General features: G+C 36.2%; 2 protein-coding genes across 6 annotated transcripts; both read left to right on the top strand.

The window, feature by feature from the left end:
* The first annotated feature begins 4156 nt into the window (after positions 1-4156).
* LOC133516941 (coatomer subunit gamma-2-like) lies at positions 4157-12279 on the top strand. The gene is made up of 2 exons (XM_061850010.1): positions 4157-4820; positions 10126-12279. Exons 1-2 carry the CDS (start codon positions 4278-4280, stop codon positions 12178-12180), a joined length of 2598 nt encoding a protein of 865 aa, XP_061705994.1. The 5' UTR covers positions 4157-4277; the 3' UTR covers positions 12181-12279.
* Positions 12280-19939: 7660 nt separating this feature from the next.
* On the top strand, positions 19940-71219 carry LOC133516884 (period circadian protein). Of its 5 annotated transcripts, none has more exons than XM_061849935.1 (27): positions 19940-20169; positions 29525-29632; positions 31819-31902; positions 33666-33829; positions 39174-39256; positions 39509-39571; positions 39874-40005; positions 40630-40690; positions 42582-42773; positions 43457-43685; positions 44110-44221; positions 44508-44621; positions 45846-45995; positions 46533-46651; positions 47338-47433; positions 48860-49006; positions 49889-50063; positions 50637-50781; positions 52479-52577; positions 53770-53889; positions 55847-55986; positions 58172-58342; positions 61634-61816; positions 63869-63955; positions 65459-65560; positions 66014-66163; positions 67574-71219. In XM_061849935.1, the coding sequence occupies exons 2-27, from the start codon at positions 29544-29546 to the stop codon at positions 67691-67693; spliced, it is 3327 nt and encodes a 1108-aa protein (XP_061705919.1). In that variant the 5' UTR covers positions 19940-20169; positions 29525-29543; the 3' UTR covers positions 67694-71219. The 5 variants fall into 5 exon arrangements, with proteins under 5 accessions (XP_061705919.1, XP_061705912.1, XP_061705903.1 ...); XM_061849928.1 differs by having other exon boundaries at positions 42570-42773; XM_061849919.1 differs by having other exon boundaries at positions 40630-40705.
* The last annotated feature ends 870 nt before the right edge of the window (positions 71220-72089 follow it).

The following is a 72089-nucleotide window of genomic DNA, read 5'->3' as shown; positions in this document are numbered from 1 at the left end:
TAATATGGTTGAAGACATGCAACAGATTGAAAAAGTTGTTCCAAATGACAACTTGTGCGAAGCTTGCATAAATGGGAAACAGACGCGACTACCATTTAACAAAGTTAAGGATAAAAGTTATGTTAAACGACCTTTATTCATTGTGCACTCAGATGTCTGTGGTCCTATTACTCCACCGACAACTGACAACAAAAATTATTTTGTTCTGTTTGTTGATCAGTATACACATTATTGTGTCGTATATACACTAACGTATAAATCAGACGTTTTCTCAGCATTTAAGGACTTTGTTGCAAAAAGTGAAGCAAAGTTTAATCTTAAATTAGTCAATTTGTATTGCGATAACGGTGGAGAATATTTATCTACCGACATGAAAGATTTTTGCAAGGAAAAGGGTATAACTTATCATTTAACAGTACCTAGGACTCCACAGTTAAATGGTGTGTCTGAACGCATGGTTCGGACAATAACTGAAAAGGCTCGTTCTATGTTAACTGGTGCTAAATTGAATAAATGTTTGTGGGGTGAAGCAGTGCTAACTGCTGTACACTTAATCAATATAACACCAACAAGGGCTTTAAAACAGTCTAAAACACCATATGAGATGTGGCACGACAAAAAACCTAGTATCAAAACCCTTAAAGTGTTTGGTTCAACTGTGTTTGTCCATAATAAAACCGGTAAAACTAAATTTGATGACAAGTCTTGGAAAGGCATATTGGTAGGTTACGAGCCAAACGGTTATAAGGTATGGAACACAGAATGCGAAAAATGTGTTACTGTCAGGGATGTTGTGGTGGATGAGACGAATTTTCTTGTGTCCAGGCCAAGGCCAGAAGGGAGTAAAGTTGAATATTCCCAGGACAAAACTGATAGTGCCCTTGTGCCAAAATCAGTATCACAAAAGTCTCAAGATACACACGTTCCTAAATCAACGTATTCGAAAGTTGATGAGCAAGGCAGGCCAAGTAAAATTCGCAGATTAAATTCAAATGAACCACTTGAAACTGAGATGAACTCTGATACGTCCGAGACACCTGTAAATACTGATGAGTCGAACCTAAGTGCACCTAGAAGGAGTGATAGGCTTAAGGGTCGTACGCCTGTGTCATATAATGAAATTGATGACGATTATTTGTATAGTGTACAGTCATTTACAGGTAAAGTACCGAAAACATTTCATGACATTAAAACCCTTGATGATAGGCCTCAGTGGGAGAAGGCAGTTAGGGATGAATTAAATTCATTAAAAATAAATGATACGTGGTCACTTGTACCACGACCCGCGAATAAAAACATAGTCGATTGTAAATGGATTTTTACGATTAAAAGTGACGGATTTGGAAAGCCTTTACGGTACAAAGCTCGTCTTGTAGCTCGAGGTTTTAGCCAAGAATATTTGACTGACTATAATGAAACTTTTGCACCCGTTGCAAGAATAGCTAGTTTTCGATTTATAATTAGTTTTGCTAATCAAAATAACTTATTAATTCATCACATGGATGTTAAGACAGCATTTTTAAATGGAACTCTTAAAGAAGAAATATATATGAAAGTTCCAGATGGTGTTTTGAATAAAAATAATTACGTGTGCAAATTAAACAAAGCTTTGTATGGGCTTAAACAAGCTGCAAGATGTTGGTTCGAAGTCTTCGAAAAATCACTTATGGAAAAAGGTTTTCAAAATTCGTCAGTAGATAGATGTATATATATTTTAGATAAAGGAGATATCAACAAAAATATATACGTTGTATTATATGTTGATGATTTGGTCATAGTGTGTGCCGAAATTCAAACAATGAATAATTTTAAAAATTACTTGAAAACAAAGTTTGAAATGACGGATCTTGAGGACATTAAATTCTTTCTCGGTATAAAAGTAACACGGTACAGTAACACTATTACCTTAGACCAAAGTGCATACATTCAAACTATACTTAGTAAATTTAACATGAGCGAATGTAATCCCGTGTCTACCCCCACTGAAGCAAAACTAAACTATGAGGCATTAAACTCAAAAACAAACTATGATGCCCCTTGTCGTAACCTTATAGGATGCTTAATGTATCTTATGTTATGTACACGACCTGATTTGAGTGCTTCAGTAAATATACTAAGTCGGTATACAAATAATAATAATCAAGAATTGTGGCAATGTCTAAAAAGGGTACTGAGGTATATAAAAGGTACTATGGATTTAAAATTAACCTACAAAAGAGGTAGCTATGAAAATCTTTTAAGTGGGTATGCCGACTCTGATTGGGGAGGCAGTGATAATATTGACAGAAGAAGTACTACTGGTTATGTATTTCAATTGTTTGAGCGATGCACAATTACTTGGTGTACAAAGAGACAGGTTTCAGTTGCAGCATCATCTACTGAAGCTGAATATATGGCTTTATATGAAGCTGTTAAAGAAGCATTGTGGCTTAAGTCTCTTGCAAACAGTATTAATTTAAAAATAACTGACCCAATCATTATTTTTGAAGACAACAACGGATGCATAAGTATAGCTAATAATCCAACTTGCCACAAAAGGTCAAAACATATTGACATCAAATATCATTTCTCAAGGGAACAAGTTCAGAATAATGTAATAAAATTAATGCATGTTCCTACAGGTGATCAGTTGGCCGATGTATTGACGAAGCCGTTGCCTGCAGTTACTTTTCAAACGATGAGAAGCAGGATGGGTCTTGAATAAGTTATTATTGTAATGATTGCAAACTGTGCTAAAATGATTTTCTGTATTGATAATTAAAATAATGAGTAAAATCAAATATAGGATTATAGCCTTACATGATTAATTAATTTGATGCAAATGGTCTGATTAGGTTTTTCTGGGTTTTCCCTAATCCTTGCAACGAATGTTGCATCATAATGTATTTCCCAGCATACACTCGGAAGTAATATACGGTTCCTGAATTAATGCTACTTGAATTTATATAAACAGGCGATTCATTTTTGAGGGGGCGTGTTGGTTTTATTTAATAATTTATAAACAAAAATCAATCACATAATATAATCAAATGTAAGTCGATACTTAATTAAATCGAATTATACATTGAAATGTAGCAACACTAAGTTACATTATTTTTACTGTGGTAATTCTCATATACCCTCTCTAGAACACGAACAGACCTGTACTTGCTTCCCAGTGTTTATGAAAGATAAATCAATATAATTATCTAATCCGCATATAATCTTTTATTCCACGGCCCTAAAATTACAATACCTTTCTCGTCACTCCAAACATCCATCTCAACATTCTCATTTCCGCTCTGCATGCACTCTTCTTTCATCCGTCACTTTCGTCGCCCAGCATTCTGATCCATACATTACAACAGGTCTCACGATCGTCCTGTAGATTTTCCCCTTAAGTCTTAAGCATTCGTGGATCGCAAGTTGTTCCAGGGCGGCTACCGGGAAAATCGAAATTCGTCAATTGCGGGCATTTTTCTCTGTCACTCTAATTACGAGAGAAAAATCCCCGAATTTGAGAATTTCGGTTTTCGCGGTAGGCCCCCTGAGACCTGTCGCCATTTCATCCATCCCACATTTATTGTATTTTTCACGTCACGGTCGATGTTGTCGTCACTTTGGATCAATGACCCAAGGTACCGGAAATCGGAGCAGACTGGACACCATCTAAGGTAATATGGGAAAAACGCTATGTAGGTGCGCGCGCGCGCACGCACACACACACACACACACACACACGCACGCACGCACGCACGCACGCACGCACGCACGCACGCACGCACGCACGCACGCACGCACGCACGCACGCACGCACGCACACGCACATGCACATGCACAAGCACACGCACTCGCACACGCACACAGTGTTTCGGATACAAAATAGAGATAGCGCTTCAATATTAGTTTCCTTAAAATGCTTCAAGAGGGCTCTCTTTCTATTACTTTATTCTTTGACTTTTCCATAGACAGATTTTATTGTCGTCGTGTATCCAGACTTTATGTTGACGTGTTGACACTTGACACTTTGGTATAGCTGAGGGTCTACCGCGAACCACGTTCGACGTGTTGCCTCCCTGTCACGCTTACGTATGAATTTACAAGTGCGACAGAGAGGCAACACGTCGAACGTGGTTCGCGGTAGGCCCTCTGTTAAAATGTTCTATGGTTTATTTCTTAGGCAAGGTAGACACTAGACAGTGATTATATGCTCTTTGGGTAGACAGATGATTTTTTTGCGTTGTGTTGATTATCGTTGCCTACAAAAATAGTTATTCTCCGAATATTACTCCGAAAACATGAGTTCTTTCCGTCGAGATAAGAAAGAAGAAGAAGGAGGCGGGAATCTTTTCCAAAACTTGGACAAAACTACACTTATTCAAGAGGCCAGATATTTTAATTCAACGCCAGTTAACCCAAGAAAATGCATTTTGATTTTGTCTAAAATACTATATTTGCTGAATCAAGGCGAGAAACTAACCACTCAAGAAGCAACGGACATGTTCTTCGCAACAACGAAACTGTTCCAATCCAAGGATGTGATGCTCCGCCGGCTGGTTTACCTGTGTATCAAGGAGCTTAGTTCCATGGCGCAAGACGTGATAATAGTCACATCATCACTAACCAAGGATATGACTGGCAAAGAGGACTTATACCGGGCTGCTGCAATCCGAGCTCTGTGCAGTATTACAGACAGTACAATGCTGCAAGCTATTGAGCGGTATATGAAGCAGGCCATAGTAGATAAGAATCCGGCAGTAAGCTCTGCAGCACTTGTGTCAGCCTTGCACTTGTCTGGAACTAACCCAGACCTTGTTCGCAGATGGGTCAATGAAGCTCAGGTATATTGTTGCTACACTAGTAATGGTCTTATTGATGCCTATCAGTTGAACATAAATTGATGATGGTAACAAGCAGTAAGGATTTTTTCTGGGTTCCCTGCTTCAAAAAGAAATAATGGAACCCTTATAGGAACACCTGAGCTTGTCTGTCACTGCCTATTTGCTCTGAAACTACTGAACCAATTAATTTGAAACGTGATATACATCATATGTGCAAGTCTGTGACCCAAATGTAGACTGTAAAATAATTTTAAACATAGGGGCCATTTTGGAGGGTTAATGAGAAAATTAAGGAAAAGTTTTGCAAACTATATTGTGTTATACAGTATATCAAATGAAAGGGCTCATTGTGAGAATCTCAATTGTCAGGTGACAAGCAAAACTCACTAATTGATGCGCATATGCTGGTGCTGTGTGGTCCCGCCTAATTACTAAAAAATTATTAAACAAAAATCAACCTTATTTTTTGCAGTAATATGGTTCATTATGGCTATAAATTTGTGGTGGTAATTAGTCAGTTCTGCTTGTCACCTAAAAAAAATATTTTTATTATAATTTTAAGATAAATAGTTTAGAAGTTATTTAAGGAAGTAGGGGAAAAAATTCCAATTCCCCTTCCTTGTCTTTGAAACTACTGGGTCTAAAATTCTTTACCTATTTTACTGTCAAGCATGAGACTGCCTTGAGTAAACCCTAAGTTTGCAAGTCCAACTCGCAATTGGCCGTTTTTCTTTCTAAGTTTGCCTCTTTACTAGAAACTTATGCATATTTCCAATTTCAATCTTTTTAATTCTTAATAAATAATAAATTACTCAACAAGTCTTCTTTAATATTGTAATACATTGCTTAGCATCCAACTTTTGGTTTGGTTGTAAAACCCAAATAATCATTTTTATTTCCTTCACTTACTAGTAGATAGATCTTAAACTAGTATATTTTACTAGTATTTAATATATTTAATCTGAAATCTGACATGTGTCTGTGGGACAGATAGTTTACTATATTATATTATATTGTTTAATACACTAGCAGCTGAAAGCTGATGCATGTATATCACTGCACTTTTATGTATGGTTAATGTTCATTTTGATAATTTTAAATATTTGTCAAGTCTGTTTTTAAAACTATTCACTGAAGGAGCATTTATCACTGGTTCTGGTAGTTTATTCCACTCGCGCACGATAGAAAGTGCTTTCTAGGATTGATTGTTTGGGTGCAATATGCAGTATTCGCAATGAGGCAGGAGTCATTTTGATGACCTCATTATGCCCAAGTGGATGGTCTGTGCCACTGTCTCCTGGCATTTTGGGGATCCCAATATCATGACCAACAGTCACAACAGCATACTAAAAATTGATAGCAGTTTCCGGCTCTGATTCCCACCAGGGATAGCACTAAAATGGCAACTTATTATATTCATCTGTTGTGCAATTTTGTGGCGTAGAACGTTTCTGTATTTTACATCTTCAATGGCATGAACAGTGTTTACAATAGTATTCGGGAAGTAAGATATGATGCCTACCTATGTTATTCCCTCACTATAGATTTTTAACTTGTCATCTTTCTAATGTAGTTAAGGAGATCAAAGGTTAGTCAGTTTGGAACTATTGTGTAGCAAAGAGTGGTCCAGAAAAAAATAGCAGTAAACCATTTTATGTCCGACAAATTAAAAAAAAACACTAAGGTCAACTCGGCAAAGACCGGCATACTTTATTTAAAAAGAACTTAATTGACAAATTTTAGTTATCCTGTTGCCTAGAAGTAAAATTTTCTGAAATTAGTTGATAAAATATTTCGTTGGTTTCTAATTAAACTTGCCAAATTCTCATTTAAGGCATCGGATAGTGAAATAAACACTCGTTTTTAAAACACGTCGCAATGGACGAACTCAGCGCCAATGTCGGCTAAGATCGTCTAATGGCGAATTTACCTACACATAGGCAACCTACGTAATTATAGATGTTTGTACGAGTGCGAACTACAATAACAACTGAATGTAGACTCTAATATGTCAAGAATAGGGTTTATTATGGCTAATTTCATGCAAAGTTTCGTTTGTCGGGTAAGACCGGCATACATCGCCATACAGGGGTCGAAAACACGCAGGTAAGTATTAATAAAACAATGAGATCAAACATTGAGATCAATACAAATGTATTTTAATCAATACAATTCTTAAGTAAAATACTAAACCAGTATTGATTTAAGTACTCTTAAAAATTGAGGCCAAGAATACCACAAAAAGTAGCAAATGTATATTGCATTGAAATGGAAGTGATAACATTCATCAGTGAAATAAACTGCTGATTCATATAAACTATTTCGAGGTAGACAGACCAAGGTTGGTCCCTTACTGTTTTCACCTTTAAGATATGGCATTTTTAGTCTCACGATCTTAAATTCCATGGCGACTGCTCTATCAAGAATTTTATAAGTATGTCCATTGTCCACGACCTTTTCTTGTCACATTTTGAGCAAGTATACTAGTTAACTATATATTATATACTAGTGGCTCTGTGAGCTGTTGACGCGTTAAGTTTAGAAAATGTAAAAATGAATAATATCATTATCACAGTTAAACTCATAATAGTCATAAGCGCCATAGACATTATTGGCGCTTAAGTTCTTTATGAAATTCTACATTTAAAAAAAATCTAAAATTAGATCGACAAAAAAGTCTATTAAATCTTAAAATCTGGCCACAATATTTCACGAGAATCGGTTGAGAGTTGCGACCTGTAGAGGATGCAAAATGCCCAAGTCAAAACGTAGATCTTCGCTAACGCTACGGTCAATAATAAAAAAAAAAAACATATACAGAAAAGGTTGGCAACTTCTGAAAACGGTGAAGACCGGCATATGACGATATTAGCCTCCAAACTTTTGACGGACTTCGACACTACTACATTTTGAGGTTAGTTTTTTTCCACCAGAAATATCTTCGTGAAATAACCAGTTTAAGGTTATTGTAATATAATATTCATATAAATACATTAATAAAGAATAGACTTACCTGTATCGATCTTAAAAACACTTCAGTTTAATCACTTAAAAAAATTTTTTACGACAGCGTGTTGTACTCCCAATACGAGTTGCCAACCTGACTAAACTTGAAAGGCTGGTTTTTCTCTTCATGCTAGAGGTAGCGCCATCTGTGTAAATTTATAAGAACTAGAACTGTTTTATCATTACGTAAATTGTGTTGCCATCCTCGTAGCTGTACAGAATTTGCTGTAATTCTTGCTAGACGGCCTTCGCCGGCAGACGGTCTTCGCCGAGTTGACCTTATCTAGCTTTTCAATATAAAATTATAAATGACAGGATAGGTGCAGAGTAAAATCAAATCACGGTGCCCTGATCACCTTTATGTATAAAAATATACCTGAAGTTACCCCTTGTAATTAGTTGTGAACAAAACAAAATCACCTCCATAGTCAATAAGTTTCTGTTCCTAAATATTGATGAAATACATCCCAAACTACAGTATACATATACGAGAGGTGGCTGAAAAGAAATCTACCTGACTATGAAAGAATAGATGTATCTGGTTAGGTTATTTTTCTATATACTTAATCTCCTTCTACAGAAATGTCAATCAATCAATCAATTTTTCGTGTTATGGCTCCATCAAGGTGTTGATGATTCTGCCAATGTCGAGGTTGGATAAGACACGGCTAGTATATGAATCTTTGTATTTAGTACATTTGTCAATTAGCAACATAAAACCTTTAAAAAAATACTTTGTTGACAAAATATTCGTTCACCGCGGCTATAATCTCATTATCAGTAGAAAATCTTCGCCCCCTAAGATCTTTCTTTAAAAGTCTGAACAAGAAATAGTCACAGGGGGCTAAATCTGGGTTGTAAGACTTGTAAGGGTGGTGGTCGATGGCGTCGAAGCCATTGCTGGCCATGGCTAACTGTGTATTGCGAGCCGTATGCACAGGTGCGTTATCTTGTAAAATCAAAACTCCTCTGCTAAGTTTGCCCCTTCTTTTTTTCTTTTATGTCGTCTCTCAGCTGGCAAAGTAAATTTGCGTAATAATCTGCATTCATTGTCGTTTTGTTAGGTCAATAATGTATTAGTAAAATCCCTTGAGCATCCCGAAAAATTGTCGCCATAAGTTTACTAGCCGATGGACGAACCTTGAACTTCCGAGGAGATGATTCGTCTTTAAATTTATGTTGTAGTGATTCCTGTTTACTTTCTGGGTCCCATTGTCTAATCCAAGTCTCATCACATGTCACAATCCTGGAAGTAATTTCTTCCACTTTGCCCCAACTCATGTCTAAAAACTCTTGACAACATTTGACACGTCTAACGCGGTCAGCATTTTGGGGACTCAACGGGCACTAACCTTAAACATGTTTAAATAGCCATGAATCATTTTATTTACCCGTTCCTTACTAATGCCCACATCTCAAGCTATCTCCCACTCCCACTGTTTCACTCGTTGGTCTTCAAGAATTATATTTTTCACATTGGTCATATTTTCTTCAAGGATAGCTGAAATTGGTCGTCCATTACGAGGATCGTCTTCGAGGCTTTCGCGGCCCGATTTAGATTGCCTAGACCAGAACTTTATTGTGAAAACGGAAGGACATAAATCACCAAACACGGGCAACATACGTTGTTTTATCTGCGAAGGCGTATTTTAGTGGGAATTTTAATCAAGACGTCTTCTAGCGGAAACTCGTCGACAAGATCAATTTGTAAAATTTTCTGAAGATCATAACAATTATATTATGCTAACGCGAGCTCGCATGATTGTAATGTTTTTTATCACTTTTATGTTTACAACAAAGATTCATCAAACTGTTGTTTTGATAATCTTGTACCTACACATATTACCTGCTACTATTTTTCTAGACCACTCTTTATTGGACTACTCAATAATGGACAGGCCTGTGCCAGTTATGTAAAGTAGTAGTAGATATGCTTAGGCACTGTTCAGTGCAGATGCATTTTCAACTTATTCATGTAAACTGCTAGTTTTGCGTTTTACAGCGGTGTCACGCACATAAATTCAAACCAATCGCGCAGTCTAACGCGATTGGTTGATGAGTTTGCATCACGCGCGCGATTGGTCGCAACTAGTTGCGTTAGATTGCACGATTGGCTCGAATTCGTGAGTGACACCACTGAACTAGCACCATTCTTAGTATCCGTAAGGCCAGTCCTTAGATATATGTCGCTGTAGCAAGTAGAATATGAAAGATGTACAACAATGAAGATTGCTGGATTCAGGCAATATCAGTTGCAATAACTGCCTGCGTACTTGTTAAACATTTTTTATTTTTACAGGAGGCAGTAATGTCTAGCAACATTATGGTGTCCTACCACGCACTGGCAGTTGTTGCGAGAGCTCGGCGCAACGATCGCTTATCCACCGTCAAGCTGGTCACGAAATTTTCTCACTCCCATCTTACGTCGCCATACGCACTAATGCTTTTGATTCGCCAAGCCGCTAAACTCGCCGAGGAAGGTCAAGCTGACAACACTGAACAACACATGGAATTCATTGAATCATGTTTACGTCATCCATCTGAAATAGTAGTATATGAGGCTGCTCATGCGCTTGTGAATGTGAGTCAGTCTCCCAGAGACCTCGCGCATGCTAGATCTGTACTGCAAAGCTTCTGTGGCTCCTCAAAGGCCGCGCTACGACTAGCTGGCGCTCGAACCTTGGCTAGACTTGCAGCCAAACATCCTAGTACTGTTACTACTTGTGCACTGGATTTAGAAAATTTGATAACAGACACCAATCGCTCCGTCGCTACCTTGGCCGTTACGACTCTCCTTGCCACGGGCGCAGAGAGTTCTATTGACCGTCTGATGAAACAAATTTCGAGCTTCATGTCTGAAATATCCGATGAGTTCAAGATCGTGGTAGTCCGTGCCATTCACAAATTATGTTCAAAGTACCCAAGAAAATATCAATCTCTCGCGGCCTTTCTGGCAGGAATGCTTCGTGACGAAGGTGGCGTTCAATATAAAACAGCTGTAGCCGATGCGATCATTGCGCTTGTTGAAGGAAATCCTGATGCTAAAGAAACTGGTTTGGCGCACCTATGTGAATTTATTGAGGACTGTGAACACGTCTCACTGGCCGTTCGCATATTGCATGTATTAGGAAGTGAAGGACCAAAGGCTCGGCAACCATCCAGGTACATAAGATACATTTATAACCGTGTGATTTTGGAGTCGGGACCAGTGCGTGCCGCTGCAGTTTCAGCAGTCGCTAAGTTCGGGGCGGCGCGCCCAGAATTACTTCCTAATGTAAGAGTACTTCTAGCTCGATGTCAATTAGATGATGACGATGAAGTACGCGACCGAGCGATATGTTACAGCGCCATTTTGGACTCCGATGACCGTCAGCTTATTGATGATTTCATAATGAATGTGCCGGTCCCAAACGTGGTGCTCTTAGAAAGAGCACTTCGAGACCATCTGGCCACTATGCCTGGAGAGCCATTTAATATTGATTCAGTACCTACAGCGGAAGAACACCAAAAAGTTACGGAATCCCCTGTAGAAATAATACCTCGGAAACTCGTCACGGTTTCTCGTGAAGAACAGTATGCTGACCAATTAAAGGTGGTTCCTGGAGTAGAAGTATTTGGACCCTTGTTTAAGACATGTGAGGCAGTTGATTTAACTGAGCCTGAGACAGAGTACAGAGTTCGATGTGTTAAACACGTCTATGCTCGCCATTTAATACTTCAGTTTGAATGCCTTAATACACTCAGTGACCAAATTTTGGAAAAGGTTCATATACGCTTAGATCCTGCACCTGGTTACAAGATTCTCGGAGAAGTCGCTTGCGAACAACTTCCTTACGACAAGCAGGAAAGCGTATTCTGTATTTTGGAGTTTCCGAAAAGCCCCATTGAGACTCTTGGTACGTTTGGCGCCACTCTCGAGTTCGTAGTTCGCGATTGTGACCCCACAAGCGGACTAGCCGATTCCGGTGATGGGTACGCTGATACATATCCTTTAGAAGAGATCGAGATAGGATGTGCGGATCAGTTCAGAACCAGAGCGGCATCCGACGAGTGGGAATCATCGTGGGAGAGGGCGTCGACCGCAGCAGAGGCCTGCGACACATTTGAATTGTCTCAGCGAAACGTGGGTGAAGCGGCATTAGCAGTTTGTTCTCATTTAGGTTTACCTAAAGCGGCTATGGCTGGAGGGTCAGATGCAGTGAAAGAAATCCGAGGCGGTGGATTATGGAGGGAAGGCTCCCCGGCGCTAATAAGGGCCCGACTGGTAGCCGCTCAAGGCACCGTCACTATGCAGCTGGCCGTGCGCTCACCTCGAGACGATATCGCCACTCTTATGTTAGTCGCTGTCGGTTAAGCTTCCAAATATTTTTTTCTTACTATCTTTATGTAGATTATAAAAATATTTGCGATATGTAAATATATTATAAGAATAAATTTTCTTGTGAAAGTATAACTATTTTAACTAAAAGGTTATAAAAAAAGCATCGAAATTCGGACTTATTCGTACCCCATTCCTTTTTTCAAATAGTCGTTAATTAAAGTTTGTCAGTGAGAGTGATAGAAGAACCTAAACCTACGGGGCCTTAAGAATCCAATTCACTGTACTTATATAAATCTGTGGTCATAAGACTTTTTCAACTGTACGTGATTTAGCTTGACGAGTTCTCAGTTCGAGGCGAACTACTAGTAATGTAGTAGGTAATACTATTATGAACAACGTCGTCTATGTGTATATTATTACAACTTTTAACGTTTGGGTGTACATACCTAAATAAATAAACAACGTAAATATTAGTGACGTTTTCAACCAAGAGGTTGATTTCAAATTGAAGCTATATGGAAAAAGCGCCTTATTGACAAACGACAACAGGTACTTTTTGGTTGAAAATGGCACATAAAGCATTTCAGGTTCCGTCGTCAAATGCTAATAAAAGGAAACGCCTGTAAGTACCTATGCTCAGGAATCACCAATGAGTTTCTTCAGGGGTCCCGGAGGTCCGGTTCTTAAAATAAAAACGACCATCGCGGTCTGTTTATAATTGAGTTTATTAAATACTTAAGCTTAAGCAAGAAAAAAAAATAGTCGGCGGTCCGGATCCAGACCGCGGTCCGCCATTTGGTGCCCCTGGCCTACCATTATAATATATGATATCGGCCACCTATAATAGATACAAAAAATGAAAATACCTACAATTAATATCACTTGAGGGTCGGCCATAAAAACATCACAAGAATTTCATGATTTTTTGATCCCTCCCCCGCCCCTTGTCACATTTGGCAAGCCCCTCGTCTCCCCTAGTGTCACGTCACATAATTGGCAATTCTGTTCTCAATGAAATCGAATTACTTAAGTATTATTATTTTAATAGATGCAATATAAGACGTATTGCGACACGAAACCGATTAAGAATTAAAAAAAATCGATTGTAAACGATTTATCATTGCTAAAATCTATTACATATTAATATAACTATATAGCAAATAAAAAAAGAAAAATGTTCGGTTAGAGTTGATGATAAAGGGACGTTACAAAGATTGTGACTCCCCCTCCCCTTTGTCACAATTTCTTGACCCCCTAAACGTGTGACGTAATTAGTGGATGGCCCCTTGGTAAATGCTATCAGTACGTACGATACTTTATTACACTGGGATAAGATTCGAACTTTGTAAAGATATTTTTGATGCAGGTTTAATAGCAAGTCAAAACTAACACGTGAATAATAAAACCGGCCAAGTGCGAGTCGGACTCGCATAGGAAGGGTTCCATACCATTATCTATAAAAACGGTCACCCATCTAAGTACTAACCCCGCCCGACGTTGCTTAACTTTGGTGATTTATGATTACGGCACTTTACCCTAAGAACTCTGAAAACTCCCTTCCAGTCTCTTGTAAGAAAAAAATAAGACTTGTTTAACTTCCCTCTCACCTTACGTAACAAATCAATGGCGCCTAAGTAATTCAAACTTCCGCAAAAACGGCGTAGTTGACTAGGCCGCAAAGAAAAGCATGGTAGGTATTCAAAACTAATACCAATTAGCCCAAAAAGCAAAACAGTCCGATACCGATAATTTCATATCTATTTAGTCTTAAGATTTCAAAATTTCGTTACGATTGGTTAAGTTTTTGAGGAGGAAACAGTCGAGCGATTTTTCGCCTAAGCTCCCGTTGTCCTTTTTGTACTAATTTTAGGAGCCGCCCCCGTAAGCGCGACGGTAATTCAATAAAATTCTCAAGTTTAAGAAAGGGCTCAGCTCTCATAACTCCTTAAAGGCAACAAGATATTATTATTCCGAGTATTATTGAACTGAACGTCAATGAATCTAATAAATTTTCTCACTCCCACAAGTGATAGAATGATATAGTCCATCTCTTTCATTGGACACGCTACCCAGCTGGCTCACGTGTTTTTAAGCGTGAACCACAGTGATGTCAATGATTTGTCGATGAAACGCATCAATGGAAAAATACTATCGTTATCGTGTGTTATATTACTCGACCTCGGAAGGAATATTTATGTTTTCCGAGTTTCGGGCGTATGTATGTATCTATGCAAGTAGGTATATCGAATTATTTGAAACGTCTTACAGACTACATCGTAATTTACGAATTTCCACGTATGAGGTATTATTAGATTCATCTCATTTGTGGGACTGGCATAGTGTTAAAAATACCTATATAATAATAAATTGTCGACTTCAAAAACCTTCAAGTGAAGGATTTTAGATAAAGATAGTTTATTATTAAATAAGGCATATTACAATGCGCTTATGAACGTCAAATAAAGCTATGCGGGCTCTAACCCTACACCTCTGACCCGAGAAGATTTAATTCCCCCCTCAATTGGAGGAGGATATCGACCGGCAAGAAACTCGGCGGAACACATCTTTTCAAAACATTACATCTTATAATTTTCATGCATTAAATATGAAAAAAAAAATACAATTTAGATTACTATAGAAATCATGCAATTACATACAGTAGCTACTTTTCTGTATAGAAATTTGAGTAAAAAATATATATTTTTATATCGAATCATACAAATACGTAGCTCTTTCAGAAAACATATCGAATTCTTACAAAAAGAAAAATAAAATAAAATTAATAAAGAAATGAAAATATACATTAAATAAATCTGATTGATTGCTATACCTACATAAAATATTTGATGTGCTTTCTTACCTGAGCTGTGTCAGCTAGCTATAACTCTACACATAAATCAATGATTTTAATAGCTGCTTGTTTTTACAGTTTCTGGTTTGGACCATGCATGTTTGTCTGTCAAGTAGTCCTCGACTCTGTTATAAGCCTTCAACATCAATGACTTTTTTAAGTAATTCTTAAGTGCTGGCAAGGGTAACATCGTCAGGTAACTTATTATAAAAATGAATGCATTGCCCAACGAATGACTTTTGTACTTTGCGGACACGAAACTTTCTGATAAAAAGTTTATTTTTATTTCTAGTGTTATAGCTATGGGCACCAGAATTCTAAGTGAAGGAGTCTAGATTCTTAACAACATAAATAATACTACCATAGATGTATTGGGAAGCTTTTATTCATTATAAAAACTCAATATAAATTAAAACTAAAATATGACTAAATTAAATCTAAAATAAATCTAAAAATGGCTCCTGCGGCATAGTACCGAAGACGCTGGCAGCATTTCCTCGCTGGATCGTTAGACCGATGCGTTGAGCGAGGAAGCTGCCAGCTCTTTGATCTTCTGTGGCGTCTCTGAGTCTCTTAGACAGATCTTTGAAGAGACTCAGAGCGCCAGGGCCCCACGGACCAAGGGTCTCGACACCGAATGGAATAAAATTGTACTCGGCGCCGATACCCCTGTATTTTCCTACCTTGGCGTTCCCCGCCGCCTCTGCCGCTGTCGCTGCCCTCACGGAAGTTCGGTGGAGATGTGACGGGGCTAGTGTGTCTACACACGTTGCATCTCACACTAGCACCCGTCCCATACTCCACGGAATCAGGGACATCCCGTCCGGTCTCTTGCCGTCAGTTCTGGATATGCCTGTCGGCTCTAAAAGAGCCGGCACATTAACTGAGGCTAGAGACCGGCGGATGATGTCATTGAGGGCAGCATGTCTTGAAAAGCGGCCAGCGCTTCGTTGGCAGGAAAGTCCGTGGTGCCCTAGTTGGTCAACTTCACTTCCGCAGGGGCAGCGATGGGGGGCGCAGACCGGGACCCCGAGACGAAGGCAAACTGCAATACGAAGTGTGTCGGGATTTAGAAACGTGCCTAAATTTTGGGAGGGGTGCGCATGGAGCCAGTATCCAGCTTCCCGTGTTCCTGCAGCTAGGAGTCTGGCTCGTCCCTCGGTGTCGGATTCATTTAGTAAAGAAGATACGGTAAATTTACATGCAATGTCGTCCCAGCTCCTTTGAGATTTCGGGTGTTCGGGAAAATTTTGACCGGGGCGAAATTATGACGATTCTCTTATATTCATCACATTGGGAAGCTGCAGTTAAAATATTAATTTCTTTGAAAAGTTCTCTTAATGATTCACGTGCTCTTAAGTTATGTATAGAGCGAATGCACAGTATAATACAGTAGATAAACATCGAACAAAGGTACATCGCGCGGTTTGTATGTGTGCGTGCCGTGTACGTACGCGCGCGGCCCGCGTCACATGGAAACGGCAGGGCTTGAATATGCTTGAATCATTTCGGGCTGAGCCGCCACCGTGTTCAGAGCGTTGTCACTCGAAACGACAAAAATGTCATCAGTGCGCGGTCACGGCAGTACTGCAGTGTGTATGGCTGTTTACAAAACAATATTTAAATTGTAAGATAGGTAGGTCTCTCAATTTATGAGAAAATTAATGAGGTCGAGCTTACATTACCCTGTCCTTGTTTTCCTAAACAATATTTTCGGATATATTTTACACTAAAGAATAATAACCAATCGTTCTGTACATCACGAAATAGACGAGGAATATTTTAATGTAGCTTATTTGTAAGTGTGGTGTCAAATGTTTTGTCAATAAATATGTTTGTGTGAACTTTTGTTTATTATACAACTATATACACGTATATAAGTTTATCGTATAAGTGTATAAATAGATAATACCATTTGTACAAAGTCGTCATAATTTTAGTGTGCTGTTGGTCTACATTGAGTTCTTAGTAAATTGCCGCGCGGTACGCGCCGCCAGCTAAAAAAATAACACTGTTTATTTCTTCTTTTTTTTTTAATTTTAGGTATTGCAAATACTTAGCTTAATCTATATTTACTTTAGATTATTAGCCAAGACGAATCGTATTCAAGTGTATAGATTATTAATTCAATGAAATAGGTACGCAAGTATAATAATTAATAATTCGTTTATGTACTGATGTGGTACCTATCGACTATTACTAGCATATTACTTAATATCAACTACATATTGTTTAATAACACCTAACATTCAAAATAAATATAAGTACCTAATTGTTACCCAACAAGTTTGTGCGACAACCCTGTGCGCTCAGGGTCAGCAGGCATTGCGCGCTCCTAAAGGGCCGGAGATTGGTTACTGTATTATACTGTGGCGAATGGCTCTCTTTTGTAAGACAAAAATAGTCTGTATGTCAGCTGCTTTGCCCCAAACCAAAATACCATATGACATTAGACTATGAGCATAACTATAACAGACAAGGTAAGTTGTCTCAACATTGGTCAATTGCCTGATTCTCAAAACGGCGTAAGCGGCCGAGCTTAATTTGTTTGCTAGCGTTCTTATATGAGGACTCCATTGTAATTTTTTGTCCAATTTTAAACCAAAAAACAGTCATCTCTAAGCATTAGAACAGAACTAGTCCACAACTGTAAAACAAACCTAAATGCACTGGTTAACTCCAACAAAGTCATATTTAGATGGGTACCAGGGCACTCCGGCATTAACGGAAACGAAGAAGCGGACGAACTTGCTAGAAAGGGCTCAGACACATCCCAGAGGGCCTACCGCGAACCACGTTCGACGTGTTGCCTCTCTTTCGCACTTGTATATTCATGCGTAAGTGTGACAGTGAGCCAACACGTCGAACGTGGTTCGCGGTAGGCCCTCTGGTCGGCCCAGAACGGTTCTGTGGAATCACAAAACGGGATGCATATTTTCTGCTCGGCAACTTCAAACTAAACTAAAAAAAACTAGAGCAATCAATTAGTGGAAGTTCGTTAAAGGACAAGAACACGCGAAAGCTCTAATCAAAGGGTTCACGGAGCTTTTAGGGCTCAAAAGACAAAAAACCTGCGTGGTGATTAGAATATTGACTGGATACTGTAAGTAGTGATGTATCATCAGCAAAAAGAACTATTTCACAAAGGATTTCTACTATTTAATAAATATATTAAGGGTTTACTACTTTAAGAGGTAACAACAAAAATATACCTCACATGTGAAGCCTTGGCCTTGACCCAGTTGGTTGTTTAATTTAATTTACATTTGACCACTCTTACATATTCGAGTGATAGAGAGGCAGATAACGAAATTTCGTGTTTTGCGGGCCTACCTTTTTTTAGGCGGGCTTTTAGACTATCAAATTGTAGTTTTAGGAATTGCACTCCTTAACTATCTACGGAAACCATATTAAACAGTCAGTACCTACATAATATAAGATCTTAGGCAAAATTTTCCCCATAGCTTTAATACATTTTGTTTTTTATTTTAGAGGTTTCAGAAAACTGTGGATTACCAATTCGGTTTCCGAGGCGATAGGATGAGTTACTCTCTATTTAAAAAAAGTATTTCCCGCTATACAAATTTGGATTTTTAGGGCTAGAAAAAAACGGGCTAGCGTCAAGAGAAAAAAAGCGGCCAAGTGCGAGTCGGACTCGCCCATAAAGGGTTCCGTTATATGACGTATTAAAAAAAACTACTTACTAGATCTCGTTCAAACCAATTTTCGGTGGAATCATATAATCATATATATTTTTTAGTTTTATCATTCTGTTATTTTAGAAGTTACAGAGCGGGGGCACACATTTTACCACTTTATTTTTTTAAAACTACTTACTACATCTCATTCAAACCAATTTTCGGTGGAAGTTTGCATGGTAATGTACATCATATATATTTTTTTAGCTTTATCATTCTCTTATTTTAGAAGTTACGGGGGGGGGGGGACACATTTTACCACTTTGGAAGTGTCTCTCGCGCAAACTATTCAGTATAAAAAAAATGATATTAGAAACCTCAATATCATTTTTGCAGACCTATCCATATCCATACCCTAAACGTATGGGTTTGATGAAAAGAACATTTTTGAGTTTCAGTTCTAAGTATGGGGAACCCCCAAAATTTATTGTTATTTTTCTATTTTTGTGTGAAAATCTTAATGCGGTTCATAGAATACATCTACTTACCAAGTTTCAACAGTATAGTTCTTATAGTTTCGGAAAAAAGTGGCTGTGACATAAACGGACAGACAGACGGACATGACGAATTTATAAGGGTTCCGTTTTTTGCCATTTGGCTACGGAACCCTAAAAAACGCGACCCTTTTAGGATCACTCAGAAGTGACACAGACAGACGTGTCTGTCTGTCACAGTCAATTGGTCCGATGAATGACACAGCTTGATGTAAGGAATTCAAATATATACGGTAATTTATGTAGTTTTAAAATAAATAGTTTGAAAGTTATTTAAGAAGAAACGTGAAAATTGACAAATATAGAGAAACTACATACTTAAACGCATTTTTTAAGGCGTAAATAACGAAAATCCATACGTTTTTATTCGCGGTGTACGCGCCACATTTTTTCGCTATTTTATAGTTTTATGGGCACAATACATAGAGTCAGACCAAACTAAATTTTGATAGCACAGACTGTGCAAGTGTCATTTTACACGCAGCAGGTTTATTAGAAACATTTGAATCTCACAGGAAGTAGAATCTGTAGAATCGTCATATTTAAAAAAAATCATGAATAATGCATATTAATTCCTCATTTATCCCTCACTAACATACATTTTCTAACTCTGGCTGATTTTGAACAATAACGGCACGGAAAAATAAATTTGGCAAATATACTTATCTCTGAAAGTGTGTTACGTTATATCGATAATTCTCCTTCTTTATAATGTTGGGCACATCACTACTAAAGTTAACGTAGCTAGTACAGAAATACCAATAGCAACAAATACGTTGGCGCGATGACGATTCGCGTTTGGAGTTTGTTATACTTAATTCGAAATTGAGACTGAAATATAGTTTTGTGATTTTATTGACTTTTCATCAAGATAATTATGGAGTGCATTAAATAGTGAATAAACTAAAGTAGAACAAAAGTTATACGTTATAACTAGTTAACTAATCAAGTTGTGGATTCTTAAAATTAATGAATAAAGGTAGGTACTGTTTGCACTATTTCTGTTGTTAAATAATATATGGATTGACTGTAATGTAAACAAAAAAAACATACCTAATATGACCGTTTTTTAAAATTTAACGACTAGATACTAAATCTAACTAAGAAATGCTTGCTTTGATGTAGAATTTGTAGGTAAATAAATTCTAGTTAGTCTACTTAACCTTACTAGGTACTTCTATAGAACTAGGGAACAAATCAAATTATTTTATAAAAAAATCGATTTGTTTTTTGAAGTAGTCACAACTCACATTACTTACTATAAAAATGTAGTTGAATAATGTAATATCCAAAAGCACTACTGATACTGTCAGTTTTTTACTCCTGTTACTTGCCTACAATTCTGCAACAACAATCCAGCACTTAGATTAAATTTTTGTATTGTTAACAATTGAAAAAAATATGTTTATGTATTTCCATTAAAGTTTTAGCCATATGGATGCACAAATCTAAAAAAACTTATTAATTATAAATTAAAGCAAATCTCATATATATTCTGACTTAATTAAAGTAATCAGCATAGGCATATTTTACTCTGGCCCATTAGAGATAGAGATCTTTATTTGTATATCAATATATGTTTCATACATGGACCCTGGAAAGGGTGTAGTAAAATAAAAGGTAAGTAGTTCACAATATCACACTTTGCTTACTATTACTTATATTCAGTGATCGGAACTATGGGAGTAAAACTTTAACAAAACTTATCGAGCGGACGTAAAAAGAGTGCTTATAGCCTTAAAAATATTCGAATATCTATGAATGTAAATATTTTTATGGCTGTAAGTACTATACTATTCCTATCCCTATGGACATGAATATTTTTAGGGCTGTATGCACTATTTTATGTCCGCTTAACAAGTTTTGTTAAAGTTTTACTCCCATAGTTCCGATCACTGCTTATATTAGTTACATACAACACAGCCTATACTTAGGTTATATGCTTGATCAAGCAAATCATTAATTAAGTGAAAGGAACATTTTGAGACTATTTACTGTATACTTTTATAAGGTTCGGCCAACCTTTAAGAAAGTTTACCAAATACACTATGAAATATTCAATTAGTCTTTCCAAAGACCATATTGATTGTGCCTATACTCTCAAAAACTTTGCAAGCAGCATGCAAGCTGGTCTTTCCGCTGCTTTGTAAACTGAATCTGAACACTTTGTACACATAAAGATGGCAATCAAAAGAGTATACCTACTTGCACCGGACCTTGGCTGCTCTCATTAATGTAACTATCACAAAAAAAACTGTACTGTAAATAGTTACACAGAAAATAAAACTGTAAACGTTAATCCGTTTATTGGAAATAATGAATTTATAATTGTTTATTGATTTTAATTAGATTCTTGTTACAGTGTAATAAAACAAAATACATCCCCATTTTAAAGCATAGAGTGCCCACTTCATACAAAGATTAAAGACCTATTAACAAAATAATTACTAATAAGTATTACATTTTAAACAAGTTTCAAACTTAGTATGTATCAATATGTTGTACCAAACTTCTCATACAACTTAATTTTATTAAATAAGAAAACTCGTGTATGGACTGTATGGAGTGAGCACTATATGCTTGACTTATTTCTCTGTTTTAAAATGTGTGTGGTCAATGGGAGACTGAGGAAAAATATATACTTCACCTCTGTTTTAATTTAGTAACTGTCAGATTACGGTCTCTACCTGCGCCTTTGTTGCACGCGCCCATTGCGCACTTGGTAAGGCCATTGTTTGACCGCTGTTAACAAAACTTTTATCTAAGTCATAAACTTGGTCATTTTACTGATTGTTTGAAAGCTAATAAAACGTGAATTAATAATGTTAAGTAGGTAAACGGGACATTTTATTGAGATAATTTACATTTCCTAAAAAAAGTAGGAAAAATAAACGAAATTTCCCTAAACATCTTGTAATAATAATTTGAGGGTGAATTTTCATTAGAATTATTATTTTATGTCCTTAATTTGTTATTGTTGATCATTATTGTTTTTGTTTCGTGTCGATAGGCCATGTAGTTTAAGAGCAGTTACGTTTTATTTACATGTAGTATGGAATTGCGAAAAAAAAAACATAAAAAAATCATAAAAAAATTGTAATAGAAAAAAAAATTAACCATTTTTTCGTCAATGAAATTTGTCGTAGTTTCTCGGATTTTCCGATGTGCACGTTAAAAAGACTCGCACTGTATAGAACTGGCACAAAGAAACAGTATTTTGGCCATGAGTTGTTGTTGTTTTGACAACAAACCATAGAACGGAGCGTGAATCTCGCGACCTGAACACGTAAGCGCCATGAATTTTTCGGTACTTAGGACGTTTTGGTGGCGTGGTACAGGTTGCGATTGTGACCATTTCATTGTTTGGTATGGCTTCTCTATAGTAATAATTACTCAATGCTCATTATACAGTTTGTATGAACTATATCTAAGGCCGGCCAGTCTAAATACTCTAAATCCGAATCTGAATTCATAATCTGATTTCATATATTACTTCAGAACGCACGGAATTGCATACAAGTTAACTATTCCTCACACACATTCTGATTTTTTCAGATTATGAATTTCTCAGATCTGTCAGATGATACTGACGTGCGTTATGAATTCAGAATATGAAAATTCAGATTATGAATACCGGACGCAAGTCTTTCCATACTTTATGTTTTATGTATGGACGAGCACACACTCGCTGGAATCAGATTTGCCATTGTCATTCATGGGAGAGAGTGAGACAGACGTTTTTGAGACAATTGATCAATCTGAATGTTTAAGACATGTTTGAGGCAAAGCTTTCTGAATTCAGAGAGACAATCCGGACGTGAGAGGTCAGCCTAAACCTATCGAGCGATATGGAAATTTAATGTTAAGATGACTAGTGATGCGAAAATGTCATCTTAAGATGCGAAATATATCTTGATATCTTAAGATACAAGATATACCTATCTCAAGACCCTTATACGAATATAATAAAAACAACACGGATACAATAATATCACACTATCTTCAGATTTCGAGCTGATATATTATAGTAACTTAACAGTGTGTTATACCTTTATATACTATAATAGGGTAGGTGCGTTAGCTTTTGTCCACTTATAGGAGTTGCCAACTTTGAAATGCGTAAAAAAGTTCTTAAAGTACACTTACTTATTTGTTTGCATTGATCATATTGTCGATTTTAGGTTAATATTACTTGATCACAAATAATATTTAAGTTTTTTTATATAAAAAAATATGTTCTGCAAAATTAGTGATATTTTAGTTTCCGTCCGCCTATGAGCTAGTTTTCTACCACGCATGAGCTAGTTTTAGACCACTGCATTATTAAGTTGAAAATCGATTATATACTTCGTTTAAGTCTTATGTTATATATAAATAATTTAAGTTGGTTTTAAAGCTTCTGCCCGTGACTTCAACCACTTATAATGTCACCTATGTCCATCCTTGGGACTCAAGCTATTTTTATACCAAATTCAACAATCCTTCATTTAAATCGGTCCAAAATCAATTGTACAAAATACCATTTTATTCATATACCGTTGACAATGGAGCGGGCGTTAACTAAATGCCTGCTTTAATAGGCGATACAGTTCATATTGAGAGCAAATGCCAATATATTTAAATAAAATCACCATACTAAACATTCGCCTAGCTATTTGACGGTCTTTCCATAACTGTCTTTATAACTATTATTACAATCACCTAATGTTAGTATACTGTATTAGCCATACAATTGTATTAACAAGCAAGCATTAAAATCTGTGTTGACATACGCTAGATAAAATGTTTAGCCGTTACGTTTATTTTATTCCCGTAAGACTCTAATATATTAAAATTATTTTAAACATGTTTCGATCCAATTATAGTATATATTCTGTATGAAATGCCTTATTAACCTAACTAACTTATTTAATTTGATAATGATTAATATTATATTCGTGTAAATAGCTTTGCAAATACAACATTATATGTGATCCTTTATAGTAACTTAAGTTATCCTTAAAAAATAGACATATACCATCGCAGACTTTTTGTAGACCAATCAAACAGAGACAATCTCACCATACATGTTGTTATATCTCAAACGGTATAGGCAGCGTTTTCGATTAAAGTTCCTAAACAGCGTAATTTTTTTGACATCTTTAGCAAATATCGTCATACATATTTCAACCAATTTACAAAAAAAAAAAAATGGTAAATGGTTTGTTTATTGACGGTTTTGTTGTACCTTAACCATTTTTCTAAAAACAATGAACAACTACAAAATAGGTCACAACTGCGTGTATTTTTGATTTTTAGATATAACCACATTCTTAAACGAGCGTAGGTTTTCCGTTTTAGTAGTCTGAAATGACTCTGAAAGAAAATTTTAATTAATTTACTCTTAACCACAATAGAATAATTATTTTGTACAATTTTATCAAGCGGCAATGTATTTCGTACATCGTGATCACTTTGTTACAGTTGTGACGTCGCGTCATTGATGCCACGAACAAGGTAGTGACACATTGCTTGCTGAATTATTTTATATAGAAAAACAAAAGTCAGATCGGCGTCAGAAATTTAATTATAACAGTTAAAAATCAATTCTTACGTTACTCCGACTATAGGTAATTAAATTACTAATTAGGCAAAATCACCTCTTGGTAAAACACTTTCGTAGCCAATCAGCCATTTAAGGCTTAATCGATGTTACGTGTTCACGAGAGTCGTAGTCACGCCGCTGTAAAGGTCGCAGGTCGCGTGCGACGTGTCAGGACAACGTGACTGACTAGGATTGAGAGGGTCTTGAATGCCGGCTCTGCGTCATGAAGTCAAGTGCTGTTATGTCATGCAGCTTTATTTTAACTTTGCTTTTACTTAGCTTCACATGGTATACTGCTGGCTGGCTTTTTCTGACTGGAGTTTTTAAATGGGATATTGAGGGCAGAAACAAGATGCCGTCTGCCGTGCTGCTAACGTTTTAATTAACGACGATTGGCATATATAGATTTTGAAAATAATATACAGCGTACAAAATCGACAATATTGATTAAAAGAAAAATTAGACCCGCTTCCGATATTTCTATCCAGGATCAAAAGCCAACCTAAATTATAATAGGGCACTAGAAAATACTTGTATACCTAACACACGGTGTTTTTTTAAATTCCTTTAATTTTAAGGGTGCATTCCTGAGCTTAAGTTACTTACTCAAAGACACCGGTATTCTAATTAACTTTATTTCGGAGATAATCGAACATTTGTTTTTACCTAATAAGGTCTCTGTGAATGTGTACACTTGCCTTAGGGCTCGTCTACATATAAGTTTATGCATTTGATACTAAATGCAAGTAAATTCTCGAAATGATATTGATACATATGTCAAAGATTTCAATTGTTTGGTAGAGTTAAATAGCATGCCCATGTAACACTACAACAACGCTATATAAATAAATAAATATTGGACATTCTTATACAAATTGACTAACCCCCACAGTAAGCTTAAGAAGGCTTGTGTTGTGAGTAACTCAGAAATAAATAAATATATGTAATATATAAATACTTAAATACTTAGAAATCACCCATGACTCGGGAACAAATATCCATGCTCATCACACGAATAAATGCTCTTACCAGGATTCGAACCAAGGACCATCGGCTTCATAGGCAGGGTCACTACTCATTAGGCCAGACAGGTCGACAACAAATGCAGAATTTAAATATTTTTTGCAATGTATGTATACTTTTACGTATAATTGGCCAAATAGATGCTTTCCGCTGGCAATACTGGCGATCAATACGAGTCTATGGAGGGTAGAGGTAAGGGGGTTCACTCACGGTACCATTAATTTTTACAGTTCATGGTTATAGATCATGCACGAAGACCCGCCCCACTATTTTTTTTATTAGGGGGATAAAGATAGTTTATTTTGCAAGTAGGCACATTACAATGCGCTTATGAACGTCAAATAAAGCTACGCAAGCTCTAACCCTACACCTCTGACCCGAGAAGATTTAAATCCCTCCTAAATTGTAGGAGGTTATCGCAATATGGGTCCGACAAACAAACTCGGCGGGACAAATCTTTTCAAAATATGGAATAGAAAAAAAAAACAAAATAACATACAGTAGGTACTTTCTTATAGAAATGTGATGCACTAGATTGCAAATGCAGGACGTTATCCCATCCATGATAAAATCGCTTATTTTCGCTCGCGAAATGAGTTTTTGCTTAACAACCGTTTTAAATTTAGAATCTGTAAGGATCAATCTGAAGTTTAGGGAGCAGAAGTTTAGGGATGGTGGAGTGCGGGGGGTTTGCCAAGAGCGTCAGTCGTCACTCGTCACAGTCGTGAGCGGTCAGCCGCTCGATACACACGACGCGACGATGAGTGACGTCCACGTTGTGACGTTACACAGATCTAGACTCGTCGTGAATATTGCTCCAAAAAAAAATCAAAATTTCTAAGAAGTCTCAGCGGGTTGTATAAAAAAGTCAGGTATATGTAATTTCATTTAGTATTGATTCCAATGCTTAGTCTAAGTAAGGACTTAACTACCTGTTACCGACGCGCGGTAAACGACACATCTTTTTACAAATATAACATTATTTTCCTTTAGGCATTTTATAATATGAATATAAAAGTACAATGCAAAAAATCATACAAAAATAATTGTACATTGTAAAAACCTAACCTAGGGTGCCGCCAGCAGCGGGGCAGGGCCCAAGCTGCCGGTGGTCAGGGCCGCAGAGTGAGGAACCGCCGGACTATCCGCGCCGTGTCCAAAATCACCGCCTTCTGCATCTGACCCTTGATCCAACCACCTAGCGAGATTTAGGGGTGGTGGAGTGCGGGGGGTTTGCCAAGAGCGTCAGTCATCACAGTCGTGAGCGGTCAGCCGCTCGATACTCACGACGATGAGTGACGTCCACGTTGTGACGTTACACAGATCTAGACTTGTCGTGAATGTTGCTCCACTTCATTGTTTGAAACTTTGAAAAAGATTCAAAATTTCTAAGAAATCTTAGCGGGCTGTATTAAAAAGTCAGGTATATGTAATTTAATTTAGTATTGATTCCAATGCTTAGACTAAGTAAGGACTAAACTACCTGTTACCGACATACCGACGCGCGGTAAATGACACATGTTCTATCTTTTTACAAATATGACATTATTTTCCTTTATTTATCTTGGGTTTTAGGTAAGGCATTTTATATTATGAACATAAAAGTACAATACAAAAAAAAACAAACAAAATACATATAAACACATTATAGAAACCTAACCTCAGCAGCGGGGCAGGGCCCAAGCTGCCGGTGGTAGGTTAGGGCCGCAGAGTGAGGAACCACCGGACTATCCGCGCCGTGTCCAAGATCACCGCTTTCTGCATCTGATCCTTGATTCAACCACCTAGCGAGAGTTTCTCAAGGTGTTGGTCGAGACTCTTCTCTATGAGACCGTTCGCTAAAACGATTATCGGGACAATGATCGTCGAATCAACATCCCACATGGCGGTAATCTCGTGAGCCAAGTCTAGGTACTTGCTGGACTTGTCCTTCTCGGCATTGACGAGATTCTCCTCACGGGGGATGGTAATGACACTATTTATTATTATGTTTATAAAAACATAAAATAATCACAAGAAATTGTATGAATCATGTACGAGTAGAGCATCTTTCCAGATGTTCCTGGTGCTCTCTCCTTATTAGTCGATTTATCGTAGTGTGCGTATGCACTTATAGCTAATTAATGTGTATAGATAGAACTACTACATTGCTAAAAGGTTGCACACTTGTACTGTAAGCTATTAGCAAAAAGAGTGGGGTGCATCTTCGTGGATGACACGATCTATACAGACCGATCAAAGCGACAGATTGACGCAGGGGCGGGCGCCGTAGGCGTTGCTTCCCTCGATCGCGCATTGATCGTAACGACCAATTGCTCCGTGTATGGCTAGCAAATTCGAAGCGACTGATCGTGCACGATTCTCGTCAGATTTATCAATTTTATTGGCGATTTATTGTCGCAAAAAAAAACAAATTGTACATACAGCAACGGATAAGCAAACAAGCAAAATAGGGACAATAGAGTGTAAGTCAAATAGGGTTGTTGACTGTATTACATTACACAATATATATATATATATATATATTACATCGTGCATGGTTAGACAGGAACTGATTGATAAAAAAAATCGTTTTGTCTGTTCTCGTGTTGACTGAAGAGAGTTAAAAAAAACCACTTGATTTGACTTAACAGTCAACCACCCATATGATATATGATATATTTTATAACCAAACTTGGAACGTAGGCGTAAATGTATTATGTAAGTAGTTTAGAAAAAAATCGTAAAATATATACTCCATACAAATTACTAAAGGTTAAAAATAATTCATGTGGCTCATCATTAGATAGGTCTTTAAAAATACATAAAGATTGCTAAAAAGGTTTTATTAAAAAAAAGTGTGATCTCCTCTAACTTTTGAACAGAGCAAAACTATTTTCAAAATATCTTAATAATAAAGCTTAATCAGCAAATATTTTTTCAGGAAAATTGTTTAGAATATGGTTGGTTAAGCCATTTAAGAGTTATAAAAAAAAACTAAATTTATTAAAACGACGAAAGTGCCACTAACATACGCTCTTTTGCTTGTACGGCTTTTTTGTATTGTCTGAAGGTACGGAAGCTTCCATTATGCGTGGTCCGACACGCACTTGGCTGGTTTTTTCAGTACGGATGTGCACAAAAAGAGGTACAATAATAATAATCAAAATAAAGAGTTATATATTGTAACCCAAAAATTCCGCCATAGGTGTCGTTTTGTACTTACCTACTGCTTTGTTTTTTCCCGTTAACACAAATATATTTAGTATCAAAATATCCAGTGTCATCTTCCACTCACAACAAGTTAGAAGTTACATCCCGAACACAATATACACTCATTTATTCATCAATAACAACAACCACAAACGACAAGACCCAAATGAAATGAACAAGTCATTATTAGCAACCGCGCCTATCCGATCCCAACACTTAGTATTTGATAAGTAATTGGCTTAAAATGTGGGTCCAATCAAAATCACAAAAAACGTCACACTAACCGGGCGATGTGACCAACGGGTGACTAAGATCCCGGCGCTCGTATGCGGAAAATTCAATTTCCGAGGCCGAGAGCCGAGACCGAGATCTCGGCTCGATTTTTGGCCGAGAGTGCCGAGACCGAGACCGAGATCTCGGTCGGACCTTAATAACAGCTGTTTTGGTGGTACCTAACTTTTCAGCAACCCCGCTAAATTGCCGTTGTTCTTTCCGAATGTATTTACCTATAACGTTTGTGTTTTTCTGTCGGCAGATACACAACCGAAGTTACTATGGACAACCTCGATGACTCCGAGAACAATGCGAAAGTTTCGGATTCAGCTTATTCTAACAGCTGCAGCAACAGTCAGTCTAGGCGAAGGTAAAGTATTTTTTTCCAATGTTTGACTTTGTTGTGGTGAAATCTTCAGCCACGACTTGTAGACAAATCAAGCGTCTTTTGTGGTGTAGAAAGGATTTTATGGAAAATTGGGTCGACTGTCGAATTAAATATTGTTAAATACGCACCGTCTTTGTCTTGATAATGACGAAGATAATTTGAAATAGGGGTGGACTGTAAAAGGAAACTTTGTAGCCACAGTAAATTTACTGCCATCTTTCGACACATGATCAAAATTTTTAGAACGCCATTTGACTTTGATCCTTATTCTTTGTAAAATTTCTATCTGGTTGTATAATGAAAACGAATATATTTGGCAGTTCGTTAGGGCTATTCAAGAAAAAGGTTTATTCTTTATTAAATGAGTGTGAGAATTAGGTTTAACGATCACATTATTTATTACTTTTTACAGTTGTTATACTCAGATAGCATTTCATAGTACTTATTAAGTTTATTATAAAAATATGTTTTACATATAGGAAACTATAGGTCTATATCATAAGAAATTCTAGCTGGTAGCTTACTTACTTACATGAATAAATAAAAAATCGTTAAGTATCAAAAAGATGGCGCCATGTAATAAATTGATCAAAGGCTAAAGGTATGGCGCCATAACCTTTGGGTTATGCCCGGTAATATGGCGCCATATTACCGGGTATAAGTTTTTGATATTTAATACATATTAGTGAAAGAATAAGGATTATAGTCAAATGACGTTCTAAAAGTTTTAATCATGTGTCGAAAGATGACAGTAAATTTACGTGGCTACAAAGTTTTCTTTGACAATCCACCTCTATTTCAAATTCTCTAGATAATGATGAGGGTTATTGACGTTACGTGACGCCTACGCCTACGATACCGGAGTCGTGGATGGAAGCTAGTAATTAAGTAAACGTATTTTTGTTCTTAGTTTAACTAGATAATTGTGTTATTTTTCAACCACAATGGATGGTTTGCCTAAGGCGATGCGCAGGGGGAACAGCTCTAAATACGATCCGTTTATTACGCAACGCCTCGACAGCGGTATCTGCTGGTGGCATTTAATAGAATCCAGTACAATAGCTCGCATGGATTTGCACGTTTTGCTTACGCGAACGATACCTCACGTTGTTAATTCTTTAATATACCTATATATTAAGGCTTATATATTTTTATAAAATAGTTCCGTTACTTGTATGGAGTGACAACGCACAGCCTAAACGTTGTTATTTGTAACATGTTTTTCACAAGTTGTTTTATATGAAAAGATTTTTTGGAATTCTATGCCCTAGGGGGTAGATATTAAAGCATACATATTACTACGTGTATTACTTACGCGAACGAAAGGTAGTGTATTAATGTAAAAACCTATGAAATACATTCTTTCTAATGATACGATTTTGTACAGTTCATTAGGTATATATTAATTATATTAATTGTGATCGAAAATATTTTGCAACGTATCAATATTACTATGGTAAGAAACGTGTGTTGCAATATTTAAATATGTAATTGGCCATTTTGGCTGTCACTATCTATTTGATGTTGACTGTATATTATTACACCTGCCGTGGTGCTAATTAATGCAGTAATGCTGAATTGCAAAGCGAATTTCTTTTTTTTCTGGTTACACCCATCAGGAGTTCCAAGCTTCTAAGGCGCATTATATTTTAAATTTTGTTTTCAGCTTGATCAGGTTCCCTTTGTCTCTGGTAAATTTTTACCGTTCGCCCCGATGTGTGTTGTATATGACGCTTGTGCAATTTTGAACATCAAAGTCACTATTCAAACAGCGAATTAACCAGGATGAAGTAACTTGTGTGTTAGACACACAAGTTACTTAATTACACGAATTTTAGTAGGTACTGACGGTTACGAACTTGAGTGACCCTTAAGTTGTTGCGATAAAGTTAACGAATGTTCAGATAAAGATACATGTTACAAATAAAGAAAATCTTAATTTATTGTTAAGAAAAAAAAGCGTGTGCTAATTTTAAACACCTCCCTCCACTTAGCTACTTCTAATGCTGACTGTATCCAACTAAATCTAAATATCTAAATTATATCTCTAGCGCTCTACTAAGCCGTAGCGATTTTACCGTGTTCTTGACCTAATTTACGCGATATCTTATTGACACGGTATATGTATTTATGATAATAATCATGTCATGTGTATTATTGACTTACAGCCACAGTTCCAAGTCAACACACTCTGGAAGCAATTCAAGTGGCAGCAGTGGATATGGTGGGAAGCAATCCACGTCTGGTAGCAGGTTAGTAAAACTTCTTATACCTTCAGGTCAGAGAAGTTTGATATGCCTTCTAATGCTCTGATGTCTGTGAAGCACAATAGGTACCTACCGGAAATGTACATTGTAGTATATTTATACCGCGAACAGATGGGAATTGGCGTTTCATATAAATCATTCCCATTTGTTCCCGCGTCATGTTTGGCGGCGTTAACGTGGGGCGGGGACAGATGGGAATATACACTCCCTTGCCTTGTATGTTTTTGTTATAACAGGAATCCGATTTTTAGGGTTCCGTACCCAAAGGGTCAAACGGTACCCTATTACTAAGACTCGGCTGTCCGTCCGTCTGTCACTAGGCTGTATCTCATGAACCGTGATAGTTAGTCCGTTGAAATTTCTACAGATTATGTATTACTGTTGCCGCTATAACAACAAATACTAAAAACAGAATAAAATAAATATTTCTTTCCAATCTCGAGGTTCTCATCCAATCAACGAAGGTAAGCAACGTTGGGCGGGGTCAGTACTTGGATGGGTGACCGTTTTTATAGATAATGGTACGGAACCCTTCCTGTGCGAATCCGACTCGCACTTGGCCGGTTTTCTCGAAAACTCGAGTTTTCAATTTTATGACCTTCCTTGTTACTCATAATAGTCGTAACGTTTGTCACCACACTTGCGAAGATTTTTTATTGCAATACCTTTAAGGTATTATTAAACCGTGATTAGAATACTGTTGAGCACATATGTTGTTTTATAATTTATACATGAAAATGCTGCTGTCGCTGATAGAGTGTGCAGATAAATGACAATGTTTGTTTCAGTGCGATAAATACTTATTTCAGATGATTTAAAGCTCGGAAAAAACATGAAATTAATTTTATAGTTTTAAATTTAAGTGACTGACAGACGGACAGACAAAGTCGTATCATAAGGGTTTTTTGTTGGGAATCGTCTTCTTAGTACGGAACCTTAAAAGTCACAATATTTATCAAGAATGGGGCTGTAACATGTGTGTATTGACTGTTTATTGTCATAGTTATTATCTACAAGATCCTCTGCGAGCTGCCATGAGACCTCCATGGTTACGCCAATTTGAAAAAAAAGTACTAAAATTAATTCGATAAAAAACCTAAGTATATATGTAATTATCAAAGACGCTCAAAAATTTCATAAGAAGCCGAGCTGCCGGACATAAGTATTGCGGAAGTCTATTGGCCCAAATTGAAATGGAGACGCTTCGCTCGCTTTCGCTCGCTCAGTCAATAACGCAGCGGATTGCGTGAGCGAATAACTCGAGAACGCGAAGCGGCGCGGCACGGCGCGGGTGAATCAATTCTTTGATACCTATGGAAGTGTCCTATGTGAGCGATCTCGTTGCAAATGCGAATGCCGTGGGCCGCCGCACCGCGCCTGGCTTCGCGATCGCGAGTTATTGGCCTTTCGAATCATATTCTGATTGCGGTCGTGTAATACACAATACGGTTGCCAAAAATTTAGGCCTATCTTGAGGCCTTTACTAGGGACTTCATCAATTCGAATCCTGATTTTTTGACTTTTGCACGATAGAAAAATTCACGAACATAGGTCGAATACGCACTGTAAAAAATTGTAACAATTTATGCATAAAAGCTAAAAATATGAAAATTGCTTCTAAAAATGATTACTTTTGTTTTTTTTTTTGTAAAAACTTACAACAAATTAAAGTTCACAAACATGGTTACGCTTACGGTAGGCTGGTTGCGATGTAATAGGCATAGTGTAATAAAGCGTTTACTTTGCAGCAAAACATTAAATAGCCAACAACCAGAAAAAAGGACAAAAGATAAAGAAGGAAAGAAAAAGAAGCAGCAGGGCCAAACAGAACTTGTTAAAATCCCAGCTGATGTGGAATTCAGACTTCCTAACCCAGCCCCCGTCACAGAGGTCGAGGAAGAACTTGAAGATGGTGAGTGACATTTGTATTCGAAGACAAGTCTGTTTAAGTCTGCCCTTGTCTAGATCTGGCAAGGACAAAGGTGGTTGTGATGGATCTCGATTTCGATCGATTCTCGGTTATTTTTTAAATTAAGTACCTACGTGTTTATCCTTATAAATAATTACTATTATTTGTCGTTTATGTAAGTCACTATTCGTTTAATATAAGTTCCTAATTCGCAACATTGATTGGTATCCAATATCCATATCGTAAAACGGCAAAATAACTTAGGTATTCATTTATAGCAGTTGTATTGGTTCATAATTGGCCTCATGCATGATTTTTAAAAATCATTATTTATGTCGGTTAAACACCGGAAAAAATAAAAATTCTTTTAAAATACTTCACATTATTTTATTACAAAAATATTTAAGAATTGAATAAATTTTGAGCGGTTGAAACGTTCATAATTTTTGGAGCCAATTCTACAGAGCCGATGACGTCACTCGTTGGACACAATTGACGTTTGTTACTAATGTTGTTCGTGTATTTCAGCTACTCGACACTTATTCGTTTTATTATTTTTAAATACCATGGATGAACCTTAAAACCATTTTATAGGCATTATCTTTCGCCAAAGTATACTAACAAATTAAAAGTGCAGCTTACAATGTACAATAGCACTCAATAATTAAGTTTCTAGATTTCAATGTAAAATTTAATGTAAAGTTTTTCATTTAACTTACTTACGAATTTTTACACAATATGGCACCGCATGCATATTCTATATTTAAACCATATATGGTAGGATCAACTAGATGTGCGATACGCGAGCGCATGTAAGGGACAAAACCAAGACGGAGATTTTTTTTAAACTTGAAGCATTTCAGGCTTAATTTATGGTGAAAGCACTACATATATATAGGTTAATAATCCAATAAAAGGATTTTTTTTTTGCTAAGGGCAGTTTGGCCATGCTTACCCGGGTATAATACCCTTCGAATTTCTTGCTTTTTTCTGCTAACAAGTTGGGTGTGTCTCAGTATAATAATCAATGTTTTTATTTAAAAGATTTTTTTACATCTCAATTTTATTGGCTGATTAGCCCAGAAGTTGGCACTGTTGGCGGGTCTTTGGCTAAAATGAAAAAAAAGCTACAAAAAAAAAAACTGTGTGAAACGAAGATTGGGAGGAGAGAAAAATACTTGGATGTATTGTTTCGGAATTGTAAATGATTAAGAATAAGTTAACTGTAGTTTTGCTGATGATAGACATCTACGATAATTCAAGCATCTACAAACCTACAGTAATGCAAAAACATCCGTAATTTCGTGTTACAACTACAAAGTAGTATGTGGCTAAAGTACGTACAAATTTAAATATTAAGTGTATTGAAACTAATTTTGTATTGCTAAATCGCGAAATACATTTATATACTAGGTTTTTTGTCAAAATCAGTGTGACGCAGAACAAAACAATATGTTTGACGAGTGGCGTCACGTGACGTTTCGACCAATGAATGGCATTGCGTTTCGCTCATTAGCATTTCGCGCTCAATTTTTATACTGTTTATTTATTAATTTAATCAATTAAATGATAATTTAATGACGGACATGCATTTGCAAAATGCTATAACGGTTACAATTATCCGAATAAAAATTATTTGTTTCAAATTTAAACTTCATGCTTGAGGCTAATTACGCAATTGCTGCATATCTAATGAGTCTAATGACCAGTCTAAAATCATGTCGTGTCAATGATATTGTGAAACCAGATGCTGATATTTTTCATGATCCTAGCAAAAATATCAATATCACATTTTCTATTATGCAATGTCTTCAGATTATTGAAATATAAAAAACAATGTGAGACCAATTATTACTTATACATCTTTAAAAAAATTGCGAATATTTTATGAGTCACTAAAACGAGCAACTTTAATATTTTACGTGAAGGTATGACTTTTTACTATTACTAAGTCTCGCACATCATAATTATAATAATAAATTACCAAATTCATTGTATTTTTACCTTAGAACTTACAAAATAATTTACTTTATCTACCCACATACCATAAACCTTCTATGATGCCTTAAAAATCCGTAAATAATGGGCAACAGTAAGATAAACTGTTTTGTTACAACAAATCTCTTATCTGTGGAAATGTAATGGGGAAGGCGGCTGAAAGCTTATTGTATTAGATGGCGCCACTAGAGTTTTAGACAACTCTTATGAAATTTATAACTTATGGAAAATGTTTGTATTTAATAAACCAATGTTTAATAAAACTTCATAATTACACTCTCTGTATAAGTATCAAACTTTGTATCTGAGGCCGAGAAACTGTCGGATGAAGTTTCGAAGCCATTCAAATAAAAAGTTTTGTTTTGACAGGAGCATGTAGGATATTTTAATGTACGTAATAATCGTCTGTTTAACGCAATAAAATTGATCCTCATGAAAAATATGGACATCTAACTGTAACACACAGTTAAAAGCACTTTTACGGGAACGCAAGACATCCGTAAAAGGAAAAAAAAACCTCATAGAAAGGTTAAGTATATTTGGCTATGTACTGTTTTCACTCGAAAATACTATGCTTAGAAAATGAAGGAAAAATCAACAAGTTAATATTTTACGAAAAATAATAATTTTCAATTGAACCCAGCATTAAATGTTGATATGAGGCACCAACAGAATTCGCGTGTGATGTAAATTCTTACAGAGATATCAATGCAGATTCAAAGCTCCCACCTCTGATCATGTCTAATATTAGAAACTATTTAGACCGGTACATAAATATCTCATTAAATTAATACAAAACTTATTTGATTGTGGTAGCTCACATTTCCATTATGATAATTTATTTATTCAAAGAAAAAAGGTGGGGCCAAACTAATGTCATGTCACAAACTCTAGTGGCGCCACCTAGTAGCAAAGTTTGGCAGCCGCCTTCCCCATTGCTTCATTACTACATAAAAATGGATTTAGTTATGACATTCAAATTTCGAACATCTCTGAAAAAAAGCAATTCGATTCGACCTGTATTCTCATATCAGTCGAGATGCCTTTTTGTTCGACATGAAATGTAAATTGCATACAATTTTGACAAATCTCGCATGTTAGTTTGTATCGAACGATATGGAAATAGGCCCCCGACTTTAGTTTGTCTCTGAATTAAAAAAACTACGAATGCGTAACATGCGTGATAAAAGTTTTCATTTACCGCCATTTGACCCACAGTTTAATTAGTTTTATCTATCAAAGCTTGTTTTGTTTTTAAAGTAACTATAGCAAAAGTTTCGTTTAGAACGAGCGTTAAAGATATTTCCGCGACGCCGCCACATATCTGTGAGTTCCGCCAAAAGTGCAACGATGCCCCAATGTTGGCTGTAATTTGGGTTAGTGAATATGTCATAGAAAGTTTATAATATGTGTGTCGACAAAATAGTGTATGTAACTCTACATAATTAGGCATAAAACACTCGTGTAGTCCTTTTAAAAATCTCACTTCGTTTGTTTCTTAAACTCACATTGTGTGTTTAAAGCCTTTCATTAAGTAGCAGTCACATAAACTACTATTCTGATTTAGGTGTTCTGATTAGACTATTGGGAGTTCGGATTTTATTACAGGAACAGGACAAGTACCACTGGCTGCCATGTATTGTAACTCGTCAATTCACTCGTCACTTTTCAAGCCATATCTTTTGTACAGTATCTATTTGAGAGAACAAAGTAGGTAGATATTTGCCTCCTAGCAAGGCTAGCACGCGTTGCGCGGTGAGTTGTGCTGGATCCGCAGTGGATTATATTAGTTGGTTTTCCACTAGAGATTTGTAATTGTGCAAGGAACGACACTGTGAGAAACTTTATTGACCTACATGTTTTGACCTACATGAGATTATATTGTTTCCACTAGTATAACCAATGATTTACATATTATACCAAAGAGAATTTGAAATAAAGGTGGATTGTCAAAAAAACTTACGTAAATTTACTGCCATCTTTCGATACATGATTAAAACATTTAGAACGCCATTTGAATTTGATCTTTATTCTTTCATTGATATGTGGTGTGTGGTGTGGGATTAAAAAGTGGCGCCATCTTACCAGGCATCGGCTGCAGGCTGAGGTGCCATCGCTCGAAACGATGCTGCCATATTTTTGGCCTTTGATCTATTAGATGGCGCCACTTTTTGATATTTAACAAATTTAACACATTGAAATAATAAGGATCAAAGTCAAATGGCGTTCTAAAAGTTTTAATTATGCGTCGAAAGATGTCAGTAAATTACCTGTGGCTACAAAGTTTTCTTTGACAATCCACGTCCATCTCAAATTATCTTTAACTAAACCTAATTGACGGACGGAACATTATTTGTTAAGCAACTTAACAGATTTCTGGTGGATAAGCAAGTATGCGCGTAGGCTACGAATATATTCATAATATTTGGTAAGCAGTTGCAAACTTGTTGAGTAATTATATTTAACTTATTTACTGATACGACTATGGTTAATGGGTACGTAAATTATCTAAAACTATTAATCATTACAGGAACAGCTATAGGACGTGGCGTCACGAAAGATGCATTCTTTCGTTCCTTAGCCCTTATATTGCGTCTTATTTCAATGATGGGAATTGGTAGTGCAATTTTACGGGTATTCATTATTATTATGCCTAGGACATTTGGCAAAAGCATTGTTTTTGTTTTTGTAATTGGCAGGTCATAGCAGTTTAAAGTATTCTATAATTTACAGGCACTTGGATGGTTTGGCCTTTCCTTTTTTTTAAATGACGATAAACACACATGTCGTATAGTATACCCGCAGTTATATAATTTATTGCCTTCTATATTTTTACTAACTATTCGAAACATTGAATTAGAGCTATATCTGATTTGTATAGTTTTACATTTGTAGTTAGCTAGCTTCTGATATTATCGAATTAATATTAGTAAGAATATTTTCTATAAAACCACAACCCATAAATATTAGTAATCAATCAGTGAGTATTGTGCTAATGAATAAATCTCCATACTCATACCTCTTCAGGTGAAATCAATTGCACTACCCGATCCAATCTTTGATCACTTCATATACGCATATACACGGTTCATTACTCTCTCACTCGATCCCAACTTAGACAGTATTAGACACAGCGTATCGAAGGTATGTATCCGTAAGTCGGAGAGGGGTGGTACGTATCTTCTTTTATGTTCACCTTTTGCTGTAACTTGTACAACAATTTAGCTTCGTAGAGTTCTTTAATGGAGTGTATAGTTACTTGCAGGTATTTTTTTTTCAGATTCTTATAATATTCTTTTTCATAAATCTATTCCTGCTATCTTTCCGGTTGTCTTTTTTTGTTACATAGTTTCGCCGCCGCCAGCGATTGAGCAGGCACAAAAGGGAGTTCAGAGGAGCTCGGAGTCAACCAAGGAAGATGCTACTGAAAACGTGAGACTCTCTTTTATTGTATGTTCAGGTACCGGTCTACTTACTAGTCTCTTTGAAGCGTTTACATTCTAATATTATATATAGCGCGACATTTTTCTGATTTCTTTTTATTTAAAATGAAATGTTGGGTTGGGTAAAGCAGGAGAGCAAGAACAGAACAAATGTTATGTTGGACTGTGTATACAATTTTGAATGACCAACGGTAAATAATGATTATTTATATTGCTAGACTTACGTGATTTGACTTTTCAGCCAGACATTTGCTCCACGCCCCAGCCCTCCATGCACATTCTCACGAGTAAACCTGTTTATTCTGTGAGTATCAACCTATTACAAATTTAACAGTGGGTAATTAGGTTGGTGGTTGTGGGTAACCCAGATTTCTTTTTGCTTTATGTTTGTGCAACCTAAAATAAATGTTTATTGCTTGAAAATTGCAATATTACTTATTTTAACGCCTCTTGGCCTGCTAGAGATCTTTAAGCATACGCATACATTTGTAGTCAATGCCGCGCTGGACGTCAGAAGCGTGTTGCATACTATAAGATGCCTTAGAAGGTGCCTAAAATTAGAAATGAAGTTATATGAAGTAAACTTACGAGGTTTTTTTTGTACAGGAGGGGTTTTCATGCGTCATATCGATGCACGATGGCGTGGTACTATACATGTCGTCAACGCTGACGGCGTCGCTCGGCTTTCCCAAGGACATGTGGATAGGGAGATCCTTTATAGACTTCGTCCACCCTTTGGTGAGTGTTTACTCACACTTGCTTTATTCAATCATTTAGACCCGCAGAGAATATAAACTTTCCAGCAGAAATTAATTTCTTTCTTAGCGAATTCCTCTCTATCACTAAGCTGGTACACAAGTTTCAGGCTCTGCTTTATACTATAGGTTCGATATCTTCGAGTTCTATGACATGGTTGCTGTATAATACTCGTACCTACCTACGCGTAGAATAGTGATGCTTGTTGATATAGGCTCCCCTAAGGGTAGTAATCCATATGTCCAATATCTTATCCAATGTCCAATGTAAATTTGCTTCTCGCATTTTGCTTAATGACACAGGGAGACGCAATGCACATTCGACAAAGAAATTGGACAGGTGCAATACCACCCTAACAAAATGACACTTCTTTAAAATTGACTTTCCGACTCAACACTAATTAGTTATGTATCAGCTAATTCCAATTAACTAGCCTGTTTTTAATTTGTTTTACTATTGGGCACACAATTTGCACTGCATGGCTTTTGTGACAACTGTTGATTTAGGCCGAACTATAATATTTTGTAGTTTGACGTGTTACATTCTCGAGTTAAAAGTCCCTGGGCATTTGTACTTAACCATTAACGGTGATGTTGTCTTGCGCAGGATCACAATACTTTCGCGTCGCAAATCACCGACGGGCTGGCGGTTCCGAAGGAAGTTAATGGTATGCAAAATGCAGGTAATTCCTAGTTACTAACCAACAAATATTATGATAATTATCTTAACTCTGTTTTTTAGCTTAGTTTACTATCCTGCTTCGCTTTTTCTTCTTTTATAAATATCAGTTATGAGAAACGAAATAAAAACTGTAACTTCGTAATCTGGTTAGTTGGTCTCAGGTCCCTGTCAAAAATGAATGAAGCCGACTGCAATATGACGATTATCAATGTGCTTGGGTAAAAATTGTTTAAGATAGAATCCCGTGTGTGATTTGATATGATCGGGTATAATTCATAATTCATTTATTGCATTAATATATGAATTATAATATATAATAATACTATGGAATAAAAACACAATCACATTAAATCGCATAAACGTGTGTTCTCATCTCGTGAATTCTAAGAACCAAGTGAAGATTGTCATATAAAAATTATGAGTACTTTGCAATAACTCACTAATTGACTAATAATTTGTAATATTATGTAATTTTTATTTTATTATTTGTATTATGTTAATCCATTGATTAAATACAAAATCAGCTGTTAATGAAAAAATGTAAATTTCCTACTCCTTCATTCGCGTTATTCGTCTCTAACGTTCGAGTACGTAGGTACTATGCCAGATCATGTATGGCCAGATTTATTGACAGTCACAGATGCTCTTTAATAGCTAATGGAATAATGAGCAGCGAACGATGGTAGTGGTAGCTTAAATGCGAGGGATGCGAATAAAGAAACTTTATGTAAAACAATCTTAATTTAAAATCAATTATGAATGACGGATCTGACTTATTGAGAAGCTAACTGCGCCGTTTTATTAGAAAGACTCTGTGGTTTTGATGGAACATACATATTATAAGGGCACTTCAAAGCTCCACTGTTCACAGCTGAGATTTGGAGTCCTTCCATTAATTCGGTGACAACCCAATAACAGACTTGGAACTGATCTGACGGTGCAGTTGGAAGGTGGCCACAATAGAAACATTGGAAACCCCCTACGAAAAAACTTCAGTACCATTGTGTTTGGGACCATAAGAAACGATATACTCGTATAAGGTGTCTCCTGTAGATTATACTCCTCAAAAAATAAAACGTTTAATCAAAAACTTTTATAAAATTATGAAGTTATTCTCTTTTTCATACACAAACATATTCTTTTCGATGTACGCAATCATCAGTGTAATTGACGTTCCTCGTCACCTTCGAGCAACGCCGGGACCGACGGCATTCGTACTATTTCCCCTCTGCCGAAGCATAGGTACAACTGTACCGATGGCGGTACATGTTGTGCCTTGCCCATACACAAAAAGAGATCGAGTTGTGCAAGATTTGTGTCGTGATTACAGATTGGATTTTGTATGTAGTGAGTGAGAAGTGCGACTGTGTGCACGTTTCCCCCCGCAAAAAATGGCAGAACAAATTGTACGGCGAGATATCGCTTGGGCTCCTCCCTTCCGACGTGTCGGAAGCCGGTGTTGCTCGAAGCTTGTCACGCTTTAAACATAGCAAAACTCGCAATACATTGCATCTTAGAATAAACTTTAAAGTGTACCGAAAATCAAAATACAAGTTATCTTTAAAAGTCGCTGGATAAATGTTGGTTAGTTTGAGGAGTATAGCCTACAGTTTAATTTATTGCTCCTGTTACAGACCCCACCCGGTATAAGAAAAAAACGTAGAGTCGGTAATAAAAGCATGAATCAAAATATTGTTTTGGATAAAACATTTCTTAATTTCTCGGAAAGCTTCATACGTGTTGTGAGTTTCTGCGTGCACTCGTTCGTTGCTTACTTGTGCCAAAATGGATATAACGTAGTAATTGTTGTTACTTGCTTAGGGGAGAGGTATCTACTTCAAATGTATCCCCTTGTCCTCACTCAGTTCAATCGCCAGGCAACTCCGTGTCGACCATGTTCTGTCGCATCAGAAGGTACAGGGCGCTGGCCATGGGGTTCAACGTCAAGGACCGAAGCGTCACCTTCATACCCTTCCTGTTGAAGCTGTCATTCAAAAATGTCTACGAAGAAAAGGGATCCGTCATTTACTTGGTCATACAAGCTACACCGTTGTTCTCGGCGTATAATAGTAAGTGCTAATTTATTATTATTCGCCTATGTAGAGGGTCATTTCACTTGAGTGCCTATCTTATTTTAATACTTCTGTAAGTGCGTAGATGTCTAGTTTTGTCTGTTGATAGTTAAAGTCCAGGCAGTCTAGGCATTAAACTTCTGACATTGTCAGATCACGAATCAGCTTCCTAGCATTTTGCAGAAAATAGGGCGTTATTGGGACAAGCGAAATTAATTATTTATTGGCACTTCACAATTCAAGTGATTGCTTACGAATGTGGGATAATTTATAAAGATGCCCCGAATATTCGGCAACTATTCGGTATTAGGCCCAATACCGAATATCTCTTACACCTACCGAAATAACCGCAAAACACTAAGTTTAATGTTTAAAATGTTTTCTTATAAATTAGTAAATACGAAGACTGTTTTTTGCTTGGAGGATTTAAATTGTTAAATCCTCCATGGTTTATTGAGAGTTTGTTGGTTACTATTTAATATTATTTTTATCATGGGATCGATTTTATTGACTCTGACATAACAGTTTTCATAATAAATGTGACTCAGAATGTACGAATGTAATGACGAATATTCGGGTCTTCAGCCGAGAGAAGGGCCGAATATTCGGCCCAAATCACTATTCGGGGCACCTTTAACATTGCGTATCCATTTCTTTATTTAAAACCTCATCCTTCCCAGGTCCCAATGAGGCGATTGAAGACGCGGTACCATTTGTGATGCGTCACGTGGCCAACGGGAACGTGGAGTACATCGACAACGAGGCGGTGCCGCTGCTGGGCTACCTCCCGCAGGACGTGACGGGGCGAGACATACTGAAGCTCTACCATCCCGAGGACCTGCCATACGTGCGGCATGTGTACGAGACCATCGTCAAGCAAGGCAGGGTGCCGCGCTCCAAGCCCTACAGGTATACAAAACAAACCTAAAGCATCCTGTTTTTTTTTGCTCAGCTTTCTGTCTGCGTTCAACACGATGTCTAAGTAAGAAGAATGCCTTTAAAGGTACGTAAAGTCACTGTTACAGGTGTATAAGTTTCGGGAAGCTTCCAAAAAGTTGGAAAATTATTAGATCTTGGAAGGAAACTTTCATACAAAAATTTACAAAGTTAAGGAATTTATTCCATGTGGGACTTTCGCAATTTTGGAAACTTACCCACGGCTCATCGGTAGTCGCTCTGCCTATACGTGTATAGGGACAATGACAGTACATACTACGAGTTGTTTGAAGATTAATAATACCTATGCTATATTATTTTCATATTATTTCACTAGTCGTCAATGTCATTTTAAAGTTTTGGTCAAGACTATGTTTTATTACCTTTTCTTTTACAGAATGCTGGCTCAGAATGGGCACTACCTTAAGCTTGAAACGGAGTGGTCGTCTTTTATAAATCCGTGGTCGCGTAAACTTGAGTTTGTTATAGGAAAACATTACGTGATTGAGGTATGATAAAGTATATATTATACGAATGTAAATATTCTAATGGCATGGAACACATTGCAAGTCGTAAAACAATACATTTTGGTGGTATTTGCTGGAGCAGTTAGTCTCAAGGCATGAATCTATATGAGGCTAATCATGCCAAACTTCCACGATAATTTCAAATAATCGACCCTTATAATAGGTATTTAAACTTGAAGGTTCGAAGTACCCCGTTTGTTGTCTTACTGTAATTTGTCGCTTATGTGACAGGAATACTTTTAGATCAGAATGTACCTAATTATTACAGGGTCCAGCCAATCCAGATGTTTTTCAAGCGCCACCAGCAATACCCAGTATGGTTTCTGAAGATAATATCGAAATCAAGGGCCTTAGAGATAGTATTGTCAGGATTTTGAACGAGGTAAGTAACCGATGGAGTTTAAGCTATTTAGGCAAAATTGTAGATTTTATATTAAATGATGATGATACGCAATGTAATAAAGGGTAAATCTATGAATAAATTCACACGGTAAATATAAGGCGGAACTTATAGACCTCTTATAGACTACCTATGTTTGCAAGGGCAGACTCCAGCCAAAACCTTAAAAAGGTTAAAGTTGTCTCGATAGAAAAAATAACTAAAACGTATACTTTTCATTTATTTTCAGTTTATACACGATTCAATTTAATCGGTGATCAGGAACCATTTAAAGGACTTGCCCCGAAATTGCGGAAAAAATATTGACTCTCATAGAAAATATCAACATCGGACCTGCCGAAATGTATGAAACAGGCAATTTTTTTGTGATTTTGGTCACAAAAAAATTGCTTGTTTCATACATTTCGGCTCTCCTCTATTCTACTTTCTATCATCTTTCACTTCTGTCACTCTCTCTTATTTACTCTTTTCCTACTTGTCAGTGTCGTGGCCTGAAGGGCTGACCCCACTCACACCTCAAGCTGTAACTGGCCCCAGGTGAGGCCAAGCAGTGTAAGCCAAGATCAAAAAAAAATTAATTGATGTTGGTGTTAGTTCCATAGTTACATGTGATCGCCATCGATGACGTAATTAGAAAAAATGGTTCCTGATCACCGATTAAATTTTATGGAGTATCTACCCATACCCTGCTTACCAGAGCAATTAATAGCGATGTCTCCTGTGTTTTCCCACCATGGGCGAAATAAAGCACCGGATACTTAATAGAAAAACGTAGAGAGCAGTTATTTTTAGTTTTTTGCGCATACGTAAAGGAGTTAATTAAATAATATAAGTTTACGTATAAACTAGTTAGCTTATTACACAATTATTACATGAGTCTCGGCTGCCAACAAACCACTCTGGTTTGGCAGAAGTATATTGTAAATAACATGAAACGCGAATAAACGTTTTTTTTTCTTATAATACCGATAGAACTAAAAAAAGTATGTGACTTGACCGTGACGTCACTTTGCGTTACTTGTGCAGTTTTCATATAAATTCCATAGTGGCTAATCGTTTAGACAGTTCGAAAAAAGAAAGTAAGTAAGTACTAGTAGAAAAGTACCCTATTTGTATAAATATATAGATATAACCGTAAGACCTGACGAGCCAAATTCTGAACAGAAGTATATATATATATATATATGTATTTATTAATTGTTTCAGGTCCCGACGAGACCGGCAGAGCTCGTCAAGCAACAAATGACCAAGCGCTGCCAGGACCTAGCATCTTTCATGGAAAGCTTGATTCAAGACCAACCAAAGGTGGAGGACGAACTGCGGCTAGAAATACAAGAGAATGATAACAGCTACTTTGTAAGTTCATAGTTGCTTATTCGTCGCTTATGGGTAAAAACTTTTTTACTATGAGCTAATGTTTACTAGTCTTTCCTGTGGACACCATAAAATAAACGGACTTTCAGGCCTAATTTTCTTACTTTACTTATGGGTATGTTAAACCTTCTAGTTCTTTAATGTTATATAATAAAAGTCTTGAAAAATGTATCCAAGTCGTTAACTTTTGTAATGTTCACAGAAAAGACGCTGTTTCCCGTCTGTTTTTGACCCATATTTCTCTGAATGAAATGTCACGATTGTGATGACAGTGGTATCTGGATAGAGTAGGTAGGTGCAACAGTAGGTAAACAGAGTTGGGAGGCATTGTCACCATGACCTCACATCATACACTTCTCCCAGTAGAGAAAAGAAAACTTTTATGGTTTGTACTTTATTTACAGTTGTATCTATCTACTTGCCCTTACACAGTGTAAATAGCATGTCTATATGTAAGTGACCGGATTTCAATGCTCTTGGGAGTAGTATAACAGGACCGGTTTCACTGTTTTGTTTTAGGAACGGGACTCTGTTATGTTAGGGGGGATTTCCCCACATCACGACTACAATGACAGCAAATCCAGCACAGGGACTCCTTTAAGTTACAACCAGTTGAATTATAACATCAACTTAAAACGGTAAGAACTCACATTGACGTATGTACGTATGCATGACCAGCATCCAACAATGTGGTGTGGTATACAGTACTTGTACAGTGTAATGCATGAGCTCAACGCATGCGCAATCACGAGATAAAATTCAATTAGAGTTTATAACTCTTATGGAAAAAAGTTTTATATGCAAAATCGCAAAAATTGGCCTGAGCTCTACTATGATAAATTGGCTATTTTCGCATTCCGGTACAGATAACTACAAGATGGAGCGTATGAGAAAACTCTCGGTCACGCCATACACAGCCTTTCGTACTAATTTAATATAACAAACTTAAGTAAGCAAACTTAAAGATTGTATCCGAGTTCTGACTGATGTACCTCTAACATTGAATTAAAATAAACAGATAAAAAAAAAAATAAGCGCTTCTTTTACTTGCGTCCAAGTTTACGACCAGTTCTCCTGTAAGTTAAATATATGTACAAAAATTGACTTCTATTGTCCGTAAGCTGTTTCAATATAAATGTTAAAGGATGTAACTCGGTAGTGCTGATCCTTAGTGATGCAAGTGAAATTGCACCTAACTATATGTGGTGACCTCGGGCTCTTCTTAAACACTAGATTGAGCCACTTTAGAGATGGAATTAGGCTTGCATTCAGATTATTTCATACAAGGATATTGCAAGTGACTAACCGCATTGTAATTTCGCAGGTATTTTGACAGCCATCAGGTTAGTTTCGACGAAGAGGGCGCGAACGTTGTAGAGACGATTTTAGTGCCAATTAAAGGACAAAATATGTTGATTCGGTAAGTCGAATTTCATTAGCGAGATCAGCTTTATCTTATTTATTGAATTTACTCAAACATGCTCGGAAATGGTCGCATTTTGTTCGTAAATCGAAAACGCAAAGTGCCGAATTTTTATCCCAGTATTGACAACGCAGGGCCGTGGCCGCCGCGCCCCCGCGGTTGGCGCGTTGCTGCACGCGGTGCCGGGAGCGCGGTGCGCGCAACATTGCGAAACGAACGTGTATAGTTGTTAGTTTTGTAGCTGGCCCCCAACGGCTTATCCTTTGTCTATTGTTAACTAAAACCGCGCGTGCCACTACCTGCAAAAAAAGGGCCGGGTAACTTTAACCGGTTATTTAATTACAACTCCTATGGTAATTAAATAAGATTCAAAATGAACAAATGGAAAAATAATTTGTGATTTCTTGTGTGGTTATCGAGTGCCGGCGAGTCGAACGCTAACGAACTAGTCTAAAATGTGTCCTCGATATGCGGAACGAAGGCGCAATATCGGGGAGCGCACCTACACTGGTTTTTTGACTACGTTGGACTAGCCGGCGCTCACGTGCCAATTAGAATTATACGACCCTTTTTTTTGCAGGTACTGGCACGCGCCGTTTTACTAAACAATAGACAAAAGATTAGCCGCTCCGGGCCAGTTTCAAATCGAACGACTATACATAACGTATGCGATATTCGATATACATTTACTGTAGAGGCCGGGAAACGAAGGGTTGCAGGTCAAGTAGATATAGACGGCCGAGCCGAGCGTACCGACGCCGTATGGGTATACGAGGTCGGCAACCCCGTTTCTCGCAGAGATTTGTATAGTGCTTTTCTTAAACTTACAATGAAATAAAAAAAATGATATCAATTTGTTTTATTAGTAGGTTCACACAGCTAAAAACAAATTACTAATCTGCTACTATTTAATTGTTGAATGCCAAAACGTTGTGTCACAATTTGACGTTTAAAAAAACAAATGAAGGTTGCTTTACAGGCCTATTTGTATTAGGCTGTATGATATTCCTTTACATTTACGTAGTAGTACGTAGTATTTACGGAACTAATTTGAAGTAAGTCATGTCAACATTTCATTGCAACTTTGATAATAATATATTCTATTTTATTGTATTTCCTCACATTTCTGAGAAAAGCACTATGTATACCTCGGTGGAAACAGACATTTTCTGACTCGGACCTTTTGCCAGGTGTCGGCAAGCCTCGGCCTGGCATCTAGGTATCTCGTCCGAAAATGTCTTTCTTTCCATCCCTCGGCAACAATGTACTATTTCGCGTTTAGCTTTGTCGCTGGTTCAACTACAGAACTAGCTGTAGTACATAATTACATTCAATTTCCTAGGTACAAAAATGAATCTAAAACAGTATAAAAACCTGGGATTATGTTGTTATCTTGTCTTATACTTTAATGTGTTACCTATAGAGAATGTATGTCGCCTATGGCCCAGTACTCCGTCGATTCAGTGGAAATGACGTCAGTGGAGTCGGCGTGCCTTACCTTCGACGAGAGCCCCGTGTTGCTGCCGCAGGAGTACCTGCCCATAAGACTTACAGAATCCATCTTGAATAAGTAAATAACTCCTACCTATATACTAAGCCTTCCTGTAAGCGTACGGTACCTATTTAGGATCGTGAAATTCCTAGGCATATCGTAAAACGTGAAAATCTTAGTCTCGTTCCCTAAGTCGACGGAGCCCCGCTAGCTCCTATTTCTGGACAGTTTGCCCTTCGGGCATTTGAAGCAACCTAACAAACCAATGCTTATATTCCTATTGGTTTAATGTGACTACCGTGAAAACATTACACCGGATCATTACGTTCTGCCTGATCCCCGCCCCGCCCCGCTAGCTCCTATTTCTGGACAGTTTGCCCTTCGGGCATTTGAAGCAACCTAACAAACCAATGCTTATATTCCTATTGGTTTAATGTGACTACCGTGAAAACATTACACCGGAACATTACGTTCTGCCTGATCTTACGATATATTATAAGTGAGCGAGTAATCTGTTAGTCGCAAGGGGTTACCGCACCTATGGACGCGACCAACTTGAGAGCCATTTTATAAAGTTACATGTTACTAGTCAACACCGGTTGAAAGCACCTTCGTCGTTTGTTGAGCGTTTGTCAAACGCATCATTGATAAAGTTTAACACCAGTAAACTTGTAACATGTGGCCTTATAAAAGTTGCGCTTTTATCGTCTGACATTTTGGACGTCCGTTACTAATAAGTATTTCATTGCGAGATTGATGCATGACACGATTGAAGACTTAAGATCCTCCATCAGCTAGATCTGTGCTGTACAGTGTATGTTGAACACTCCATTATTGACTCCGTATGGGGTCCATACGTATTTCGTTCTTCGATAATACCTTTCACGAATTAGATAAATAATATGCGACCTGCGCTCATTGTTCTGAAATCTCTTTTAAATGACTTTATCGGTCCCACAGACACAATTCCGAAATGGAAAAGATACTCGTAAAGAAACATCGCGAAAGTCGACCATCTAATAAAGAGGAGCGGGAAAAGTTGAACAACGAGAGCAAACAGAAGAAAAGGGATCACCTCGTCCGTTGCAACGCGTCTTTCGTGCCTACCACGGTCAATTCCATCGCGATAGAACAGGTTTGTATTATATCAGTTAAGTACATTGATTGAGTAAGATGCGTAAAATCTAAGACAATTTCGTGCTTCGAATTGCAAGTAAGGATCTTCCTATCACGTCAGGTCATCCGCATACCCTAAAATTTGGATAGATTTGCGGTAGATAGTGCCTTTAGTCTCGATCTTTGAGTCGCGGATACATTTGTCGAGGGCGATGTTAAAAAGTAGGCATAGTTTCATTCAGCCAATAAAAAAAAGTTTTAGCGAAATATCGTATTATGTAACATTTAATTTACATATAATAACAAATAAAAATTTAATTTATAGCGTTTAATAATATTTTTGGAAGAATAAACGTGTAATAGCGAAATAAAATATATGTAAAGAGTTTGGACATCCAAACTATATAAATTAAAAAAAAGTTGGAATAGTAAAAATCACTAGTTCACAAAAATCAACTTTGCGAACGCTAAACAGCTACGAAAAGTAGCACTTTATGAGCAACTGTATTAAAAAGGTTCTATTTGTTCTGTGTGTAGTATTTTCGCATGCCCATTCGTTTTCGTTAAACTAATGGAAGTTAAATGTTTACAGCCACACGGATTGAAGCGTGCATCGAAGCCTCAGGAAGCGGAAGGAGGCACGCACAAGCAGCACTGCGCGTCGTCGCGGCAGATGCGCCGGCGGCAGCCGTCCTGCTCCGCGCCCGCGCCGCCCGCCGTCACCGTCGCCACCGTCAGTGAGTTCAATGGCAGTACTCAGTCAGACAGAAGATTACGCACGTCGGAGAATCATAGGAGCCTATCAATATGATAAACTCAAGAAACATAGTTTTAGTAGATTTTGAGGGCGCTTATTATAGGTTAAGGTATTAAATATCGATATGGACAAAGTGACATAAATATGTAAACGCTAAATATACAATGTGTTTGCGGCGCGTGCGGGAATGAGAGCATGAATAGGTAATTCGCAACTCGTGTCCCACTTCCTTCGGTCGTGTTTTAATTTATCACCACTCTTTGCGAATTTCCTATCTTCTGCACTTGTATCGTAAATAACTATTTTTTTTACATTTTTTTTCAAACGATGTCGTTGAACTGTACTTTTTATGTTAAATGTTAGTACAGGATATCAGTTAAAAGTTGACATTAAAATGATAGCCCTAAATAAAACATTTCACAAGTTACACGAGTCCAAAGAAGACCTTCTGTAATGAGCGTCAACTTATGTAGTTCTAAATAATAATTGCCCGCTGCCCTATTTATCATTTGAAACTAAAGCAACTTAGTTCTACGCACATTACAGGTCTTTTTTGCACTCGTGTAATTTGTGAAATATTTTAACTAGGGCTATCATTTTTATGTCAACTTTTAGTTGATATCCTGTACTATTATTTAACATTTAAAAAAGTACAAGTCAACGACCTCGTTTTCGAAAAAACAATATAAATTGCAAAAAAAGTATATATTTGAAGACAATTTTTATCTTTGTTATTAACTCTCGAGTAATATTTGAAAATTTTCTGTGAAATGTATGCCCTAATTCATAAGCTACCGAATGATTATTATTTCTTAATTGTGCGATAGGTAAATAGACATATAATAGTACATTACGATACAAGTGCGAAAAATAGGAAATTTGAAACGAGTGGCGATATATTAAAACACGATCGAAGGGAGTGTTTTAAATCGAAACGAGTTGCGAATTACCTATTCGCACATGTATCGTACAACGTTTTACAGTACATATGGCCCTTTAAATGTTCGACACAGTAACGTAATATGCTAATTTTCGCACTAGTGCGATAAAGTAGCACCATATGTACTGTAATGGTACATTAACCAAATGCAGTCGTGTTTGGCAGCATAAAACTTTGAAGGGGTGCATTTTTAAAATTGTTGCGAAAAAGCATAGGTATGGGGGGTGATTTGTCGATAAAATTCATCGTACTATACGTGGTTAACGGCTCCACTATGCGTGTACAAACACAATGTATAGGCAATAAGGTCGTGTATACATATTGTTGGCACTTTGTCCGTATCGATACCTTAACTGACCTTAATACCTTGACTGTACCTATACGTGTATTTAAACTATGATCCTGAACTATTATCTATCCCTGTAAAACTATGAAAAAAATTAAACAAAATATCTTCTGAAACCTACGTTGAATTTTCTTGAAGTATGTAATATGTATGTTATATGTACGCATTTTCATTGTCAAGATCCAAACTTAGCACGGTCGGAGTCAAATTGCGCAGTCTTTGTATTACTAACTTTCTTACAATTTTTTTTAGACATTGACATGTCAAAAAGCAGCGATATTAGGGTGAATCCATTGGTGACTTTGCTAGTGCAAAAGAGTTTTTCTTTTCAGGATCAATGTTCTCTAGAAAACTGGTATTTATATCTATGTTTCCTTTTTGAATCCCGCAGCTACATCGACGTCTGTGTGGCCACAGAATTTCGTAAACGGAATGACCACGTTTATGCCGCAGCAAATGCCGCTAGTGAGCCCCATTACTGCAGTGCCAGGTAAGCCCAACAATCACACCATTTTATGTGTAGTTGGATGATTCAACTTTTTTTGTGCACCCGGTTTCCATATTTACGTCGCCTGGGTCGCACTTTAACCTCTAGCGACCAAATAAGAAATTTTTAATAGTATAATTTAAATCGATGCTATTCAGAAATATAATTTAATTTGTTTTGTATAAAAAAACAATTATATAAGCTATCTACTAATATATAAAAAAATATGTGTTATAGTATTTTTTTAAACGATCTTAGTAAGTGTTCAGAGCAACAACAAACAACAAGTTGATTGACCGAGATTATAATATTATACCAGATCTGTGGTTTTATATGTTTACCTATATTCTTTTTCTCTCATATCCTCTGAAATATGGACAAATTAAAATAAATAAACCATTATTGTAACTGTATTAGCTGAGGAGGAGTTGTAGTTGTGGACTAAGAAATACTAGTATCAATGCAAACAAGACCCGGTACTACAAACTATATCATAGAGCCAGATAGGGAGATCAACGACCTTACATGTCTGGTTCTTACGAGATGGACCCGTTTAATGAAATCGAAGGCTGTTCCACAACATTTTTTTAAAGCATATTAGGTCTTAAAAATGCCTTTCATTATTATTTTATAGTGCACAATTATTTTGAATGAACATCGCACACTAATGGCAGCATGAGTTGTGCCTTAAGAGGAAATTGCTCCCTGGATATTGTTATGGAAAATATTTTTACAAAATGTGCTGTATATTAACTATAGCTAATTGCACTTTCGTTTTATTTCATTCGAAATTTTGATTATTATAAGAGGTAGAAGCGCAAAACACATTTCATATAAATATTTGAAAACTCTTATAATAATTTAAAAAACAAACGAAGGGGCATAGTTGTGTAATATACTTTAAATTGCGTAAAAATATTTTCTATAATGTTTATATGTAGAGAGGAAAATGGGGACCACGTTTGCTTAGAAAAGTGGTTACGTGATTTCGTCCCCTTTTCTCTTAATCTTTCAAATATGTTTTGGTTTCGATTCGATTCAGTGATGCTTGATGCCTAAATAATTGATTATTTTACCTTATTTACTCGCATGTTTGGAGAAAAGCTTCGTATCGTCCGATAAAATCGATTATCATTCACGAATTGCCATTTCCCAGCCTCTGCAATTATAGATAAAACATTTGTAATCCTTGCAGGTTTCGTGCCTATGTACTACTTACCAACGAACTCCCCTACGTTGCCGTGTACGTCGACGCCGAGCCCAAATGATACTAGCAACACAAATTCTTCACAAATGCAATTCCAAGCCCCGGCTGGTAAGTACTCTATTCGTGATTTTTTATGTGTTAATTTCAAGGGTACATTCCTGAGCGTAAACTAACTTAAAGTCACCAGTATTCTAATTGACTCCTTTAAGATATCTTTAGTTAATTTTTATATCATTAGGCACTTCCGAGTGTGCACACTTGCCTTAAGTTACTTGTATAGTCTATGATATGGCTACAAATTTCTGCACCTATGAGTTTAGTTTTAGGCAATACATTTAAAATTAACATTCTAATTTGTTGTTTATTTCTAGACAAAATCTAGCCACGAAAACTTAATATTTTTCGTGGCTAGATTTTGAGTATGAGTATGAGTATTTTTGTGGTTATTTTATTGGGGAATATAATGTGTAAATATTGTAACAAGAAAATAAGGAGAAATGTAAGAATATGCAGTCATCGTCTTCATTTATAAAGTATACCTATTTCAATAAAGTTATGGAAAGTATGGAAGTGTGTTAAGGATGTATTTAGATTTTTTATACGTATTGAACTAGCTCCCTATAATATCTACACACAATAGTAGTCTCTTGAGTTCTGTAGATTAAGTAAGTTTTGCAACCGATAATGTCTTACCTTTGATCAGGATCTTTGATTCAAATATGTATACTCACAATTTAAATGAAATAAAGGTTTATTTTTAGGTACATACTTACTGAAACCGTTGAAGAACTTAGGTTGTTAATTGTTAAAATCAACCTGACATTTTGAGTTTCTTGTTGTTGCTTTATACCTCAAAAGTGAAATGAAATATATCAAACAGTTATTTTGAGTTTGTTGCTCTCCAGTTCTAAGATCTCTCATTATCTAATAGTATACTTTATATCAAAGAGTAAAGTAAGTATATAGGAAAAGAGAGCCCTCTTGAAGCATTTTAAGGAAACTAAATTTCGAAGCGCTATCTCTATTTTGTTTCCGAAACTAGCTATGTATGTGTGTGTGCACACCTGTATATGCATCCGTATGTGTAGATACTTTCGTACTACATAATATTAGGTCTACGTGGGAGGATTGCAAGTTAATTTTTTGTAACTTTCATAGTTTTTTTGTTTACAAGATATCAAACAAAATATTAACTTGTAAGCCGCTCAAGTAGACCTAATATTATGTAGAAACTTTTCTGCATAATATTAATTATGCAGAAAAGTTTAAAAATAATGGAATCCAAAAAAAAAGACATACTTTATAGTGAAGCGAGTATATATTTATTGCTTTTAATTTAGTATACAAGATAGTAATAGATTAGGTGTTGTAAGTACTTGAATTGTTGAGCTTCGTCTTCTGTGACTTGTGTCTCAGTCTGACTTAGTAGACGTAGTCCGCACACTCTGTGTATGAGTGAGACAGCGGTATGCCCGTGCCTATATAGCAATGTCTCGCTCGCACACTGGAGCGGCGTGTGAATCCGCATCCCATGTGCAGAGAAATACAGCTATGTAGGTGATGTCACCTGCCTGTCTACATTATTTCTCGGCTATCTAATTAATTACAGTAATTGGAACCTAATTGATTCTTTCACTTGCACTGAACGTAAGCGTGAGCGAGATAGATGAGCGTGCTCGGGAATGAAAATATTATGTTTTTAATTATAATTTTGATGTGGGTTTTAATAACGAAAAAAGTAATTGTTAAGTTCCCTCAAAAATAAAATTGCGGATTTTTAGAAGCAATCATATTTTTAGCGTTTGTGAATAAACTGCTACATTTTTTTAGACCTATGTTCGTGATTTATTTATATTGAGCGAAATTCAAAAAAGCAGGATTCGAATCGCTGACGACCCTAGAGAAAGTCCTCAAGATTGCTAATTACATTTTTGGCAACAGTATTGTTATCTAAAAATGCGGTGCGATTTTTCAAAGCTTCCGCTCTCTGAACCTACGGCGAGGCCAAAACTTTTTAGATTAGCACCAACAGAATATTTTTAATGTAGTCAATTGTTGTTTTCAGTGCAATACATGATGTACGGGCAGGCGGTTTTCGGGTCTCCGATCGTGATGTCGCCTTTTACGATGCAGCAAAACGTGATGCAGAACGAATTCTCCAACCCTCAGACCAATCTGCGGCTAACAACGCGTAATTATGAGGAGGTATATTATCACTTCCCACTAACACACAATGTACAGTGAGCTGCGAAATTGCATGGAGAAATTATAAATGACTTCATTGATAAAGTCGCTATACGCTTTTGCAGCTGATGGTACATGTAATGTACAGTTTTAGAACCCCTTTCGTTTTGACATACCAACTTCTATTTAGCTTTACTACGTATTGGTGTGTGTGTGTGTGTGTGTGTGTGTGTGTGCTTCAAATCTTGTAACTTAAATTTGAACCACTTTCTGATGTCTGATTCAGGTCAAATTTGGAGTAATTCCATAATTCTGATGACAATGCAATAATATGCTAGCTAACATTAAGCTGACCTGATGATGCAGTCGAACTTGTTTGATTGCTGTTTTTTCGCTTTACGTTTACTAAAAACGTTACGGTAAGTTGGGCGCTACCGGCCTTAAACAGCAGAATGAATGAATGCTCAGTAACCAAAGAGAGTATAATAAATGATATGAATGGTTGGTATGAGTTTAGCATCTATGTATTTTACCAGTGGAAGTAAAATGGTAACGTCATAAATCAAAATGTTGCCATTGCCAAGTAAATCAAAAGAAATCCATATTCACTGTTGTTGTGCTATTTTTTTTAAATATCTGAACCTAACAAAATACGTAGAAACTGATTGTTTGACAATGTAGGGGACACTGTTGTACCTTGGACCTAGTTTTACCTCGGACAGTTGGCAATATTTCCACATTGCCACGGTTATTGAAATATGTATTTCATTTATATTATTTAAAACGTTATTAGTAACTATCAACATTAATTATGGTCAACTTACCATCAACAACAATATTCTTGTGGGGCTTGTTTTCCTCTTTTTAGTGTGCAGTCGGGTTTTTTTTTTATAATATTTTTTATTTATTTATAACTTTTTAGTTACCCCCAAAAAACATCCTATGACACTCCCGTGATCAAGACGAAAGACAAGGATATTTTATAAATATATTGTAATTAAAAAAATATTTTGGCTCAAAATAAAAATATGGCGTACCCAGACGGGGCAATTTTTCGCACAATCTGATTAATTTCTCAGTTAGATTATGTCGTGAGCATAAAAATTAAATCGTCTCGTTGATCCGTATTGCTTCAATTGTAAAGACCAGTCCCCAAACAGGACATCCAAGATAATAATTAAATCATAATTTAAATATGCATCGATCTCATCTGGCTACACGTACAAAATTAAATTACCAAGTTTAGATTTATAGCTACAACCGAGCTCTCGAAATAAACAACTTGCCCCTAACCTGCCTATATGCCTAAATTTGGCATTTTCGCGTCCCCATCGTCACAATCGTACCATCGCGTGAACTACTTTTCTCGTGACATTCATAAATTGAAATCGTTTGTGAGTCCTTTATAATTATCACATGGTAGTAATTGCAATATCTTACTTGCCGATATCATTTTATCGACATATACTCGTAACTATTTTTTCATTACTAATCCTGGTATCATTTTATCTGTCAATCTCATGTCAATTTGGTTCGCCTATTCTAGAGACAAGCATAGTTTTTTTGTCAAAAAATCATAAAAGGATAAACTGCCCGAGGTAGAACGGAACAGTCCTTGGAACATTTCTATTAGGTAGCGGCTAAATGCCTCTTAGTTCTCTCCGTGTGATATAAAACCAACGAGCGTAGGGAATCACTTTATAACAATTCAAGTATATAGTACACCGAGAACGTAAAAAACTAATTAGTTATTAGTTTTACAACGGCGCAAAGCTGTGGTTTAACTCCTCGTTCTAGTATTGAAACCTGAGCATTGCGAGGGTTAAACAAACTTAATAATTGTTCACCAGAAATTCAGAAAACTATAAAACATTGCAGAAAAAAATCGACCAGCTAACATGATAAAAAAATAACAAAATTTGGATCTGGAACCTTTTCAATTTTTTTTCTGGTGCAACAAGCTGGTGTGGTGAAAAATAATATACTTAATGTAGTTTATTTAGTATTTTAGATGTTTGTTTTATTACAAGGTAGAAATATTATGCATGACGACGTCGGCGTACTTCCTCATGTTCGATTGCCCAGTGATTGGTTAATATCATTGTTGCTAAGTTATCCGTGTCGTGCTTGCTATATTGGCACAACTGTATCTCGTGCCGGCTACCCATCGTAGACTGTACCCTAAAATGAATGGATGTGACGCCAGGCCTGTAAAATCGGTCCCCCGCCGAAGCCGGCCGCCGCCAGGTCGCTGGCGGCGTGGCGCGAGGAGAAGCGCGCCGCCGCCTCCGCGCCGTCGCCGCCCACCTCCTCCAGGACCAGCCAAGATCGCAGCGTCAATACCAGCATATGTTCCGCCACTAACGCTTTGAACAGGGTATGTTTTACGTTGTCGACTTAAATCATACAGCCTTGGACAAACGTATCAACGCTTAGGATGATTTGTGGTATTTTAGTTGCAATTAGTTAGAATAAAAATCTATGCGAATCGAACGAACTTTATGCAGTTGTAACCATTTAGTATCTCCACCATTCTCAGGCACATAAAGTTCGATATATGCTCGTACACACGTGTTTTTATTGTATTCGTTGATGCAACTAAAAGGCATAGACAAATTAAGAAAATATATTCATTTTATTTTATATAAAATAGTATTTTTTCTACTCGTCTACTGTAATGGTTGAATTAAGATTTCGTATACCAAACTGTATTTTATGTATGGGCTCCCAACTCAACTATAATATTAATTTCGAAACGGCTTAGTCAACTATAATGAAATTGACCAATCACAACTTGCTGCGGTCAAGGGGCCGAAACAAAACCATACCTCAAATTAAATATTTATTTTAGCTTGTATAGTAGAAACCATTGCTTCATAAGTCATAAACGCACATGTGACACCCTTAATATAACAACATCCATAGATTACGAAAACCGTTTAGCGTTGCTTGTTAGTCTCCATAGGCTACGGTGGCCAAAATAAAAAAAATACAGTCTAAAAATTTAATTTAGCAAGGATCCAGTACCAGGGCCTCATGAGTTACGAGGTGCCGTTGCACAACCCGCCAAGCCCGGGCGGCCGGGGCGCGTATGAGTGTGCAGGTATCGCGACTGCTCGCGTATCTTAAATAGCTGTATACTTTTGGTTTGTTTACCTGTATGATTATATTAGTTTAAAGTATTATTTTTGTTGACTCGTAGAAAAAGTATTGTATACAATAGTGATATAATCAAGCTTTTCAATCTTGTACCTTATTATGGCAACTCAGCAAGCTTCGTTGCCTAAACCCGATACTCGACTAAAAAGCTCACTATTATTTCACGATTGTATAATAGTTATTTACAGTACATATGGTGCTACTTTTCCGCACTAGTGCGTAAATTAGCACATTATGTAACTATGTCGAAAATTTAAATTGTCATATGTACTGTAAAACGTTGTACGATACATGTGCGAATAGGTAATTCGCAACTCTTGTCGATTTAAAACACTCTCTTCGGTCGTATTTAATTTATCGCCACTCGTTACTAATTTCCTATTTTTCGCACTCGTATCGTAAATAACTATTATAGTTGAGTACATATATATATATATTATTATATTATACATGAAAAGTACGCATTTGTAGTTTGGTATATGAATCTTAATTCAACCATTATAGTCGGGGAGTAGAAAAAGTAAATTAAATGTTGTATATAGCGTTGTTGTAACACGGGCATGACATTTAACTCAACCAAACAATTGAAAGATGTGACGTATTAATGTCATTTCGTATATTGATCGTCCGAATTAGTTCTTATCTTACGCGTGCGAATTACTGCACTAAACACTAATCAATATTTAAACAGGCCCTAAGGTAAGTGTACAGTGTACACGCTCGTAGGAGTCTTATCAGATAAAAATAAACGATGGATTATCTCCGAAATGGAGTTAATTAGAATACCGGTGTCTTTGATAAAGTAACTTAATTTATGCTTAGGAGAGTCTTGAAATTAACGGATACAAAAAAACACGGTGTAGAAAATCGAAATTTCTAAAAATTGGGCTGAGATACCAAGGGTTTTTAGAGAATACTCGAAACTGAAATTGACCATTTATCTATAGTGTTGTAATATTTTTAATTACACTTTGTTATATCCTTATTTTAGTAATTTTGATATATCCGTCCATACTTTTGATCAAAGCTGTAGAATTGTACATTCCGTGAAAATGTCATCGCTCTGGGTTACGTATTCTATAAGCAATCATAGATTTTATATTTACATTTTTATATTTATGTTAGTCATATTTAATTCTGTGCCTGTATTTCCTTTAAATGAATATTCATTTAAGTTCACTAATGATAGACAATTTTTTGTTATTTATTCCATAATTCTTAAGTTGTAATGCTTATTGATATGTTCATCAGTGACACATATAAATGTTTTCTACGAAGAATAATAAATCAACTACTGCAATGTAAAATAGATGTAGGTATAATATCTACCTGTTACTACACCAGCACATTTAATATGTATAAAAGTAATAAATTTGGAGGTGAAAAGGTTCGCCATGCGTCAAAAACTTACGGCCTTATAAACGAGTGCTACAGCATTCGTAACTAGTTATAATTATATCCAATAAGTTATTAAGTAATATAAATTGTAATAAAGATGTATACACCAATATAATATGTATACACCAAAATCATACACGAATAAGATTTGGATGTGGCTAGCCAAGTGTTAATATAGGATATGAGGTAGGATGTATATCAAATAAAGGTCTCACGTCAGGAGACTCTTAAGTTAAGCTAACAATCTTACAAACTAGCTCTACAACATACATTATCAGTTAATTATTTTTAGGAATAGTCCAATAAGTCAAAATCACAAAAATAAAAAACACCTCCGCGAATCAGACAAAATAATCATAAACTTTTAAGCTGCTACCTACAGTAATTAGTATTAGCGTAATCAAGTATCTCAAACATTCTCGAATAATGTGCTATGGTAAATATAATTAAGCAGGTCAAGTGTTCAGAATCAGCAGATATATAGATCGTTTTGACTAAATTAAGGCTAAAATCTGTGTTCATGTCTCAGATAACCAGGTGAACTATAAACTGACATTTGATCTGTCTAGTTTTGGGCTAAAATCACAGTTTGATTGGACAGATAGTGTAGTAGGTTTCCCGATCAATTTTTTATTTTAGTGTCTGGGATATAACAACAGAACATGTCGACAAAGTTACTTTTACTACGTTGGACAATATTGAATATTGCAGAGTACCATGAGTATTTTTTTTGTTTATATTTAAGCGCTTTCGGTTCCGGTAGATTTATATTATTTATATATTTAAATAATATAATAATTACAGACTACTACGAGGAAATACACTAGGAAACCAAACAATTCATTTTTCTTAACAACGTTGATTGGATTCCAGCGCTGAGTTGTTAGGCTTTGGTAACCTTTTTTTCGTATATGACATCTGTTTCAGTTTATTGCTAAGCATAAATTAGGCATTGCTAGTCAGTCAAACCTAACCTAACCATAATATGAAGTAATCGATTTTGAAATGTAATTTCGTGAATTGATCAAAATCTATGCACTGGCCACAACATATTGTATACCTATATGTATGACTAATAACCATGCAAGGGGTTGAATCTTTTCACCCACAGAGTAACGAAGCCGTGCCAGAGCCTACGGCGTCGCGAGACAGCAAGCTGAAAAGCGAGGAGGCTGTGGACCGCACGGACGGAGAGTCCAGCTACTCTTCCTTCTACAGCTCCTTCTTCAAGACCGAGTCGGGCAGCGCGGAGGACAGCGGCGATGCCAAGAATAAACAGAACAAAACCGACGCTGTAAATGCTATTCTTTATAAGCGTCTCTGACGTACATACTTATCTCACGGGAGTTATTTGTTACTTGCACTAATTTTACCATCATAAAAAATCCAAATTCAAATCCAACTATAAATCCAAATTGGATAGTGAAGGAAAATAAAAATTGAGTCAACTAATTTGTTAAAAAAAAAAAAACTATAATTCCCTAGGGAGTTATAACTTTTTTGAATTATGTCACTTATTCATACAAACCAAGTAGCATAAACCAGTTTTACTTTTAAAATACTGACGTTTATAATTTAATATTTTTGTTTATGTTTAAAAATATTTAATTTGATTAATTTAACAGCCGCTTAAAATATTTTTACATAAATTCTAATCGTGGCTGAATGCCGAATAGTTGACAAAATGGCGGACAAAAGTTTGATAGGTCACCGTATTTACGAATTACGCTTAAAATTTAGTTTTTACTTCGCAAGTATGATGAAATCCATTGTGTGTAACTCCGGGGGTAAGAAATTTGCAAACTCGGGTCTTTAATTCCCTCCAGCCTGCGGCTGTCGGGAATTACCACCCTCGTGTCCAAAGTTTCACTTAGCCGCCTCGTTGCACAATGTACTATTGGTAAAACCAGGACAGTTGCATAAGTATAAAGATTTTCAATAAATCCATATATCGAACCGGAAGCCCAAGATCGAATCCGTTTATTATCTGTAAAAAAACGGAAGTCGTTTGGTTGCGGAAATGATTATTTTGGAAATATGTACTTATATGAGTAACTGCCAAGTTTCGTCATTACGTACAAGCTTTTAACTTGCAATGTAAACTATGTATGTTTGTATGGGTCAAATCTTGCAGGTTAAATTTAACCCACTTTGCGATTTCCAATGAAGCTGAAAATTTGCATACGTATAAGCGCGGTGGTGATGTTTTAGTAAAATCGGGCTGATCTGATGATGGAGACAGGAGGTGGCCATAGGAACCCTGTTATAAATCAACGCAACCTAATTGAGTTTGGGGTTTTTAGAATTTTATCAATAAGTATTCGTTGCCTGTGGAAAGAAAAGTACAGTCAGCGACAAAAACTTGTACCAAAAATGAAACTTTTGCCAAAAACATATATTATTTAGCAAACCAGTGCCTTAACATAAGGAACTTTTTAACCGTCTTCAATTTCATAGAAGGAGGAGGTGTATTCGGTTGTGGCTATTTTTTATGTACGTTCACTGATTACTCCGACAACCGCGGTCCGATTTGAGTAATTCTTTTTTTGTTTGAAAGGAGTTATCTACAAGTTGGTCCCATTTTAATTTGGTTCTGATCTGATAATGGGATCCATGAGGAATTGAGGGTACTCCTCATTTTTTAAAGGCACGTGTATGGTAATTTGGGTGTTTTCTTAAGCAAATCTAGCATTTTCTCTCAAAAACCATCAATTTGATGAAGTGGGTCTGATGATGATTTTTTGATGATAATGATGATGATTTTTTAATGTAGTATGTTCACCGATTACTCCAACACCCGTGGTCCGATTTGAGTAATTCTTTTTTTATTTTAAAGGAGTTACCTCCAAAGTGGTCCCAAAATATTTTTGGTTCTGATCTGGTGATGGGATCCATGAGGAATTGAGGGAACTCCTCAATTTTTAAAGGCACATGTATGATGATTTGACTGTATTGTATTCTTAAGCAACTCAAGCATTTCCTCTCGAAAACTCTAAACATCTGAATCGCTTAAGGTGAAATTTAGCATGAAGGTAAAAAGTTTAAGCCCTGAACGGTCTTTGAATTGTATTATATTTTGAAACGAAGTTCTCTGGATAAGCACGGGAAATAACTCTGTCTCAATTCCACACTTGCGTGCTATAGACAGTTCAAAAATAGCTCTTTAAAAATTACGACGGCAAATAAACGCATGGGATTTATACTTATATATATTTTAATTCCCATTTGGATAAAACAACGAATATAATATTTAATATATTCTAATACATACTGTCATATGATTTGGCTGCTTATTGTGAGTTTTTATAGTGTGTGTTTGTATTTATATAAAACTGTTTGTTTTTAGTCCGGCGCGTCCACGACTACAGGCAATGATAACCCCCGCAGCAAACAGATGCAGAGAAGAAAAAAGGAACCACCTTGGATGGAACAAGTATGACAATTCACACTGCAAACAAAAAACGAATACATATTTTTAATTTCTAGCCTTAATATTTTGCCAGCTGATTATGTTTCTGTAATATATTAGTGAGATCAGAGATGCTTTCTATATGGTGGCAATATAATTATAGTGAAAAAATTAAGACTAGATAGATTAAAGAGAGGGGCTTATTTTACTTTATTTTTTCTACTCCAGCACTTATATTTGTCCATTAAATGACTGCCAGTGATATCAACTGATATCAACTTCGTTTGTATCATAATACAACTGAGCATATGAAATATTCATACAATATATGATACAATACATCTGAAAACGAATTCAAAGGTGTATGTGAGTCCCCAATCCGCATCCGCTCTCGCGCATGAAAGGAGGCCTGTGCCCAGCAGTGGGACGTATATAGTCTGAATTATTATTATTATATGATGGTAATTTCTAGGCGAAGATGTACAAAGATAATAGATTTAATATGGGTACTTACTTCGATTTTGTTTATTATTTTAGCTGTTTGCTGCTGTCTTAGAAAAAATATTGTGTGCATAATTAGGTCTTGAAACTACAATTATTATCAGAGGCCGGAATTCTCGTGGCATTTTTGAATTGTGCTAGGGACTTGTCATTTATCGTCTACCGATATACACATATCGATACAAAGTAGAACGCAACAAATTAAAGATTTAAATTAGAGGAAAACTACAGGCGGTCTTATTACTAAAGAGCGATTTCATCTAGAAAACGTTTGAGTAGATGAAAATGTGATATAGAATTTCACTTTTAGTTAATTCTGTTCATTGTTTTTTCTTTCAATTGCATGTTCAAAATCTGTTTTCGTATTTACAAGTGGTTGCATTAGTTTCTTTATAAAAGAAATAGATATCAACTTATATATTAGTCATATTTTTCCATATTATCTTGTTAACCCTTTTCCAGGTCGCAATAAGGTTTTCACAAAAAATCCAAATATATTCCAATTAATACAGCTTTGATGATTCATTTGAAGACAAGTAACATTTCCTGAAAGTGTAATCTAATTTGAACCTTAAATCGGAATGCTAAAGGTGAAATTCTAATGGCGCGTATGTGGTCGATAAATCGTACTAAATATGTCTGGAAAAGGGTTAACACATTCACTACCAGACAAAAAACGGCGCACTACCCCAGAAACCGGTGGTCTATAGCTGCGTACAAAACAACCCGCCCAGCGGGTTGTCCGGCATCTGAACAAAGTTCACGAGCGCCCACCGGGTGGGTTCCCGGCAGTGAATGTGTTAAATTACTTCTTTTACAATAAAATCTCCGCTGACTCTTAACTTTTTAATATGTTGTGTTCTTAAATTGCATCGATATATATATATATATATATATATATATATCGGAAGTCGATAAATGAGAAGTCCCAATGACAGTTCAAAAATGCCACGAGAATTTCGGCCTCTAATTATTATGTACCTGTTGCTCAAAATACTATACTTTAATGAAATTATTTCATTCCAGGTAAGCGTAACATCAGAGTTGATATACAAATATCAGGTCGTAACAAAGACTTTAGATGAAGTTTTAATATCAGATAAACAGAAGTTGGTCGGAGTTGAACAGGTAAGATTTAGTACCATATGTTTTTTGTCACTAAATTGTCAAACATCGACTTTTGACAACCAAAGTTACTGTATAAAGCATGGAGCCATACAGCGCCATCTCGTTTGGCTATCAAATTTGCAGAACAAAATTGTCTTAGACTTCTCACATCTTATACAATTAATGAATCTTTGCTAAAAGTTATCGGTTTTAGGCATAGAACGCACTGCGATTTAGTTTCTTGCGGTTTCAATCTTATTTCTCGCGGTTTCATTGTTCCAAGTGCGTGCGCTTATGAAGCTAACAGTACGTTATACTTTTGGCGGTTATGCAGCCGCAAGAAATTAATCGCATGCGTTCTATGCCTTGGACCTCATGCAAAACATGTAGCATGTAGCATTCTGTACCTAAACGCCCAAAAATTGCGATCGTCGTCACTATATTGTGAAAGTCTCACTAGTTTAAAAAATCCAGCCGTCCATGGTGAACGAGCAGCTGGGCCAGCTGTACATGGACCTGCAGCTGGAGGGCGTGGCCGCGCGCCTCACGCTCGAGGAGGGCGTCACCAGCTCCGGCAGCTCCAGCGAGGAGGGCCACAAGCTGTCCATGAGCACCCTAGCCAAGGTAACAAGGGTTTTAGCTTTATAAATTGTCAAAGAAGAAAAAGAGCATAGGGAGTGTACATTCAGCGTCAATAGTAGTGGATGAAACAACGCGATATTAGTATCTTGCACTCTGGATTTTTTTTTCAAATGGACATAAATCTCTACAGTTCAAGTTTAAAATTATATATTAGGTACAGCCTAATTGACAAAAAAAATCTAATATTAACATCTAAAGTAGTTGCGACTAATAAAGTACGTCTAAAAATATCGATACGGACAAAGTGCCAAAAATATGTATACACGACCTCAATATATGGGCAATAAGGTCGTGTATACATAATTTTGGCACTTTGTCCGTATCGATAGTTTCAGACGTGACTGTACACCTTATGACCTTAGCCGCGCTCGTGAGGAATCCGCAAGATATTAACCACGTGTTCCTGAGGCCATAAGGAGTAATAAAGTTGACTCACAAAGTGGTGCCGTCAGCCCCACCAGCCCTTCATTTTCTTTCCCCATTACAATTCTAATACATTCACCGTCGAAACAATCTCACATTTTTCACAAATCGGACTAAGTCATTCTAGCTCTTCTAGGAATTCATGCTCTATTGAAGTACGTTTAGTTGCCTTTACATTTCATGTATTTTGTGTTTACAAAAAATATGATTTATGCAGATTTATATAATTTTTCCAGATATACAAAAAAAATGTTTGAAGGGTCGCTCGCTATTCTAATTTCTAAGGCATTTCGATAATGGTAAAAATGACCCGAAAATGGTCAAATAATATTAATCCCATAACTATTTTTTTAACATGTGTTTTTAATGCACATAACTCAAGCCAGAAAATTATCATCATTTATGGTAACTATACTATCTGCTAAAATGTTGCACTATTTAGTTTTAAGAAAAGTTGGGTCGTGCAGGTCGTGTACTTAGATATGCCAAGTGAATTCAGCCTTTTTGGCATTGATCTGGTTTTTCAGTAGTCCAAGGGAAAGCAAAATTACATTTCAAAATGCTAAAATAGGTTCCTATATTTCTTAGGAGCGACTGCGTTTTTGCAGGCCGGTAATAATCCTGGATGAACACAAGCGTCTCTTTTTTGCAAATGGTAAAACTCGGATATATTTTTTTTTTATGAACACAAAATATATCAATGTAAATTTAATTAAATGAGCTTAATTGATACCGATATCAACTAGGTTAATAGCTAGAACCACTTAAGTCCGATTTCTGAAAAGACGTAATATATTGGCGACAAATGGATGAAAATTTTACTGAAGAAATTACGCATTTCGTAATATACTAAAACGGTGTTGGAGGGTATTATCGTTTATTTAATTTGTGACACGATTATGTATTAACTATTTTTCTTATAAAACTATTCACTGTAAAAAACGATATCATTTATCGTCATTGTTTCAGCGCGCGAGGAGAAAAAGGAAATATAGTAAACTGGTGATGATATATGAAGAGGATGCCCCGCTGCCATCGCCCGATGACGAGCCTGAGCCCGAGCCCGAGCCCACCACTTCAGTGGCATAGTTCGTGACCCCTGTAAACTTTAATCAACGACCCGAGTTCGTGCATGATGCCCTCGGGTAAATCCTTACGATTTCATTTGCAACGCCATTGTGACACAAGTAATACAGATGTGGTGAAATAATCCTTTACCATTGTATTTTTACGAGAACGCACAATCGTGCTAAGCCCTTTCAATCAGTCTTAGTATAAAAAGTACTGACGTTGACTGAAGTAGCATGACAAATACAATGTTTTCTAGAATATACGACGGCAAAGGATTGTTCACTGCATTTGTACATCATGTAATACATGAGAACAGTTTATATACGGTGTATAGTTTGATAGTGATAGAGATTCTGGATTGTAATGTGACTGTACGTGTACGTGTGGAGAGCTCTGCTGTATTGGCCAACACGCTTTTTAGGATAATAAGTTATATAAATACTTAGGCTTTATGTTTTTGGGTACCGAAGTCGCTTAATCGCGGACGGATGTGCAATTTACTTGAGTTCTCTTTACAAGAAATGTTTTATTTTAGTTGTCGTTAGTATAATAATTATTGTTTGATTACTCTGTTTGAGATGAAATATTCGTGTTAAAAGTAAACGAGAGAGTACTATTCACAATATTCGATGTCTTATACAGGTGATTGAGATGCCTCACAAACGGATTTAATTGTTGTTGTTAACTACCTATCGGGAGATTTTATAGAGATCCTATTTTTACTTGAAGATTAATATTACCTACATATATAAATTTATATTTAAACTACGTGCTATAACACAAAAAATACTAAACATCTATCAATAGGGTCTATAAGATAATGTAAAATGATACTGAAAACATGTCTTTTGATTTGATTTTTTTGATTAGTTTGTATGTAATCGTGACTTGTCTAACGTGCTCAGGCCTAACGTTAAGGTTTTATATTCTTTAACTTTAACTAAATTGCTTTATCTTTACAAAATGTACAGTCTTGGCCAAAAATGTCAGACACACTTTATTCTTTCATAACTTGAATCGTAATACTACTTCTTCATAACGAAAATGTACAACATAACCACGTTTATAATATATTCAACGTCTAGATAAAAATAAATCCATAAGAAATGGAGGTCCCTATATAATACTGCGACAAAAATGAAGGTACAACTTTAAAGCAAATATGTTATTTTATTTGACGTCAATTAGTTAAGAGTTTTCTATCATATTTGCTAGCAGTATTGTCTAGTTTTGTACATATTTTGAAGTCTTGTAAAGTAAAAATTCTAATTATATTTTTACACCTTGAAATATTTTCATAATTACATTATTAAAAATTGTTTTTAATTGTATCAGATTTCAGATGATTTATTGATACATCTCATTTACATGTCAAATAAAAATATCGTAGATGAAATAATATTTTTGGCCATGGCTGTTGGAATATGGTAAGTATAATATCTCATGGCAATCAAATATATAAATAGTCAAATCTGATTGACACAAATAGTATTAAGCGATGTAATAAATAAGTAAGTAAGGAAATGACAGAGTTAATTTTATCCTCGTTATAGTGAATTGATTAAGTATTTGTAATTAACGTTACGTTAGTACCTACGCAGATTGGACTTTATTTTATATAGATATGTTTAAAAAGACGTTATAGCAAACCTATTAAAGGCCTGTAGTTGTGATATAGTTTAATACACACCTACATGAATACATGGTTCATTTTTCCTCGCTCCTGATATGAGAAAAGGATTTTTTTCAGATTGGTGTACATTGATCAAAGACTAGTATTATCTCATTATTTTCTTCCTACTTTTCTGTTCCACAACCACCCACAACTCGAAGAGCAAGGTGCCATTTTCTAACATACTTCAAAATTAAAAAAAAGTTGTCAGTTCTCAATTTGATTGTATGTTATTTTTTATAAGCCTTATATCTTAGCTTGTCAGCCTAAAGTACATAGATATAAAAATCCTTAACACAGACTAGTAGAAAACTGTTTCATAATGCTGTGTTTAACCCGATAAATAATTTTAATTATCATTTAAACTAGTGGTTCTGCGTACTGTACACCTCACGCACCCCCAACGCCTCGCCTTTTGAAAAAATCTAAAAACGGAATCGACGAAAAAACTATACCTACCTCTATAATTATCCAATCTGCTTAGCAAATTTCACGAGAATTGGGTAAAACATGCGACCTGTAGACTAGACCGGATGTTCTAGTCTACAGATCGCATTTTTCAATTTTTTTTCGCCCAAACTGAAACGGGAGGCATTTTCGTTCGCTTCGTCTTATAATTGTAGCGTTGAAGGGGAAATATTTCCACCAAGTAAGTTTTTTTTTACCGCGTATGTACGTGTATTGATTCTGTTTATTTTTTGTACAATACAACAGTCAATTTACCAATTTACGTATTTATACTTGAAGAGCAATAAAGAAAGAAATACGTGGCTGCAACATTACTTATATTTCGGGCATAAGGCATAACACATGTTACGCTTAAGATTGTTTTCCAATCGTTCGCTCGTTCTGGATTCTACGGTATAAGTGTTTGATTTTCCATTAAAGTTATTTCAACAAAAAATATACAACAAGTATGAAACTAAAGTCGTAACATATAAAATTTTAACATGGATGTTTTATGCTCTGTTTGGTGACATTTCAGAAATATGAGTAATAAATGTTGCATTGATGTAAATGTTTGTAAATATATATCTATATATTTTAAAAATAAGGACATCTTTTACTATTTTTGTAAATAATAATTTTGTATATATTTTTATATTCTGAAATACACAAGTGTAGTGGCGTTATGTATTTTGAAGGAACAATAATAGAATTGCGACACTTAGGCACTCTAAGACAAATTAAGTTAGGCCACCCTTAAGTGGAAGTTTAATCCATACATAATTGCACCTTTCTTTATTACCTACATTATTATAGTATAATTTCAGGTATTTAAGTATTAATAAATATATTAGTGAATAAAAGACCTCAGAAATTAATAAAAATTGTCAGTTGACATATTTATTGATATTACTTGTTCTCTTTTTCTCTATTAATACGTATAACGCTTTTAAAATTTACTGCAAAAATTCTGTCATTTTGGGATTATTACCACCGCCGTCATATAAAAGTACAAACTCTGTATAAACTGGGTCATTACACAGATATAGAATCTTAAGTTGTAATTTTTTTATGTACCTGAGTGGTAGAGACTGTTGGTGAACCGACTGACCACAATTACACATTCTTAACTTTCGGGAACAGCAGTTAGTGATCTGGCGCAATATGTAATTTAAATAAGGCTCTGGGTTTGGGGCAGGCGGAGATAACTTTTGCTAGTACTCCGTTTTTCACCTTTTCCATTAAGTTAATGTTGAACAATGTATATTCAAGATTGCCTGATCGTGCTTTCGCGTATGTATACTTACATATGCCTTTCATGAAGGAATGAATTGAGAAAAAAATATGTTAACAAAAATATATGTTTTATACACTGATAGTGATAATAAAGTAAGTTAAAATAATAAAAATTGAATACTACATTTTCGCCAGTCATTTTATTTTGTAGTAAAATACCTAATTGTAAGTAGGTATCAAAGATAATTTGAAATAGAGGTGTATTGTCATAGAAAACTTTGTAGCCACGTAAATTTACTGCCATATTTCGACACATGATTTAAACTTTTAGATAGCCATTTGATTAAGATCCTTATTATTTCACCGATATGTGTTAAATTTATTAAATATCAAAAAGTGGCGCCATGTTACAGGGCACAACTTAAAGGTTACAGCGCCATCGCTCGAAGCGATGCTGCCATAACTTTGGCCTTTTATCTATTAGATGGCGCTACATTTTGATTTGTAACAAATTAAACACAATACAATACAAATCCTCTTTATTGCACAACCTCAGAACAAATGTACATGGAAACACATATAATACATGAAGATAGAGGTAAACAACAGGCGGCCTTATCGCTACAGAGCGATCTCTTCCAGACAACCTTTAGGTAGTGGAGAAATGAAACTTTCACACAAACATACGAGCAAAAGAATAAGGATCAAAGTCAAATGGCGTTCGCAAAGTTTTAATCATGTGTCGAAACATGGCAGTAAATTTACTGTGGCTACAAAATTTTCTTGGACAATCCACCTCTATTTCAAATTCTCTTTGGTAGGTATATACAGGCCGCGTAGCCAACATGCCAATCGCTTACGTTCCGTAGCGATTTAAACGCAACTGTCACTGTCGCACTAATATGGAAGTGTGATAGATATAAAGAGTAAAGTAAGTATGTAGGAAAAGAGAGCCCTCTTGAAGCATTATAAGGAAACTAATTTCGAAGCGCTATCTCTATTTTGTATCCGAAACTAGCTATATATGTGTGCGTTCACATCTATATATGCATCCGTATG

The sequence above is a fragment of the Cydia pomonella genome, chromosome 1 (assembly GCF_033807575.1).
Source record: "Cydia pomonella isolate Wapato2018A chromosome 1, ilCydPomo1, whole genome shotgun sequence".
NCBI classification, from domain to species: domain Eukaryota; kingdom Metazoa; phylum Arthropoda; class Insecta; order Lepidoptera; family Tortricidae; genus Cydia; species Cydia pomonella.
Note: the sequence above shows the minus strand (reverse complement) of the source record. Positions and strands in the feature narration are given on the sequence as shown.

Coding starts and splice junctions, on each gene's coding strand:
- LOC133516941 (XM_061850010.1), top strand. CDS start 4,278: ATGAGTTCTTTCCGTCGAGATAAGAAAGAAGAAGAAGGAGGCGGGAAT. Junction 4,821..10,125: donor GATGGGTCAATGAAGCTCAG/GTATATTGTTGC, acceptor TTATTTTTACAG/GAGGCAGTAATGTCTAGCAA.
- LOC133516884 (XM_061849912.1), top strand. CDS start 29,544: ATGGACAACCTCGATGACTCCGAGAACAATGCGAAAGTTTCGGATTCA. Junction 29,633..31,818: donor AACAGTCAGTCTAGGCGAAG/GTAAAGTATTTT, acceptor ATTGACTTACAG/CCACAGTTCCAAGTCAACAC. Junction 40,006..40,629: donor TAGACTTCGTCCACCCTTTG/GTGAGTGTTTAC, acceptor TGTCTTGCGCAG/GATCACAATACTTTCGCGTC.